Genomic DNA, 69067 nt, shown 5'->3' with positions numbered 1-69067 from the left:
AGTTAGGGTTAGAGGCACAAAAAAGAGGCTAGTGTGGCTGGAGAAAAATTCATTCAACAAATATTCAAGTATCCAGTGAACCAGGCATTACTTACTATAGGCACTTAGGATATGTTAATGAACAAACCAACAAAGATTCCTGCCCTCCTGGAATTTATATTTTTCCACCACGGGAGATGGCCAATTTACAAAACAGCATATGAATAAAGTGTATTGTATTCCAAAAGGTGGTAAACAATTGGGACCAGAAAAGGAAGCAGACAGGGAAGAAGTGGAATCAGGAGTCCAGGGAGAGGGTTGGAAACAAATACTATTAGCTATCCTTGCAATTGATAGGAGAGGTATCAGCGGGCGGCAGTTTTCTCCATTCCGTTGCTTTTGTCAAATAATGTAAATGCTCTGCTGGCTTTACTGCACAGAGGCAAGAATACATTTTTCCTATCTTTTGGTGGGGACTCCACCGCTTGTTTAATATAGCGGAAACTAACACACCACTGTAAAGCAATTATCCTCCAATAAAGATGTTAAATATAGATATAGATAGATAGATAGATAGATAGATATCTCTATCTAGCTATCTATCTATCTATCTATCTATCTATCTATCTATCTATCTATAGCAGAGCCCCAGGGACACTAAAGTCTGACGGCTTTTTGTCATCAGTGGCCACTCGTTTTAAAGTTCACACACCCTGTTGTGTAGCCTATCAATTTGGACGTCAGCTCTCTAGGTTTGAGACGGGGCCTGGCAGAAACCCTGGCCAGGCGTTGCCCAGGCCACGAGGAGAGACACTGTGCCAAGGAGATGTAGGAGGGTGGGGTTGGCGCCTGAGAAGAACCCTCTCACGCATAAGGTTCTCTCCCCTCGGTCCCTCTGGGTGGGGTCGGGAATCTGGCCCCGCCTCCCAGTAGATTGAGGGATAGGGGGTCACCTGACCTGAGCTGCACCAATCCAAGTCCTTTTCCGGCGAGTTTAACTTTGAGAGAGAAGCGTTAAGACGCCCAGTGCCGGAAACGCTGAGGCTTGTCGGCTGCGAGCTTCAGAGAGGGAGGAACGTGCTCCTACTGCTGGGGTCTTGGACAGCTCAAGTTTTTTCCAACTCTTGTTCCAATCAGGTAAGTTACAACAGCATTCTTTCTATAAATTACGCCTCTATTGACCTAAATTAAATTACCCAGGGTCAAGGTTTGGGGGTTAATAAGAAAGGCAATCGAACGGATTGCTCGGTCCACTGTCCTGTCCACGCTCCGTGCGTTCCTCTTTCCTCAGCTGTGATTCGCTTCAGTCGTGTGGCTAATCATTTCGCGCTCTCTCTTTAAAATCCCTCGATCAGCCTTCCGCTTCTTAAAAAAAAAAAAAAAGGTATTTCTCCTTTCCACCTCAGTTTTGTTTGCGGTTTGTTTCGATATCTCAGACTTTAAATTGTAAGTATTGAAATGTATGTCTCTCTCCCCCCTCCCCCACCTCTCTCTGTATCTCTCTGGTCTCTGTCTCTCTCTCTCTCTATGTATGGTATTCCATTGCTTTTATACTTAAAATGGTTATCTTCTGAAGAGCAGATAAATACTCATCTACATCTTGGAGATGACTGCACTTTCATTTATTTTAATGGGCTCTCTAAAGCAGTTTGAAATAGTTTTGTAATGGATGAGGCGGCTCGAGCATTTATCCATCCTCCTAACGGTATTTCAATTAGTTAAACTATTATTAAACAGTGTCGTTTATACAATAACCATTCCTTTAACCACTGAATTTTTTTTAATGCTTTATTTTGAAATAATTTTAGGCTCACAGATACTTTGCGAATCGTATAGAAAGCCTTCACCCAGATTTCCCTAATGTTAACATCTTACATAGCCATAGAAAACTTATCAAAATTAGGAAATTAACATTGATGCAGTACTATTAACTAATCTACATACTTTATTTGAATTTCACCATTTGTCCCAGTAATCTCATTTTTCTATTCCAGCCTCCCATTCTGGATACCACATTGCATTTGGCCGTCATTTCTCCTTAGTCTCCTCCAGGCTGACAGTTCCTTCAGCTTTCTGGGTCTTTCCCAATCTTGACGCTTTTGAAGATACCGGTCAGGTATTTTATAGAATGTCTGTCGACTTGGGTTTGTCTGATGTGTTCCTGTGATTTGATTGAACTCATACATTTTTGGCAACAATACCTGTTTTATTCTCCTCCCCTTCATCCCACTGGTGATGGAGGAATTTCCACCCTAGTGCTCTGGGGGTGGCTGAACACACGACACCTGACACTGGACAGATACTACCCACAGCAGCTTATTAGTAACGTTTACTCACAGCCTGGGGAGGAGGACACTGCTGGCCAGGTAGAGCCTCACAGGAGTCCTTCTCTGGAAGAGAGTGAACAAGCAGGGGCTGTGGGGGGCAGTCTGTAGTAGCAAGAGGACGAGGTGACCCTTGGGTCACATGGGAGGATGTGATTGGCTTGTTTGAATACTTCTGTGAGCTGGTAGGGAACTGAAACCCGATAGTCAGGGGCAAGCAGGCACTGTGGCTAGTTCCCATGATAAGGCTGGTTCTTTGGCTAGGGGACCTTCTTCCTGGGAGCACAAAAGGGGACTGGGAACTTGTGGTTAGTCCATTTGAGACCCTCTGGGTTTTCCCCCGAATGTCAGGGCATACATGTCACTGTGCCTTAATTTTAGGTCTTATACCACGGCGCTGCAAAAGCGATTCTGTTCCCTTCTGCAAGCATCATGTGAGGGGGTCCATGGTGTCCATATGTTGTATTAATGATGATATTCATTTGCAACACTTGATTAAGGTAGGGACAACTGTGTTGCTCCATTGTAATGGTACTGTTTTCCTATTTGTAAGTAATAAATATCGTGTAGGAAATACTTTCAGGCTATGAAAATGTCCTATTTCTTCTCAGACTGTTATTCACGACTTTTGAAATCCATCTGTTGATCTTGCCTACAACAATTATGACTTAATGGTGACTTTCTATTTCCTTATTCCTACTACATTGGTTCATTGGAATTCTGAAGAGCTGTCTTTTCTCCCCCATTTATTTATTTATAAATTTTCAAGTTGTTTATAAAAATTGTGTTATAAAATTGATTTCAAGTTATTGAATCAAATAACTAATCAAATTATTTATGTCAGTATTGAATCATGAATAACTATGTTATATTGTGACTTATAATCAAATTATATCATTATTTAGTTTCTTGAATTGTTCCAGCTTTGGTGACCGCAAGCTCCTTTTGGTGGGGTCTGTGTTCTTTCAGCATGACCTGATCCTTTTCTGTGTACTCCCTTGCTGGCATTGTAAGGTATTCCTGTTCGTCTTGTGTTCTTGTCCCCACCACGGCCCTGAAATCAAAACACTTCTGCAAAGAGCCATGCTTCCTTTTCTTGGAAAATGACATTTAGAAACCAATATCTCAGTGTGTGTTCGTTGCTATTGCGGTTTCATTGCTGCTACGTCCTCCCTCTCCATCCACAAATGAAGGAAATATACTGTATGTATATACTCGTGCTTACAGATACTTCTCAATTTCTCTACCTATATGTATAGATATTGAAAGCCAGGAGCTCATACTGATACTTCTAATTTTAATCCGTTGTAGCCTTGTTTGTAACTTCTTTGTCCGACCTGGCTCTCCTTATCTTCAATATTTACTTACTTGTTCATTCCTGATATATTCATGAAATAGTTGCAGAAATGCTACCCAATACACCTGTTAGAAACAGATTTGATAACTTGTGTTTGTGTACAGTTCTTTATGCCGTAGGCCTCAGAGGATGCAATCAAAGAAGTACTATTTTCCCAAGTTGCTTAGCTTAGCTATTTTCTTTCTCACCTCTTCAGTTGTGGTTAAGACATTCATTTGTAGTATAGTTAGGTTAATTTGTTGGTGTTTGTGTTTGAGTTTGCCTCCTCCCCACATCTTAGTTGATTTTAATTTTTTATTTAATTCTGGGGTATGTGAAATATTACTGTGATTCAAAGAGTCAGGGCTGCACAGAAACATCTATTAGACAACTGTCACTCTTTCCTCATGCCTTCTAACCCCCTCCCGTTCCCCACTTATTTCCCACACTCCCCCTGTAGATAACCAATCTCTTTAGTTTCTGGTTTAATCTTTCCTGTATTTACTCTGCACAAATGAACTGATACATATATGTGTTCTTATATTCCCTTGTTTATTAAATGAAGGACGGCATTTTATAATGCTCCTTTGCACTTTTCCTTTTTCAGTTAACAGCATTCCATTAAAAATCTCTTTATGCCATAGAGGGCTTCATTGTTTTTCTTTTTGTTTTTGTTTTTTTTACAACTGCATTGGACTCTGCTGACATATGTAGGGGCATTTAACTTGTTTTCAACATTCTGCAACTACAAACAGTGCTGCAGTGAATAACCTTAGGCATAAGTATTTTTGTGTTGGTGGAAATGGATCTTCAAGTTTTATTCCCAGCAGTAGTATTGTTGGGCCAAAAGTTAAGTGCATGTGTAGTTCTGTTAGGTATTTCCAAATTTCTCTCCAGAAGGGTTGTACTGGTTTTCACTCCCACTAGCTACTGTGACTGTTTCCCCACAGACTCACTAAGAGAACATGTTGCCCTACTTTTGTGACCTTTGTTGATGTGGTAGGTGAGAAATGATATCTCGGTATTGTCTTAGTATGCATTTGTCTAATTAAGAGAAAGTTTGACTATATTTTGAGGACTGTTTTATATATTTTTTGTGAATTTTCTGTTCATATCTTCTCCCATTTTTCTGTAGGAATACAGAGTTCTGTATATACTTGGACTATTATTCATTTGTCCGTGAGGCATGCTGCAAATACTTTATCTCAGTTTGTCAATCGCCTTTTGACTTAGTTATGATGTGTTTGCCGTACGTTAAAAAAATCCTTTGTAGTCACATAGATCGTTGTTTTCTTTCATTGCCTCTGGAAATTTGAGTCACAGTTAGAAAGCCTTTCCCTACGCTGAGGTTAAAGCAGAGTCCTGCCATATTTTCTTAAAGATTTTGTTATGGTTTCATTTGTTTAGATTCCTAACCCGTTTACAGTTTATTTTTGTGTATGGTGTGTGATATGGATCTACATTGATTCTTTTCCCAAATGTCTCAGTTGTTCCAGCATCATTTATTGAATGTCCATCTTTGCCTCAGTGATTTTAAATGCCCTTTCATCATATACTGAAATTTCCATATGTTATTGTTGTTTTTCTGGGTTTCCTATTCTATTTCACTGGACTATTTGTCTATTCATGTACCAGTACCACAGTGTTATAATTACCGAGGCTTTATAGCGTGCTTTAATGTCTGGTATCATTACTCCCCACTTATAGGTTTTCTTTTTCACTTATATCCTGGCTATTCTTGCATGATTTAAAAAAAATATTAATTTTATTATCCATGGATCTAACTCCATAAAAACACTTGCTGGTATTTTTGAGATTATATTAAATTTATACATTAGTTTAGGGAGAACCGACATCTTTTTAATGTTGAGTCATTCTATCCAAGAACATTGACCAATGTCTTTGTGCTTATTCAAGTTTCCTTCTGTGTCGTTCAGGAGTGTCTGAAAATTTTCCTTGCGTAGATGGTCTCATTAAGTTTATTTCTATGCATTTAAGCTTTGTTTTTGCTACTGTATATGGAATTTTCTCTACTAAAGTGTCCTCCAGCTGTGTGTGTGTGTGTGTGTGTACACAAAGACCACTGACTTTTGTATGTAACTTTATATCCTACTACCTTGCTGATTTCTCTGATTGTTTTACTTAATCTGTCATTGTTTCTATAGGGCTTTTCAGGTGTACGGTAATATCATCTGCACACAGAGGTGGCTTTACTTCTTGTTATTCATTCTCATAAATCTAATTGATTTCTCTAGTCAACTGACTAATGCTCGTAGTTGAAGATTGAACAGGAATGATATAATGGGCATACTTTTCTTGTTCCTGACCTTATTGGAAAACCTCTGGTAGTCCCCCACTAAATAAAATACTTGCATGAGGAGTTAATTATATATCTTTTATCATGTTAGGAATGCATCCCTCTTTCCCATTCCTTGAGGTTTTTCTTTTCTTAACATGAATGGGTGTTGAAGTTTCCCAAAGATTTGTTTGGCATCTGTGGTTTTAATCATATGATATTTGTCCTTAATTATATTACTATGGTGAATGATATCAGTGGAATTCCTAATATAGAACCAGCCTTGTATTAATGGAATAAATTGCACTTGATGACAGTATATTAGTTTCTAAATGTATTGTTGGATGTTTGCTAATATTCTATTTAGTATGTTGGTATCTACGTTTTACCTGTTAGCATCCTACTGGCTTCATAAAAGAAGTTAGGGAAGTTTCCTTCCTTTCTAATGTTCTTACATAACTCATAGAGCTTTGGTACTATTTGTTCTTTGATGGTTTACTAGAATTCACCTGTAAAACCATCTGAGCAAGGTGCTTCTTGGGGGTATTGCTGTAATAACTTTATTTCTTCTATGAAAATTGCCTAATTTAAGCTTTCTAACACTAGAACCAGAGTTTTGGTAATCTGTATTTATCTAGGAAGTTCCCTATTTCACATAGATTTTCAAGTTTATTTGCATAGAGGTTGGCAAAGTAATCTCTTCTATTTTCTGTTTCAGTGATTATTTCTCCTTTGTCATTTATTATTTTGTCTATGTGTGATCTCTCCCTTTCTTCCTTCATCAAGCCAGCTAGGGGTTTGTCCGTTTTGAAAAGCAAGATTTCGTTTTTCTATTTTGTATCTCATTCATTTCTGCTTTTATGTTTTGCTTTCTTTAGTTGTTCTTTTTTCCCTAGTTTTTTTTTGTGGTTGTTTTTTGTTGTTTCATTTTTTGAGGCCATACTTTAATTCATTTATCTTCATTCTTCCATTTTTACTCATAAAAGTGTGTACTGTGTGAACTTGCCTCAGATCACCGCTCTAAATGTATCCCATAGATGCCGATATGTGGTATTTCATAGTCATTCTTTTAAAAAATTTCTTTGCAACTTGAGTTTGCATCTCCTCTTATATTCAACATTTTTTTAAGAGAAGCTTTAAAAATTTTTTTCAGGTGGAAAGGCCTTTCTGTTTTCAATTTTTGTTACCAACTTTTATTGCATTGGGGTTAGAGAGGATTGTTTGTACTATTTCTACTTTATAGAAATTAATTATCTCAACTCTGTGAGATAATTATGATGCATTTTTGACAAGAATATATTCCCTATATAACATTATTGATTAGCTTTCTCTTTTTTTTATATGACTTGATCAGCCTTAGACTGAGTTTGGTGTATTAAATCTCCTACTGTTTCTGTTTCCTGTTGTTGTTATTATTATTATTTTATCTACGTCTTCTTGCATGTTTGCTTTATAAAGGTGTTTGTTTGTTATTGGTGCATAAATATTCCTAAGGCTTATATCTTCATTGTGAGTTTTGGCTTTTATCATTAAGACATGTTTTTGGTCCCGTTTAATGCTTTCTTAAAATCATCCTGAACCACCTGTTTTCTTAACACTTTACTCTCTGGTCTATGCATTTTTTCCTCCAGTATCATTTAACACTCACCTAGTGCATTATGATAAAAAGTTTGTTCTATTTTCTTCTACTTCTCTCCCTTCTCTCATTTTTAGTTGCACAGTTTCCGTGTTTTTTTTCACAGCATAAAACTTTTGTACATTAGTCTTCTCCCCTTTCCTCCACCTTGATTTTATTATTGTGTGTAAAATACTCACCATTAGGTATTTTGGTGAAGTTTTCCTTCTCATCGCAGTGGGATCACAATCCCAGTTCCTCTTTTAGATTACTTGGCAAACATTCTGTAAAGAGAAGTATAGGAAATATTGTAAGTTCCTGGGTCACAGTGTCGCTGTCACTCTACTCTGCTACTGGAGTGCAAAAGCGTTCATAGACAATACATAAATGATTGATCATGGCTTTGTTCCAATAAAACTTTATTTACAAAATCAAGCAGTGGGCTGGATTTGGCTCAGTGGGCCAGCTTGCAGACCCCTGCTCTAGTAGCTTCCTTAGGAAGGGCTGAGGGGTGCAGAATTTCCCAAGTTTCTACAAGTTGAAAAGCTTTTTCTGTAGGCTGTGATATTTAAAGGACACCCCAGTTGGTTATAAAATCTTTGCTTCAGCCTTTCTTTTTAGTCAATCTCTGTCTTTTGATTTTTTAAAATATTCTATTTAAGGTGGGTTTCATATCCTCCAGTGCTTGCTTGAGTATAATTAATTTTGTTTGGAGTGTTGACTTCCAGTCTTTTTCTCCTTCATGGTTGTTTAATATGTGTGCACTTTTGTTTCCTTATCTTTTTTTTTTTTTTACAAAGTTTTGTATGGAATTCCCTTCCTTCTGTTCATCTGTATGATATTGGTTTTTCAACAAGATTCCTAGTTTAATAATGTGATATGTGTTTTATTGTTTGTAGAGTTTTTGATGATGGCCATTCTGACCGGTGTGAGATGATATCTCACTGTAGTTTTGATTTGCATTTCTCTAATGATTAAAGATGTTGAGCATTCTTTCAAGTGTTTGTTGGCAATCTGTATATCTCCTTTGGAGAAATGTCTATTTAGGTCTTCTGCCCATTTTTGGATTGGGTTGTTTGTTTTTTTGATATTGAGCTGCATGAGCTGCTTGTATGCTTTGGAGATTAATCCTTTGTCAGTTGCTTCATTTGCAAACATTTCCTCGCATTCTGAGAGTTGTCTTTTTGTCTTGTTTATGCTTTCGTTTGCTGTGCAAAAGCTTTTAAGTTTCATTAGGTCCCATTTGTTTATTTTTGTTTTGATTTCCATTTCTCTAGGAGGTGGGTCAAAAAGGATCTTGCTGTGATTTATGTCATAGAGTGTTCTGCCTATGTTTTCCTGTAAGAGTTTGATGGTGTCTGGCCTTACATTTAGGTCTTTAATCCATTTTGAGTTTATTTTTGTGTATGGTGTTAGGGAGTGTTCTAATTTCATTCTTTTACATGTTGCTGTCCAGTGTTCCCAGCACCATTTATTGAAGACACTGTCTTTTCTCCACTGTATATTCTTGCCGCCTTTGTCATAGATTAGGTGACCACAGGTGCGTGAGTTTATCTCTGGGCTTTCTATCCTGTTCCACTGAGCTATATTTCTGGTTTTGTGCCAGTACCATACTGCCTTGATTCCTGTAGCTTTGTAGTATAGACTGAAGTCCGGGAGCCTGATTCCTCCAGCTCTGTGTTTCTTTCTCAAGATTGCTTTGGCTATTCGGGGTCTTTTGTGTTTCCATACAAATTGTGAAATTTTTTGTTCTAGTTCTGTGAAAAATGCCAGTGGTACTTTGATAGGGACTGCATTGAATCTATAGATTGCTTTAGGTAGTAGACTCATTTTCACAATGTTGGTTCTTCCATTCCAAGAACATGGTATATGTCTCCATCTATTTGTATCATCTTTAGTTTCTTTCATCAGTGTCTTATAATTTTCTGCATACAGGTCTTTTGTCTCCTTAGGCAGGTTTATTTCTAGATATTTTATTCTTTTTGTGGCAATGGTAAATGGGAGTATCTCCTTAATTTCTCTTTCAGACTTTTCATCATTAGTGTATAGGAATGCAAGAAATTTCTGTGCATACATTCTGTATCCTGCTACCTTATCAAATTCATTGATTAGCTCTAGCAGTTTTCTGGTAGCATGTTTAGGATACTCTATGTATAGTATCATGTCATCTGCAAACAGTGACAGCTTTACTTCTTCTTTTCCAATTTGGATTCCTTTTATTTCTTTTTCTTCTCTGATTGCTGTGGCTAAAACTTCCAAAACTATGTTGAATAATAGTGGTGAGAGTGGGCAACCTTGTCTTCTTCCCGATCTTAGTGGAAATGGTTTCAGTTTTGCATCATTGAGGACGACGTTGGCTGTGCGTTTCTCATACATGGCCTTTCTTATGTTGAGGAAGATTCCTTCTATGCCTACTTTCTGGAGGGTTTTTATCATAAATGGGTGTTGAAGTTTGTCGAAAGCTTTCTCTGCATCTATTGAGATGATCATATGGGTTTTCTCCTTCAGTTTTTAAATGTGGTGCATCACGTTGATTGATTTGCGTATACTGAAGCATCCTTGCACTCCTGGGATAAACGCCACTTGGTCATAATGTATGATCCTTTTAATGTGCTGTTGGATTCTGTTTGCTAGGATTTTGTTGAGGATTTTTGCATCTATGTTTGTCAGTGATATTGGCCTGTAGTTTTCTTCCTTTGTGACATCTTTGTCTGGTTTTGGTATCAGAGTGATGGTGGCCTCGTAGAATGAGTGTGGGAGTGTTCCTCCCGCTGCTATATTTTGGAAGAGTTTGAGAAGGATAGGTGTTAGCTCTTCTCTAAATGTTTGGTAGAATTCGCCTGTGAAGCCATCTGGTCCTGGGCTTTAGTTTGTTGGAAGACTTTTAATCACAGTTTCAATTTCAGTGCCTGTGATTGGTCTGTTCATATTTTCTATTTCTTCCTGGTTCAGTCTCGGAAGGTTGTGCTTTTCTAAGAATTTGTCCAATTCTTCCAGCTTGTCCATTTTATTGGCATAGAGTTGCTTGTAGTAATCTCTCATGATCCTTTGTATTTCTGCAGTGTCAGTTGTTACCTCTCCTTTTTCATTTCTAATTCTATTGACTTGAGTCTTCTCCCTTTTTTTCTTGATGAGTCTGGCTACTGGTTTATCAATTTTCTTTATCTTCTCAAAGAACCAGCTTTTAGTTTTATTGATCTTTGCTATTGTTTCCTTCATTTCTTTTTCACTTATTTCTGATCTGACCTTTATGATTTCTTTCCTTCTGCTAAGTGTGGGGTCTTTTTGTTCTTCATTTTCTAATTGCTTTGTGTGTAAGGTTAGGTTGTTTATTTGAGATGGTTCTTGTTTCTTGAGGTAGGATTGTATTACTGTAAGTTTCCCTCGTAGAACTGCTTTTGCTGCATCCCATAGGTTTGGGGTCGTCGTGTTTTCATTTTCATTTGTTTGTAGGTATTTTTTGATTTCCTCTTTGATTTCTTGAGTGATCTCTTGGTTATTTAGTAGTGTATTGTTTAGCCTCCATGTGTTTGTATTTCTTACAGAGTTTTTCCTGTAATTGATGTCTAGTCTCATAGCGTTGTGGTGGGAAAAGATACTTGATACGATTTTAATTTTCTTAAATTTACCAAGGCGTGATTTGTGACACAAGATATGATCTATCCTGGAGAATGTTCCATGAGCACTTGAGAAGAATGTGTATTCTGTTGTTTTTGGATGGAATGTCCTATAAATATCAATTAAGTCCATCTTATTTCATGCATCATTTAAAGCTTGTGTTTCCTTATTTACTTTCATTTTGGATGATCTGTCCATTGGTGAAAGGGGTGTTAAAGTCCCCTACTATGTTTGTGTTACTGTTGATTTCCCCTTTTATGGCTGTTAGTATTTGCCTTATGTAGTGAGGTGCTCCTATGTTGGGTGCGTAAATATTTACAATTGTTATATCTTCTTCTTGGATTGATCCCTTGATCATTATGTAGTGTCCTTCTTTGTCTCTTGTAATAGTCTTTGTTTTAAAGTCTATTTTGTCTGATATGAGAATTGCTACTCCAGCTTTCTTTCGATTTCCATTTGCATGGAATATCTTTTTCCATCCCCTCACTTTCAGTCTGTATGTGTCCCTAGGTCTGAAGTGGGTCTCTTGTAGACAGCATATATATAGGTCTTGTGTTTGTATCCATTCAGCCAATCTATGTCTTTTGGTTGGGGCATTTAATCCATTTACATTTAAGGTAATTATCGATTTGTATGTTCCTGTTATCATTTTGTTAATTGTTTTGGGTTTTTTTATTGTAGGTCTTTTCCTTCTCTTGTGTTTCTTGCCTAGAGAAGTTCCTTTCACGTTTGTTGTAAAGCTGGTTTGGTGGTGGTGAATTCTCTTAGCTTTTGCTTGTCTGTAAAGCTTTTAATTTCTCCATCAAATCTGAATGTGATCCTTGCTGGGTAGAGTAATCTTGGTTGTAGGTTTTTCTCTTTCATCACTTTAAATATGTCCTTCCACTCCCTTCTGGCTTGCAGAGTTTCTGCTGGAAGATCAGCTGTTTACCTTATGGGGATTCCCTTATGTGTTACTTGTCGTTTTTCCCTTGCGGCTTTTAATATTTGTTCTTTGTGTTTAATCTTTGATAGTTTGATTAATATGTGTCTTGGCGTGTTTCTCCTTGGATTTATCCTGTATGGGACTCTCTGTGCTTCCTGGACTTGATTAGCTATTTCCTCGCGCCCTTCTCTGGAGCACCTTTAAGCAGCGCTCTTAATCCCCTCTCCTCGCGCACCAGGAAACAAAGAGGCAAGAAAAAGTCTCTTGTCTCTTCGGCAGCTCCAGACTTTTTCCCGGACTCCCTCCCGGCTAGCCGTGGTGCACTAGCCCCCTTCAGGCTGTGTTCACGCATCGAACCCCAGTCCTCTCCCTGGGATCCGACCTCCGAAGCCCGAGCCTCAGCTCCCAGCCCCCATCCATCCCGGCGGGTGAGCAGACAAGCCTCTCGGGCTGGTGAGTGCTGGTCGGCACAGATCCTTCGTGTGGGAATCTCCCCGCTTTGCCCTCCGCACCCCTGTTGCTGCACTCTCCTCCGTGGCTCCGAAGCTCCCCTCTTCGCCACCTGCAGTCTCCGCCCACAAAGGGGCTTCCTAGTGTGTGGAAACCTTTCCTCCTTCACAGCTCCCTCCCACTGGTGCAGGTCCCGTCCCTATTCTTTTGTCTCTGTTTTTGCTTTTTTCTTTTACCCTACCCAGGTCCTTGGGGAGTTTCTTGCCTATTGGGAGGTCTGAGGTCTTCTGCCAGTGTTCAGTAGGTGTTCTGTGGGAGTTGTTCCACATGTAGATGTATTTCTGATGTATTTGTGGGGAGGAAGGTGATCTCCGCGTCTTACTCTTCTGCCATCTTGAAGCTCCTCAGGAGGAAATAATTTGAGGAAGGCAGCTAGGTGGTCAGCATTGTCTTCTGCTAACTGACCTCTGATTTCTAATGGCATTTTATCTCATGTAAGTGTGTGTGTGTGCACGCACACGTGTGTGTACGCATATATAATTAAATATACACACAAGTCCCTTTTCATTCTAGTCCTATAGTAGAGGTCACTTGAGTTGGCCCTATGATTCACCACATACTTATTCAATAAGTATTTTGTCCATAGCTAACCCTGGAAGCAAACAAGTGACTCTAGATATCTTCTCAGGATTTCTAAATATTCTCTACTCTGAAGCAGGTTTTTGAAGATGGACCAAAAGACCACAGTCACACTCCTAGAGCTTGCTGCAAAGAGTCTGCTGAATAATGAGCCTGCAGCTATCCATGCCCTGGACGAAATCCCAAGAGACCTCTTTGTTCCATTGTTCAATGCTGCCTTCTTGGGTGGGCATAAGACGATGCTAAAGGCAATGGTGCAGGTTTGGCCTTTTCGCTGTCTCCATATTGGGTCATTGAACACACGAGAGTCCTACTATGACATCTTGGAAGCCATGATTGATGGTCTGCAGATCCTCCCTGCCCAGAACTCTTCCTCTTGGTAAGACTATGACCAGTAGAGACACAGGGAGTCAGCAGGAGGGTATGCTGTAGCCTGGGGCAGGGGGATACCTAACCGTCTCCCAACAGTAGCCAATGGTGAATACTGCAGTCTTTGCAGAGCTGTCGGTCAGCACTTGGGGTCACCTTCGGGACTCTATTGCCTTATAGAGTTGATTATAGAACAGAGGTGTTTGAGGACACTATGAATGGATCTGAGTGCGATTACACAGAAGTGGAATATGGGCATTGAGACAGGGAAAGCCTGGAGGTGAAGGAGGGGGTGGGGAAAGGATGAAAGATGCTGCATTTGTGTGGCAAGAACTTCTTGGTGAATGGCAATGAAGTGAAAACCAGGGTTAAAGTGTTCTGTCCCTGCTTCTCGTCATTGATCTTGCTGGGTTATATTAAAATCAGCTATCTCTCATGTGTTCTGTCTCTTCCTTTCCTTACAGGGGGCCCAAACTGAGGATCCTAGATTTAAGGCGTGACCTGGACTGTGAGACAATATGCTCTGAGATTGGGACCGCATTACCTTTCTGTTTTCAGTCATGCATTTACTCTCAGCACTCTATTCTTAAGATAGAAGAAGCTCAGCATAGTGTCAGGTGCCTCGGGATTGGTAATTCCGGGTCTGAGCCTCAGTCAGCTCAGGAACCCATGGAATTACTAGTGGATATTTCCCTCAATAGTACCGTGAGAACAGAGCAATTCCTCTCTTTCCTTTGTAGTAAAGTTCAGCAGAACCTTGGGTCCTTGCACCTCTGCTGCAGAGGTTTGCAAATCGATAGAATGTCTGCCCTCAAAAGTAGCCTGCAGTTTCTGGATCTGGGGTGCATTGAGCACCTGGAAATGGATCAGGCTAATCTGAGTGAAGTCGTCACCCTTTTGGCTCGGGTGATCCACCTGAACAGCCTTACTCTGTGTAACATCCCCTTTAAATCTTATCAGAGAAGGACCTTCAGATCCTTTCTCCTCTGGCTTGGGCAGCTGGACAATCTCCAGTAGCTCAGCTTGACTTTCTTCTGCCTCACAGATCAACTGCACAAACTGCTCAGGTGAGGGGGTGGGGAAGAACCTGGGTTCCCTGAACACCTCATTGTTAAGACAGAAGAGACCATGCTTGGATCTTCCTAAGCTCCTTGTAACCCATTTCTCCTTTTGCCTCAGCATAGGCACTGCTGGGAGTTTGAACCTAGCCAGGGGAGAGAGGGCTACCTTATGGTGAGCAGCAGATGAGGTTAGAAAAGGAAGCTGTGCTCATTCATTCATTCATTCATTCAGTGGCCGTGGGCAGACACTATAATAAGTCTGTAAATATATTGGTGAAAAAGACTCAGTCCTTCTCCTATTGGACTTTACAGCTCTCTAGAGAGGAAGGGGAGGCATTCAGATGGAGAAACATTAAGCTATAGGACTAATGCACATGCCCATGGATGGGCCCCATTAGTTAACACTGCCAGATAATTTTGCTCCTGTATTTTCCCCAAGGCTTAGACCCTGAACTGAGAGCTTGTCATCTGGGAACTAGTCAAAGGAAACCCTCAGTTGGCTGCTTTCCCAGACCCATCCTCGCCAAATTAGTGAATCAGATCCAACACTGATTATGTCGTATATACTAAGTGCATGCAATTTCTTCACTTAATCTTTCCCGCACTTCTGTATAATAATTACTGCTGTGCACATTTTCAAGATTAAAACCCTGTACCTCAGAGTGGTAAAGTAACTTTCTCCGGGTCACAAATCTATAAAGTCTGATCCCAAAGTCCACATTGTTAACCACCTATTGCAAACCATGAACACAGTAGTTTACTCTAGAGCCTTAGGTACCTATAATTTGGGGCTCATTGCCCTCATTCTTCTGAAATAATCTTACTTTTTTCTCTCTTTAGAGTTGTGCCACCTCAGTTGGATACACTGTATCTACCTTTCTGTAGCCTTTCTAACAGAGATGTCACTGTCCTGTCCCAGAGCTCTCAGGCCACCCACCTAAGGGTATTGAGTCTCAGTAACAACCAGATCTTCTCAGAAGTTTATGAGCCCTTCCAGACTCTGCTGGAGAAGGTCTCAAGCACCCTGCAACATCTGGAGATAAATAATTGTATGATAACTGATTCTACTCTGTCTGCCGTCCTCCCAGCCCTGAGCCACTGTACCGACCTCCGTGTCCTTAGCTTTACCTTCAATCCCATTACGATGCCTGTGCTCAAGAGCCTTCTGCAGCACTTGACATCCTTGATGAAGCTGAAGTACGTGATTTATCCTGTCCCTGTCCATTGCTACGAGGAATGGGATTTTCATGAGAGTTTGGACCAACAGAAACTTGCTGAAGTCCAGGCTCAGTTGGAGGCGATGCTGCACGGGGCACAGCGGGACGACATGACCTGGACCACTTGTTCAAAGTGATGTCCACGGTACAAGGGGGTGTTTCAACACTGATGTGTGGCCATTAAAGCGTTCACTTTTTTTTTTTCTCACCTGAAACCCAAGTTTGTAGAGACACATATGTAAAGTTCTACTGTTCTAGGAAACTGGGGATAGGAACACTGGATATGTAAACTGATCTCTGTAAAAGAGGAACTTTTAAAAGGAAATACAGGAATTTGAAAGGTCCTCTGGATCTCTTGCCCACTGCCCTCTACGTCTTCTGGTTACTAACCAGAGTGTTGGGTATGTGACGTAAGCTGACCCAGTCATGGTACATCATTTCCTTATCCACACTGATCGGTTCACTTATCCATTTATGGGCACTTGACACAAGTCAGATCAATTGAAACTCTTCCTAGAGGTGGTAGTTGTTGAATAATTTTACCCTCTAGGTTCCTGCAAACTTCTTGTGTTTCTGATTACCTCAGGTGGCCTGTGAGAAACCACATGCAACTAAAAGGAAACAAACAAACTATGCCCACTACCTACTGGTATCTTCATCAGCATATTGCTGCCTGATTTCCCAGGTCTCAGACCCCTGGCTCAGTTATTCCTTATTCCACACACATTCACCAAGTATCTGTTATGATTTAGGTACTTTTCCAGGTGCTAAGAAAGATAAAGTCCCTGATCTCACTCAGAGTGTAGACATTCCTATGATTTATCAGTTTCTCTACTCTTTCTTAGAGGACTTGGGAAATTATTTATTCCCACGTAACAGTATTTTTTTCACTTTTTCCCCTTATATAGTCTGCTCAAATGATGTTGGCCTTTTTATGCTGTTGGATAGCTGCTCAGGCCTCAGGTCATGGCTTACATGTTACCTCCTCAGATAGGTTTTCTCTTACTTCCCCATTTAAGTAGATTTATTCTGCTGCTGCTTTTTCTTAATGTACCATGTATATTTCCTTCATGGTACACATTGTTGCATATGTATTTGCTCCCTCTGCTCTTCCACTAGAGTTGCACTGCTCGGTATGGTGCACACTAACCATATGTGGCTTCTGAACTCTAGAAATTTGGCTACTCTCAAATGTGATGTACCCTAGGTGTTGAATGCACACTGTGTATCCAAGAGTTAGTAGGAAACAAAGGGTGTAGAATAACTAATTGATAATTTACGTGTATTGTTTACATGTTGAAATGATAACATACTGCATATCAAAGGCAGTGCAGATAAAAGAATGTAAATTAAATTCTTTATATCCTTACTTGTTAAAATGATAGCATTGTATTTCAAAGACTTAGTAAGAAAAATGTTGTAATAATTACCTGTTTATATCTTTACGTGTCAACGTGATAAAACATTGCGTTTCAAAGACTAACTGAGAGAAAATAAAGTTAATTAATAGGTTGTTCCTACTGTTTATATGTTGAAATGGTAACATAGAAAATGTCAACGATCTGATAACAGAAAAGAATGGAAAAATAATTAGTATTTTGTGTATAGTGTTTCCTTGTTGAAATGAAAACAGATTGCATTTTCCTTGTTGAAATGAAAACAGATTGCAGTTTAAAGACTTAGTAAGAAAGAAGAATGTAAAAGTAATGAATGATGTTTACACTGTTTCCTTGTTGAAATGATAACACACACATTTTAAAGACTCAGTAAAAAAGTTTTTACAATTATTTTTTCTTATTGCTTACATGTTGAAGTGATAAACTGCGTTTCAAAAACAGAGAAAATAATGTAAAAATTAATAATTAATAAAAATAGTTAATAACCTGTTCTTACCTCCATTTTGTTACTGCATTTCTGACTTAGAAAGACAAACAGGTTAAATGAATTGTATATGTTGTTGCTTTGTTGAAATGATAACACATGGCATTTCAAAGACATCATAAAATAAGAATGCAACAAGGCCACCAATCCCCTGACACCAAAGCCAGACAAAGACACTACAGAAAAAGGAAATGAGAGGGCAATATCTTTGATGAATACAAATGAAAAGGTCCTGGACAAAATATTAGCAAAACAAATCCAACAATATATCAAAGGGACCATACACCATAAATCACGTAGGATCTATTCCAGGGTCACAAGGATGATTCAACATTTGCAAATCAATCAGTGTGAGACACCACATTAACAAAATGAAAGATAAAAATCACATGATTATCTCAATAGACGCAGGAAAAGCTTTTGACACAATTGAACATCCATTCATGACAACAACTCTCAACAAAGTGTGTATAGAGGGAACATGTCTCAACATGATAAGGGCATTTACGACAAACCCACAGCCAACATCATAGTGAATGGCGAAAAGCTGAAAGACTTTCCACTAAATTCAGGAGCAAGGCAAGGATGCCCACTCTCACCACTTATATTTAACATAGTATTGGAAGTCCTAACCACAGCAATCAGGCGAAAAAAGAAAAGGTACCCACACTGGAAGGGAAAAGGTAAAACCGTTACTCTTTGCGGATGACGTGATACTTTGTATAGAAAGTTCTAAAGCCTCCACCCAAAAACTATTAGAACTAATGAATGAATTCAGCAAACTTTCAGGATCCAAGATTAAAATACAGAAATCTGTTGCATTTCTATACACTAATAAAGAAATATCACAAACAGAAAGTTTTTTTTTTTTATAACTCAGTTTAAAATCACATTGAAAAGAATAAAACACCTAGGAGTAAACCTAACCAGGGAGGTGAAAGCCCTATCTGAAAACTATGAAACACTGATGCAGGAAACTGAAGATGAAGAAAGAAATGGAAAGATATCCCATGCTGTTGGATTGGAAGAATTAATATTGTTAAAATGTCCATACTTCCCAAAGCAATCTACAGATTTAATGCAATCCCTACCATATACCCATGCCTTTTTTAACAGAACTAGAACCAAGAATCCAAAAATTCATATGAAACCACAAAAGACCCCAAATTGCCAAAGCAATCTTGAGGAAAAAAAGGAGTGAAGCTGGAGGTATAACCAGCCCAGATTTCAGACTATGCAACGAAGCTAATCAAAACAGCATGGTACTGGCACAAAAACAGACACATCGATCAATGGAATAGAATAGACAGTCCAGAAATAAACCCATGCACGTATGGTCAATTAATCTACAGAAAAGGAGGCAAGAATATACAATGGAGAAAAGGCAGTTTCTTCAATCAGTGGTGTTGGGAAAACTGGTCATCTACATGTAAAACAAAGATTAGAACGTTCCCTCACACCATATGCAAAAATAAAATGGTTTAAAGACCTAAATGCAAGACCTCAAAACATAAAACTCCTAGAAGAGAACATAAGCAGAACACTCTTTGACAAAAATCATACCAATATTCCTTTGGATAAATCTCCTAAAGCAAAAGGAATAAAAACAAAAATAATCTAACGGATCCTAATGAAACGTAAAAGCTTTTGCACAGGAAAGGAAGCCATCAACAAAAATGAAAAGAAAACCTAAGGATTGGGATAAAATATTTGCAAATGATGTGACCGACAAGGGGTTAATATCCAAAATATATAAACAGCTCACAGAACTCAATATCCAAACAACAAACAACCCAATGATAAATGGGCCGAAGACCTGAATAGACATTTTTCCAAAGAAGATGTACACATGGTTAACAGGCACATGAAAAGATGCTCAGCATCGCTAATATTTAGAGAAATGCAAATCACAGCAACAATGACATATCATCTCGCACCTGTCAGAATGGCTATCATCAAAAAGTCTACAAATAACAAATATTGGAGAGGATGTGGAGGAAAGGGAATCCTTGTATGCTGTTGGTGGGAGTGTAAATTGGTGCAGCCACTATGGAAAACAATATGGAGCTCCCTCAAAAACTAAAAATAAGACTACCATATGATCCAGCAAATCCACTCCTGGATACATATACAGAAAAATAACAAAAGCATGGATTTGAAAAGATACACGCACCCCAAGGTTCATAGCAGCACTATTTACAATAACAAAGATATGGAAGCAACCCAAGTGCCCATCAACAGACGAATTGATAGAAAAATATGGCATACACACACACACACACACACACAAACACACACAGTGCAATATTACTCAGCCATAAAAAGAATGAAATTCTGCTATTTGCTGCAACATGGATGGACCTAGACAATATTATGCTTAGTGAAATGTCAGATATAGAAAGACAAATACTGTATGATACCACTTATATATGGAATCTAAAAAATAATACAAATGAATGCACATGCACAATGGAAACAGACTCACAGATATAGAAAACAAATTTTTGGTTACCAGAAGGGAGAGGGAAGGTAGGAGGGACAAATTAGGGGCATAGGTTTAAGAGATACAACTACTATGTATAAAATGGGAAAGCAACAATGATATACTGTATAGCACAGGGAATTATAGGCATTATCTGATAATAACTTGTAGTGGAGTATAATCTGAAAAAATGTTGGATCACTCTGCTGTACACCTAAAACCAATATAATATTGTAAATCAACTATATTTCAATTAAAAGAAGACAAAGGATGCAAAATTATTTAACAATCTGTTCATATTGCTTACATATTGAGATAATGCACCGCATTTCAAAGACTTACCAAAAAAAAAAAAAAAAAGAAAACTAAAATTAATTAACCATGGTGGTTAACACCATGCTTACATATAACATCTTTAGTTATGCCAGTCTGCTTTAAGATGATAACAGCTTAACTTTGATCATATGCAAAATCTCTACACTTTTACCTCTTCCCACCTCATTTTAGGTTATTGATGTCCCAGTTTGTATCTTTTATATTGTGAGTACTAATGAGTTATTGCAACTGTATTTCTTTTTAAAACTTTTGTCTTTCCGTTTTCATACTAAAGTTAAAAGTGTTTTACCCACCACCATTACAATGTTGGAGTGTTCTGAATTTGACTATATGCTTACTTTTACGTATGAGTTATATGCTTTCGTAGGTTTTCATGTTGTTAATTTTTTGTTTCCACTCAAAGAACTCCCTTTAGCATTTTTTGTAAGGCAGGTCGAGTGGTGAATAACTCCCTCAGCTTTTGTTTGTCTGGGAATGTCATCATCTATCTTTCATTTCTGAAGGACGGCTTTTCTGAATAGAGTATTCTTGGTGGTCGCTTGTTTTCTTTCAGCACTTTGAATATATCATCCCACTCTCTCCTGGACTGCCAGGTTTCTTTTCAGAAATCTCTTGATAGCCTTATGCTGTTCCCTTGTATATGACAAGTGGCATTTCTCTCACAGACTTAACAATTCTCTCCTTGTGAAGGGAACTCTCTTACACTGTTGGTGGGAATGTAAATTGATACAGCCACTATGGAGAACAGTATGGAGGTTCCTTAAAAACCTAAAAATAGAACTACCGTATGACCCAGCAACCCCACACCTGGGCATATACCCTGAGAAAACCATAATTCAAAAAGACACACGCACCCCAATGCAGCACTATTTACAATAGCCAGGACATGGAAGCAACGTAAATGCCCATCGACAGATGAATGGATAAAGAAGATGTGGTACATATATACAATGGAATATCACTCAGCCATAAAAAGGAACAAAACTGGGTCATTTGTAGAGACATGCATGGACCTAGAGACTGTCATACAGAGTGAAGTAGGTCAGAAAGAGAAAAACAAATATCGTAGATTAACACATATATGTGGAATCTAGAAAAATAGTGCAGATGGACCGGATTGCAAGGCAGAAATAGAGACACAGATGTAGAGACCAAATGTATGGACACTAAGGGGAGAAAGTGGAGGGGGGTTGGGGGTGGTGGTGGGATGAATTGGGAGATTGGGATCGACATGTATACACTAATATGTATAAACTAGATAAGTAATAAGAACCTGCTGAAAATAAATAAATAAATAAATAAAATTCCAAAAAAAAATTGCCCTTCTCCTTTTGAATATGGATAATGAAATCTTGGAAGAGTTGATGTGCCTGGCCAAGGTCGTGTAGCCTGTGGTACCACTAAGTGGTAAAGCCATGAAACCAGGGATCCAGTCTTAAGATGTTTGATGCCATTACCCCATCTACTGAAAGATGACATTGTAGTGCAAAAATTAAAATGGCCGTGGCTGGTCTACTTCTTTATCTGCAATTAGAGTATAAGAAAAAATGTTGGGCTTCCCTGGTGGCGCACGGGTTAAGAATCTGCCTGCCAATGCAGGGGACACGGGTTCGAGCCCTGGTCCGGGAAGATCCCACAGCCAGGGAGCAACTAAACCCGTGGGCCACAACTACTGAGCCTGTGCTCTAGAGCGCATGAGCCACAATTACTGAGCCCGTGTGCCACAGCTACTGAAGCCCACGCACCTAGAGCCCATGCTCCGCAACAAGAGAAGCCACTGCAATGAGAAACCTGTGCACCGCAACGAAGAGCAGCCCCTGCTTGCCACAACTAGAGAGAGCCCGCACGCAGCAACAAAGACCCAACGCAGCCAAAAATAAATAAAAAGAAAAAAGAAAAAAAAGAAAAAGTGTTGAAGAAAGAAAACAGAAAATAACAAAAGTAAACTAAAGCAAAATGAAAACAAAAAGGAAAACAAACGAACAAAGAAAAACAACCCAGAAAAGCTATGTTCAAATGCTAAGTGTCATGAAGGAAAGTAAGGCTTGTCTGATAAGGTGACAGAGATGTGAGTTTAGTCAGGAAGGTGGTTATAGGGCTATCTGGGGCAGGCTGTTACAGGAAAACACATAATTGTTGGGGAACATGTTTGGTGAGTTAGGGTTAGAGGCACAAAAAAGAGGCTAGTGTGGCTGGAGAAAAATTCATTCAACAAATATTCAAGTATCCAGTGAACCAGGCATTACTTACTATAGGCACTTAGGATATGTTAATGAACAAACCAACAAAGATTCCTGCCCTCCTGGAATTTATATTTTTCCACCACGGGAGATGGCCAATTTACAAAACAGCATATGAATAAAGTGTATTGTATTCCAAAAGGTGGTAAACAATTGGGACCAGAAAAGGAAGCAGACAGGGAAGAAGTGGAATCAGGAGTCCAGGGAGAGGGTTGGAAACAAATACTATTAGCTATCCTTGCAATTGATAGGAGAGGTATCAGCGGGCGGCAGTTTTCTCCATTCCGTTGCTTTTGTCAAATAATGTAAATGCTCTGCTGGCTTTACTGCACAGAGGCAAGAATACATTTTTCCTATCTTTTGGTGGGGACTCGACCGCTTGTTTAATATAGCGGAAACTAACACACCACTGTAAAGCAATTATCCTCCAATAAAGATGTTAAATATAGATATAGATAGATAGATAGATAGATAGATATCTCTATCTATCTATCTATCTATCTATCTATCTATCTATCTATCTATCTATCTATCTATCTATCTATCTATCTATAGCAGAGCCCCAGGGACACTAAAGTCTGACGGCTTTTTGTCATCAGTGGCCACTCGTTTTAAAGTTCACACACCCTGTTGTGTAGCCTATCAATTTGGACGTCAGCTCTCTAGGTTTGAGACGGGGCCTGGCAGAAACCCTGGCCAGGCGTTGCCCAGGCCACGAGGAGAGACACTGTGCCAAGGAGATGTAGGAGGGTGGGGTTGGCGCCTGAGAAGAACCCTCTCACGCATAAGGTTCTCTCCCCTCGGTCCCTCTGGGTGGGGTCGGGAATCTGGCCCCGCCTCCCAGTAGATTGAGGGATAGGGGGTCACCTGACCTGAGCTGCACCAATCCAAGTCCTTTTCCGGCGAGTTTAACTTTGAGAGAGAAGCGTTAAGACGCCCAGTGCCGGAAACGCTGAGGCTTGTCGGCTGCGAGCTTCAGAGAGGGAGGAACGTGCTCCTACTGCTGGGGTCTTGGACAGCTCAAGTTTTTTCCAACTCTTGTTCCAATCAGGTAAGTTACAACAGCATTCTTTCTATAAATTACGCCTCTATTGACCTAAATTAAATTACCCAGGGTCAAGGTTTGGGGGTTAATAAGAAAGGCAATCGAACGGATTGCTCGGTCCACTGTCCTGTCCACGCTCCGTGCGTTCCTCTTTCCTCAGCTGTGATTCGCTTCAGTCGTGTGGCTAATCATTTCGCGCTCTCTCTTTAAAATCCCTCGATCAGCCTTCCGCTTCTTAAAAAAAAAAAAAAAGGTATTTCTCCTTTCCACCTCAGTTTTGTTTGCGGTTTGTTTCGATATCTCAGACTTTAAATTGTAAGTATTGAAATGTATGTCTCTCTCCCCCCTCCCCCACCTCTCTCTGTATCTCTCTGGTCTCTGTCTCTCTCTCTCTCTATGTATGGTATTCCATTGCTTTTATACTTAAAATGGTTATCTTCTGAAGAGCAGATAAATACTCATCTACATCTTGGAGATGACTGCACTTTCATTTATTTTAATGGGCTCTCTAAAGCAGTTTGAAATAGTTTTGTAATGGATGAGGCGGCTCGAGCATTTATCCATCCTCCTAACGGTATTTCAATTAGTTAAACTATTATTAAACAGTGTCGTTTATACAATAACCATTCCTTTAACCACTGAATTTTTTTTAATGCTTTATTTTGAAATAATTTTAGGCTCACAGATACTTTGCGAATCGTATAGAAAGCCTTCACCCAGATTTCCCTAATGTTAACATCTTACATAGCCATAGAAAACTTATCAAAATTAGGAAATTAACATTGATGCAGTACTATTAACTAATCTACATACTTTATTTGAATTTCACCATTTGTCCCAGTAATCTCATTTTTCTATTCCAGCCTCCCATTCTGGATACCACATTGCATTTGGCCGTCATTTCTCCTTAGTCTCCTCCAGGCTGACAGTTCCTTCAGCTTTCTGGGTCTTTCCCAATCTTGACGCTTTTGAAGATACCGGTCAGGTATTTTATAGAATGTCTGTCGACTTGGGTTTGTCTGATGTGTTCCTGTGATTTGATTGAACTCATACATTTTTGGCAACAATACCTGTTTTATTCTCCTCCCCTTCATCCCACTGGTGATGGAGGAATTTCCACCCTAGTGCTCTGGGGGTGGCTGAACACACGACACCTGACACTGGACAGATACTACCCACAGCAGCTTATTAGTAACGTTTACTCACAGCCTGGGGAGGAGGACACTGCTGGCCAGGTAGAGCCTCACAGGAGTCCTTCTCTGGAAGAGAGTGAACAAGCAGGGGCTGTGGGGGGCAGTCTGTAGTAGCAAGAGGACGAGGTGACCCTTGGGTCACATGGGAGGATGTGATTGGCTTGTTTGAATACTTCTGTGAGCTGGTAGGGAACTGAAACCCGATAGTCAGGGGCAAGCAGGCACTGTGGCTAGTTCCCATGATAAGGCTGGTTCTTTGGCTAGGGGACCTTCTTCCTGGGAGCACAAAAGGGGACTGGGAACTTGTGGTTAGTCCATTTGAGACCCTCTGGGTTTTCCCCCGAATGTCAGGGCATACATGTCACTGTGCCTTAATTTTAGGTCTTATACCACGGCGCTGCAAAAGCGATTCTGTTCCCTTCTGCAAGCATCATGTGAGGGGGTCCATGGTGTCCATATGTTGTATTAATGATGATATTCATTTGCAACACTTGATTAAGGTAGGGACAACTGTGTTGCTCCATTGTAATGGTACTGTTTTCCTATTTGTAAGTAATAAATATCGTGTAGGAAATACTTTCAGGCTATGAAAATGTCCTATTTCTTCTCAGACTGTTATTCACGACTTTTGAAATCCATCTGTTGATCTTGCCTACAACAATTATGACTTAATGGTGACTTTCTATTTCCTTATTCCTACTACATTGGTTCATTGGAATTCTGAAGAGCTGTCTTTTCTCCCCCATTTATTTATTTATAAATTTTCAAGTTGTTTATAAAAATTGTGTTATAAAATTGATTTCAAGTTATTGAATCAAATAACTAATCAAATTATTTATGTCAGTATTGAATCATGAATAACTATGTTATATTGTGACTTATAATCAAATTATATCATTATTTAGTTTCTTGAATTGTTCCAGCTTTGGTGACCGCAAGCTCCTTTTGGTGGGGTCTGTGTTCTTTCAGCATGACCTGATCCTTTTCTGTGTACTCCCTTGCTGGCATTGTAAGGTATTCCTGTTCGTCTTGTGTTCTTGTCCCCACCACGGCCCTGAAATCAAAACACTTCTGCAAAGAGCCATGCTTCCTTTTCTTGGAAAATGACATTTAGAAACCAATATCTCAGTGTGTGTTCGTTGCTATTGCGGTTTCATTGCTGCTACGTCCTCCCTCTCCATCCACAAATGAAGGAAATATACTGTATGTATATACTCGTGCTTACAGATACTTCTCAATTTCTCTACCTATATGTATAGATATTGAAAGCCAGGAGCTCATACTGATACTTCTAATTTTAATCCGTTGTAGCCTTGTTTGTAACTTCTTTGTCCGACCTGGCTCTCCTTATCTTCAATATTTACTTACTTGTTCATTCCTGATATATTCATGAAATAGTTGCAGAAATGCTACCCAATACACCTGTTAGAAACAGATTTGATAACTTGTGTTTGTGTACAGTTCTTTATGCCGTAGGCCTCAGAGGATGCAATCAAAGAAGTACTATTTTCCCAAGTTGCTTAGCTTAGCTATTTTCTTTCTCACCTCTTCAGTTGTGGTTAAGACATTCATTTGTAGTATAGTTAGGTTAATTTGTTGGTGTTTGTGTTTGAGTTTGCCTCCTCCCCACATCTTAGTTGATTTTAATTTTTTATTTAATTCTGGGGTATGTGAAATATTACTGTGATTCAAAGAGTCAGGGCTGCACAGAAACATCTATTAGACAACTGTCACTCTTTCCTCATGCCTTCTAACCCCCTCCCGTTCCCCACTTATTTCCCACACTCCCCCTGTAGATAACCAATCTCTTTAGTTTCTGGTTTAATCTTTCCTGTATTTACTCTGCACAAATGAACTGATACATATATGTGTTCTTATATTCCCTTGTTTATTAAATGAAGGACGGCATTTTATAATGCTCCTTTGCACTTTTCCTTTTTCAGTTAACAGCATTCCATTAAAAATCTCTTTATGCCATAGAGGGCTTCATTGTTTTTCTTTTTGTTTTTGTTTTTTTTACAACTGCATTGGACTCTGCTGACATATGTAGGGGCATTTAACTTGTTTTCAACATTCTGCAACTACAAACAGTGCTGCAGTGAATAACCTTAGGCATAAGTATTTTTGTGTTGGTGGAAATGGATCTTCAAGTTTTATTCCCAGCAGTAGTATTGTTGGGCCAAAAGTTAAGTGCATGTGTAGTTCTGTTAGGTATTTCCAAATTTCTCTCCAGAAGGGTTGTACTGGTTTTCACTCCCACTAGCTACTGTGACTGTTTCCCCACAGACTCACTAAGAGAACATGTTGCCCTACTTTTGTGACCTTTGTTGATGTGGTAGGTGAGAAATGATATCTCGGTATTGTCTTAGTATGCATTTGTCTAATTAAGAGAAAGTTTGACTATATTTTGAGGACTGTTTTATATATTTTTTGTGAATTTTCTGTTCATATCTTCTCCCATTTTTCTGTAGGAATACAGAGTTCTGTATATACTTGGACTACTATTCATTTGTCCGTGAGGCATGCTGCAAATACTTTATCTCAGTTTGTCAATCGCCTTTTGACTTAGTTATGATGTGTTTGCCGTACGTTAAAAAAATCCTTTGTAGTCACATAGATTGTTGTTTTCTTTCATTGCCTCTGGAAATTTGAGTCACAGTTAGAAAGCCTTTCCCTACGCTGAGGTTAAAGCAGAGTCCTGCCATATTTTCTTAAAGATTTTGTTATGGTTTCATTTGTTTAGATTCCTAACCCGTTTACAGTTTATTTTTGTGTATGGTGTGTGATATGGATCTACATTGATTCTTTTCCCAAATGTCTCAGTTGTTCCAGCATCATTTATTGAACGTCCATCTTTGCCTCAGTGATTTTAAATGCCCTTTCATCATATACTGAAATTTCCATATGTTATTGTTGTTTTTCTGGGTTTCCTATTCTATTTCACTGGACTATTTGTCTATTCATGTACCAGTACCACAGTGTTATAATTACCGAGGCTTTATAGCGTGCTTTAATGTCTGGTATCATTACTCCCCACTTATAGGTTTTCTTTTTCACTTATATCCTGGCTATTCTTGCATGATTTAAAAAAAATATTAATTTTATTATCCATGGATCTAACTCCATAAAAACACTTGCTGGTATTTTTGAGATTATATTAAATTTATACATTAGTTTAGGGAGAACCGACATCTTTTTAATGTTGAGTCATTCTATCCAAGAACATTGACCAATGTCTTTGTGCTTATTCAAGTTTCCTTCTGTGTCGTTCAGGAGTGTCTGAAAATTTTCCTTGCGTAGATGGTCTCATTAAGTTTATTTCTATGCATTTAAGCTTTGTTTTTGCTACTGTATATGGAATTTTCTCTACTAAAGTGTCCTCCAGCTGTGTGTGTGTGTGTGTGTGTACACAAAGACCACTGACTCTTGTATGTAACTTTATATCCTACTACCTTGCTGATTTCTCTGATTGTTTTACTTAATCTGTCATTGTTTCTATAGGGCTTTTCAGGTGTACGGTAATATCATCTGCACACAGAGGTGGCTTTACTTCTTGTTATTCATTCTCATAAATCTAATTGATTTCTCTAGTCAACTGACTAATGCTCGTAGTTGAAGATTGAACAGGAATGATATAATGGGCATACTTTTCTTGTTCCTGACCTTATTGGAAAACCTCTGGTAGTCCCCCACTAAATAAAATACTTGCATGAGGAGTTAATTATATATCTTTTATCATGTTAGGAATGCATCCCTCTTTCCCATTCCTTGAGGTTTTTCTTTTCTTAACATGAATGGGTGTTGAAGTTTCCCAAAGATTTGTTTGGCATCTGTGGTTTTAATCATATGATATTTGTCCTTAATTATATTACTATGGTGAATGATATCAGTGGAATTCCTAATATAGAACCAGCCTTGTATTAATGGAATAAATTGCACTTGATGACAGTATATTAGTTTCTAAATGTATTGTTGGATGTTTGCTAATATTCTATTTAGTATGTTGGTATCTACGTTTTACCTGTTAGCATCCTACTGGCTTCATAAAAGAAGTTAGGGAAGTTTCCTTCCTTTCTAATGTTCTTACATAACTCATAGAGCTTTGGTACTATTTGTTCTTTGATGGTTTACTAGAATTCACCTGTAAAACCATCTGAGCAAGGTGCTTCTTGGGGGTATTGCTGTAATAACTTTATTTCTTCTATGAAAATTGCCTAATTTAAGCTTTCTAACACTAGAACCAGAGTTTTGGTAATCTGTATTTATCTAGGAAGTTCCCTATTTCACATAGATTTTCAAGTTTATTTGCATAGAGGTTGGCAAAGTAATCTCTTCTATTTTCTGTTTCAGTGATTATTTCTCCTTTGTCATTTATTATTTTGTCTATGTGTGATCTCTCCCTTTCTTCCTTCATCAAGCCAGCTAGGGGTTTGTCCGTTTTGAAAAGCAAGATTTCGTTTTTCTATTTTGTATCTCATTCATTTCTGCTTTTATGTTTTGCTTTCTTTAGTTGTTCTTTTTTCCCTAGTTTTTTTTTGTGGTTGTTTTTTGTTGTTTCATTTTTTGAGGCCATACTTTAATTCATTTATCTTCATTCTTCCATTTTTACTCATAAAAGTGTGTACTGTGTGAACTTGCCTCAGATCACCGCTCTAAATGTATCCCATAGATGCCGATATGTGGTATTTCATAGTCATTCTTTTAAAAAATTTCTTTGCAACTTGAGTTTGCATCTCCTCTTATATTCAACATTTTTTTAAGAGAAGCTTTAAAAATTTTTTTCAGGTGGAAAGGCCTTTCTGTTTTCAATTTTTGTTACCAACTTTTATTGCATTGGGGTTAGAGAGGATTGTTTGTACTATTTCTACTTTATAGAAATTAATTATCTCAACTCTGTGAGATAATTATGATGCATTTTTGACAAGAATATATTCCCTATATAACATTATTGATTAGCTTTCTCTTTTTTTTATATGACTTGATCAGCCTTAGACTGAGTTTGGTGTATTAAATCTCCTACTGTTTCTGTTTCCTGTTGTTATTATTATTATTTTATCTACGTCTTCTTGCATGTTTGCTTTATAAAGGTGTTTGTTTGTTATTGGTGCATAAATATTCCTAAGGCTTATATCTTCATTGTGAGTTTTGGCTTTTATCATTAAGACATGTTTTTGGTCCCGTTTAATGCTTTCTTAAAATCATCCTGAACCACCTGTTTTCTTAACACTTTACTCTCTGGTCTATGCATTTTTTCCTCCAGTATCATTTAACACTCACCTAGTGCATTATGATAAAAAGTTTGTTCTATTTTCTTCTACTTCTCTCCCTTCTCTCATTTTTAGTTGCACAGTTTCCGTGTTTTTTTTCACAGCATAAAACTTTTGTACATTAGTCTTCTCCCCTTTCCTCCACCTTGATTTTATTATTGTGTGTAAAATACTCACCATTAGGTATTTTGGTGAAGTTTTCCTTCTCATCGCAGTGGGATCACAATCCCAGTTCCTCTTTTAGATTACTTGGCAAACATTCTGTAAAGAGAAGTATAGGAAATATTGTAAGTTCCTGGGTCACAGTGTCGCTGTCACTCTACTCTGCTACTGGAGTGCAAAAGCGTTCATAGACAATACATAAATGATTGATCATGGCTTTGTTCCAATAAAACTTTATTTACAAAATCAAGCAGTGGGCTGGATTTGGCTCAGTGGGCCAGCTTGCAGACCCCTGCTCTAGTAGCTTCCTTAGGAAGGGCTGAGGGGTGCAGAATTTCCCAAGTTTCTACAAGTTGAAAAGCTTTTTCTGTAGGCTGTGATATTTAAAGGACACCCCAGTTGGTTATAAAATCTTTGCTTCAGCCTTTCTTTTTAGTCAATCTCTGTCTTTTGATTTTTTAAAATATTCTATTTAAGGTGGGTTTCATATCCTCCAGTGCTTGCTTGAGTATAATTAATTTTGTTTGGAGTGTTGACTTCCAGTCTTCTTCTCCTTCATGGTTGTTTAATATGTGTGCACTTTTGTTTCCTTATCTTTTTTTTTTTTTTACAAAGTTTTGTATGGAATTCCCTTCCTTCTGTTCATCTGTATGATATTGGTTTTTCAACAAGATTCCTAGTTTAATAATGTGATATATGTTTTATTGTTTGTAGAGTTTTTGATGATGGCCATTCTGACCGGTGTGAGATGATATCTCACTGTAGTTTTGATTTGCATTTCTCTAATGATTAAAGATGTTGAGCATTCTTTCAAGTGTTTGTTGGCAATCTGTATATCTCCTTTGGAGAAATGTCTATTTAGGTCTTCTGCCCATTTTTGGATTGGGTTGTTTGTTTTTTTGATATTGAGCTGCATGAGCTGCTTGTATGCTTTGGAGATTAATCCTTTGTCAGTTGCTTCATTTGCAAACATTTCCTCGCATTCTGAGAGTTGTCTTTTTGTCTTGTTTATGCTTTCGTTTGCTGTGCAAAAGCTTTTAAGTTTCATTAGGTCCCATTTGTTTATTTTTGTTTTGATTTCCATTTCTCTAGGAGGTGGGTCAAAAAGGATCTTGCTGTGATTTATGTCATAGAGTGTTCTGCCTATGTTTTCCTGTAAGAGTTTGATGGTGTCTGGCCTTACATTTAGGTCTTTAATCCATTTTGAGTTTATTTTTGTGTATGGTGTTAGGGAGTGTTCTAATTTCATTCTTTTACATGTTGCTGTCCAGTGTTCCCAGCACCATTTATTGAAGACACTGTCTTTTCTCCACTGTATATTCTTGCCGCCTTTGTCATAGATTAGGTGACCACAGGTGCGTGAGTTTATCTCTGGGCTTTCTATCCTGTTCCACTGAGCTATATTTCTGGTTTTGTGCCAGTACCATACTGCCTTGATTCCTGTAGCTTTGTAGTATAGACTGAAGTCCGGGAGCCTGATTCCTCCAGCTCTGTGTTTCTTTCTCAAGATTGCTTTGGCTATTCGGGGTCTTTTGTGTTTCCATACAAATTGTGAAATTTTTTGTTCTAGTTCTGTGAAAAATGCCAGTGGTACTTTGATAGGGACTGCATTGAATCTGTAGATTGCTTTAGGTAGTAGACTCATTTTCACAATGTTGGTTCTTCCATTCCAAGAACATGGTATATGTCTCCATCTATTTGTATCATCTTTAGTTTCTTTCATCAGTGTCTTATAATTTTCTGCATACAGGTCTTTTGTCTCCTTAGGCAGGTTTATTTCTAGATATTTTATTCTTTTTGTGGCAATGGTAAATGGGAGTATCTCCTTAATTTCTCTTTCAGACTTTTCATCATTAGTGTATAGGAATGCAAGAAATTTCTGTGCATACATTCTGTATCCTGCTACCTTATCAAATTCATTGATTAGCTCTAGCAGTTTTCTGGTAGCATGTTTAGGATACTCTATGTATAGTATCATGTCATCTGCAAACAGTGACAGCTTTACTTCTTCTTTTCCAATTTGGATTCCTTTTATTTCTTTTTCTTCTCTGATTGCTGTGGCTAAAACTTCCAAAACTATGTTGAATAATAGTGGTGAGAGTGGGCAACCTTGTCTTCTTCCCGATCTTAGTGGAAATGGTTTCAGTTTTGCATCATTGAGGACGACGTTGGCTGTGCGTTTCTCATACATGGCCTTTCTTATGTTGAGGAAGATTCCTTCTATGCCTACTTTCTGGAGGGTTTTTATCATAAATGGGTGTTGAAGTTTGTCGAAAGCTTTCTCTGCATCTATTGAGATGATCATATGGGTTTTCTCCTTCAGTTTTTAAATGTGGTGCATCACGTTGATTGATTTGCGTATACTGAAGCATCCTTGCACTCCTGGGATAAACGCCACTTGGTCATAATGTATGATCCTTTTAATGTGCTGTTGGATTCTGTTTGCTAGGATTTTGTTGAGGATTTTTGCATCTATGTTTGTCAGTGATATTGGCCTGTAGTTTTCTTCCTTTGTGACATCTTTGTCTGGTTTTGGTATCAGAGTGATGGTGGCCTCGTAGAATGAGTGTGGGAGTGTTCCTCCCGCTGCTATATTTTGGAAGAGTTTGAGAAGGATAGGTGTTAGCTCTTCTCTAAATGTTTGGTAGAATTCGCCTGTGAAGCCATCTGGTCCTGGGCTTTAGTTTGTTGGAAGACTTTTAATCACAGTTTCAATTTCAGTGCCTGTGATTGGTCTGTTCATATTTTCTATTTCTTCCTGGTTCAGTCTCGGAAGGTTGTGCTTTTCTAAGAATTTGTCCAATTCTTCCAGCTTGTCCATTTTATTGGCATAGAGTTGCTTGTAGTAATCTCTCATGATCCTTTGTATTTCTGCAGTGTCAGTTGTTACCTCTCCTTTTTCATTTCTAATTCTATTGACTTGAGTCTTCTCCCTTTTTTTCTTGATGAGTCTGGCTACTGGTTTATCAATTTTCTTTATCTTCTCAAAGAACCAGCTTTTAGTTTTATTGATCTTTGCTATTGTTTCCTTCATTTCTTTTTCACTTATTTCTGATCTGACCTTTATGATTTCTTTCCTTCTGCTAAGTGTGGGGTCTTTTTGTTCTTCATTTTCTAATTGCTTTGTGTGTAAGGTTAGGTTGTTTATTTGAGATGGTTCTTGTTTCTTGAGGTAGGATTGTATTACTGTAAGTTTCCCTCGTAGAACTGCTTTTGCTGCATTCCATAGGTTTGGGGTCGTCGTGTTTTCATTTTCATTTGTTTGTAGGTATTTTTTGATTTCCTCTTTGATTTCTTGAGTGATCTCTTGGTTATTTAGTAGTGTATTGTTTAGCCTCCATGTGTTTGTATTTCTTACAGAGTTTTTCCTGTAATTGATGTCTAGTCTCATAGCGTTGTGGTGGGAAAAGATACTTGATACGATTTTAATTTTCTTAAATTTACCAAGGCGTGATTTGTGACACAAGATATGATCTATCCTGGAGAATGTTCCATGAGCACTTGAGAAGAATGTGTATTCTGTTGTTTTTGGATGGAATGTCCTATAAATATCAATTAAGTCCATCTTATTTCATGCATCATTTAAAGCTTGTGTTTCCTTATTTACTTTCATTTTGGATGATCTGTCCATTGGTGAAAGGGGTGTTAAAGTCCCCTACTATGTTTGTGTTACTGTTGATTTCCCCTTTTATGGCTGTTAGTATTTGCCTTATGTAGTGAGGTGCTCCTATGTTGGGTGCGTAAATATTTACAATTGTTATATCTTCTTCTTGGATTGATCCCTTGATCATTATGTAGTGTCCTTCTTTGTCTCTTGTAATAGTCTTTGTTTTAAAGTCTATTTTGTCTGATATGAGAATTGCTACTCCAGCTTTCTTTCGATTTCCATTTGCATGGAATATCTTTTTCCATCCCCTCACTTTCAGTCTGTATGTGTCCCTAGGTCTGAAGTGGGTCTCTTGTAGACAGCATATATATAGGTCTTGTGTTTGTATCCATTCAGCCAATCTATGTCTTTTGGTTGGGGCATTTAATCCATTTACATTTAAGGTAATTATCGATTTGTATGTTCCTGTTATCATTTTGTTAATTGTTTTGGGTTTTTTTATTGTAGGTCTTTTCCTTCTCTTGTGTTTCTTGCCTAGAGAAGTTCCTTTCACGTTTGTTGTAAAGCTGGTTTGGTGGTGGTGAATTCTCTTAGCTTTTGCTTGTCTGTAAAGCTTTTAATTTCTCCATCAAATCTGAATGTGATCCTTGCTGGGTAGAGTAATCTTGGTTGTAGGTTTTTCTCTTTCATCACTTTAAATATGTCCTTCCACTCCCTTCTGGCTTGCAGAGTTTCTGCTGGAAGATCAGCTGTTTACCTTATGGGGATTCCCTTATGTGTTACTTGTCGTTTTTCCCTTGCGGCTTTTAATATTTGTTCTTTGTGTTTAATCTTTGATAGTTTGATTAATATGTGTCTTGGCGTGTTTCTCCTTGGATTTATCCTGTATGGGACTCTCTGTGCTTCCTGGACTTGATTAGCTATTTCCTCGCGCCCTTCTCTGGAGCACCTTTAAGCAGCGCTCTTAATCCCCTCTCCTCGCGCACCAGGAAACAAAGAGGCAAGAAAAAGTCTCTTGTCTCTTCGGCAGCTCCAGACTTTTTCCCGGACTCCCTCCCGGCTAGCCGTGGTGCACTAGCCCCCTTCAGGCTGTGTTCACGCATCGAACCCCAGTCCTCTCCCTGGGATCCGACCTCCGAAGCCCGAGCCTCAGCTCCCAGCCCCCATCCATCCCGGCGGGTGAGCAGACAAGCCTCTCGGGCTGGTGAGTGCTGGTCGGCACAGATCCTTCGTGTGGGAATCTCCCCGCTTTGCCCTCCGCACCCCTGTTGCTGCACTCTCCTCCGTGGCTCCGAAGCTCCCCTCTTCGCCACCTGCAGTCTCCACCCACAAAGGGGCTTCCTAGTGTGTGGAAACCTTTCCTCCTTCACAGCTCCCTCCCACTGGTGCAGGTCCCGTCCCTATTCTTTTGTCTCTGTTTTTGCTTTTTTCTTTTACCCTACCCAGGTCCTTGGGGAGTTTCTTGCCTATTGGGAGGTCTGAGGTCTTCTGCCAGTGTTCAGTAGGTGTTCTGTGGGAGTTGTTCCACATGTAGATGTATTTCTGATGTATTTGTGGGGAGGAAGGTGATCTCCGCGTCTTACTCTTCTGCCATCTTGAAGCTCCTCAGGAGGAAATAATTTGAGGAAGGCAGCTAGGTGGTCAGCATTGTCTTCTGCTAACTGACCTCTGATTTCTAATGGCATTTTATCTCATGTAAGTGTGTGTGTGTGCACGCACACGTGTGTGTACGCATATATAATTAAATATACACACAAGTCCATTTTCATTCTAGTCCTATAGTAGAGGTCACTTGAGTTGGCCCTATGATTCACCACATACTTATTCAATAAGTATTTTGTCCATAGCTAACCCTGGAAGCAAACAAGTGACTCTAGATATCTTCTCAGGATTTCTAAATATTCTCTACTCTGAAGCAGGTTTTTGAAGATGGACCAAAAGACCACAGTCACACTCCTAGAGCTTGCTGCAAAGAGTCTGCTGAATAATGAGCCTGCAGCTATCCATGCCCTGGACGAAATCCCAAGAGACCTCTTTGTTCCATTGTTCAATGCTGCCTTCTTGGGTGGGCATAAGACGATGCTAAAGGCAATGGTGCAGGTTTGGCCTTTTCGCTGTCTCCATATTGGGTCATTGAACACACGAGAGTCCTACTATGACATCTTGGAAGCCATGATTGATGGTCTGCAGATCCTCCCTGCCCAGAACTCTTCCTCTTGGTAAGACTATGACCAGTAGAGACACAGGGAGTCAGCAGGAGGGTATGCTGTAGCCTGGGGCAGGGGGATACCTAACCGTCTCCCAACAGTAGCCAATGGTGAATACTGCAGTCTTTGCAGAGCTGTCGGTCAGCACTTGGGGTCACCTTCGGGACTCTATTGCCTTATAGAGTTGATTATAGAACAGAGGTGTTTGAGGACACTATGAATGGATCTGAGTGCGATTACACAGAAGTGGAATATGGGCATTGAGACAGGGAAAGCCTGGAGGTGAAGGAGGGGGTGGGGAAAGGATGAAAGATGCTGCATTTGTGTGGCAAGAACTTCTTGGTGAATGGCAATGAAGTGAAAACCAGGGTTAAAGTGTTCTGTCCCTGCTTCTCGTCATTGATCTTGCTGGGTTATATTAAAATCAGCTATCTCTCATGTGTTCTGTCTCTTCCTTTCCTTACAGGGGGCCCAAACTGAGGATCCTAGATTTAAGGCGTGACCTGGACTGTGAGACAATATGCTCTGAGATTGGGACCGCATTACCTTTCTGTTTTCAGTCATGCATTTACTCTCAGCACTCTATTCTTAAGATAGAAGAAGCTCAGCATAGTGTCAGGTGCCTCGGGATTGGTAATTCCGGGTCTGAGCCTCAGTCAGCTCAGGAACCCATGGAATTACTAGTGGATATTTCCCTCAATAGTACCGTGAGAACAGAGCAATTCCTCTCTTTCCTTTGTAGTAAAGTTCAGCAGAACCTTGGGTCCTTGCACCTCTGCTGCAGAGGTTTGCAAATCGATAGAATGTCTGCCCTCAAAAGTAGCCTGCAGTTTCTGGATCTGGGGTGCATTGAGCACCTGGAAATGGATCAGGCTAATCTGAGTGAAGTCGTCACCCTTTTGGCTCGGGTGATCCACCTGAACAGCCTTACTCTGTGTAACATCCCCTTTAAATCTTATCAGAGAAGGACCTTCAGATCTTTTCTCCTCTGGCTTGGGCAGCTGGACAATCTCCAGGAGCTCAGCTTGACTTTCTTCTGCCTCACAGATCAACTGCACAAACTGCTCAGGTGAGGGGGTGGGGAAGAACCTGGGTTCTCTGAACACCTCATTGTTAAGACAGAAGAGACCATGCTTGGATCTTCCTAAGCTCCTTGTAACCCATTTCTCCTTTTGCCTCAGCATAGGCACTGCTGGGAGTTTGAACCTAGCCAGGGGAGAGAGGGCTACCTTATGGTGAGCAGCAGATGAGGTTAGAAAAGGAAGCTGTGCTCATTCATTCATTCATTCATTCAGTGGCCGTGGGCAGACACTATAATAAGTCTGTAAATATATTGGTGAAAAAGACTCAGTCCTTCTCCTATTGGACTTTACAGCTCTCTAGAGAGGAAGGGGAGGCATTCAGATGGAGAAACATTAAGCTATAGGACTAATGCACATGCCCATGGATGGGCCCCAATAGTTAACACTGCCAGATAATTTTGCTCCTGTATTTTCCCCAAGGCTTAGACCCTGAACTGAGAGCTTGTCATCTGGGAACTAGTCAAAGGAAACCCTCAGTTGGCTGCTTTCCCAGACCCATCCTCGCCAAATTAGTGAATCAGATCCAACACTGATTATGTCGTATATACTAAGTGCATGCAATTTCTTCACTTAATCTTTCCCGCACTTCTGTATAATAATTACTGCTGTGCACATTTTCAAGATTAAAACCCTGTACCTCAGAGTGGTAAAGTAACTTTCTCCGGGTCACAAATCTATAAAGTCTGATCCCAAAGTCCACATTGTTAACCACCTATTGCAAACCATGAACACAGTAGTTTACTCTAGAGCCTTAGGTACCTATAATTTGGGGCTCATTGCCCTCATTCTTCTGAAATAATCTTACTTTTTTCTCTCTTTAGAGTTGTGCCACCTCAGTTGGATACACTGTATCTACCTTTCTGTAGCCTTTCTAACAGAGATGTCACTGTCCTGTCCCAGAGCTCTCAGGCCACCCACCTAAGGGTATTGAGTCTCAGTAACAACCAGATCTTCTCAGAAGTTTATGAGCCCTTCCAGACTCTGCTGGAGAAGGTCTCAAGCACCCTGCAACATCTGGAGATAAATAATTGTATGATAACTGATTCTACTCTGTCTGCCGTCCTCCCAGCCCTGAGCCACTGTACCGACCTCCGTGTCCTTAGCTTTACCTTCAATCCCATTACGATGCCTGTGCTCAAGAGCCTTCTGCAGCACTTGACATCCTTGATGAAGCTGAAGTACGTGATTTATCCTGTCCCTGTCCATTGCTACGAGGAATGGGATTTTCATGAGAGTTTGGACCAACAGAAACTTGCTGAAGTCCAGGCTCAGTTGGAGGCGATGCTGCACGGGGCACAGCGGGACGACATGACCTGGACCACTTGTTCAAAGTGATGTCCACGGTACAAGGGGGTGTTTCAACACTGATGTGTGGCCATTAAAGCGTTCACTTTTTTTTTTTCTCACCTGAAACCCAAGTTTGTAGAGACACATATGTAAAGTTCTACTGTTCTAGGAAACTGGGGATAGGAACACTGGATATGTAAACTGATCTCTGTAAAAGAGGAACTTTTAAAAGGAAATACAGGAATTTGAAAGGTCCTCTGGATCTCTTGCCCACTGCCCTCTACGTCTTCTGGTTACTAACCAGAGTGTTGGGTATGTGACGTAAGCTGACCCAGTCATGGTACATCATTTCCTTATCCACACTGATCGGTTCACTTATCCATTTATGGGCACTTGACACAAGTCAGATCAATTGAAACTCTTCCTAGAGGTGGTAGTTGTTGAATAATTTTACCCTCTAGGTTCCTGCAAACTTCTTGTGTTTCTGATTATCTCAGGTGGCCTGTGAGAAACCACATGCAACTAAAAGGAAACAAACAAACTATGCCCACTACCTACTGGTATCTTCATCAGCATATTGCTGCCTGATTTCCCAGGTCTCAGACCCCTGGCTCAGTTATTCCTTATTCCACACACATTCACCAAGTATCTGTTATGATTTAGGTACTTTTCCAGGTGCTAAGAAAGATAAAGTCCCTGATCTCACTCAGAGTGTAGACATTCCTATGATTTATCAGTTTCTCTACTCTTTCTTAGAGGACTTGGGAAATTATTTATTCCCACGTAACAGTATTTTTTTCACTTTTTCCCCTTATATAGTCTGCTCAAATGATGTTGGCCTTTTTATGCTGTTGGATAGCTGCTCAGGCCTCAGGTCATGGCTTACATGTTACCTCCTCAGATAGGTTTTCTCTTACTTCCCCATTTAAGTAGATTTATTCTGCTGCTGCTTTTTCTTAATGTACCATGTATATTTCCTTCATGGTACACATTGTTGCATATGTATTTGCTCCCTCTGCTCTTCCACTAGAGTTGCACTGCTCGGTATGGTGCACACTAACCATATGTGGCTTCTGAACTCTAGAAATTTGGCTACTCTCAAATGTGATGTACCCTAGGTGTTGAATGCACACTGTGTATCCAAGAGTTAGTAGGAAACAAAGGGTGTAGAATAACTAATTGATAATTTACGTGTATTGTTTACATGTTGAAATGATAACATACTGCATATCAAAGGCAGTGCAGATAAAAGAATGTAAATTAAATTCTTTATATCCTTACTTGTTAAAATGATAGCATTGTATTTCAAAGACTTAGTAAGAAAAATGTTGTAATAATTACCTGTTTATATCTTTACGTGTCAACGTGATAAAACATTGCGTTTCAAAGACTAACTGAGAGAAAATAAAGTTAATTAATAGGTTGTTCCTACTGTTTATATGTTGAAATGGTAACATAGAAAATGTCAACGATCTGATAACAGAAAAGAATGGAAAAATAATTAGTATTTTGTGTATAGTGTTTCCTTGTTGAAATGAAAACAGATTGCATTTTCCTTGTTGAAATGAAAACAGATTGCAGTTTAAAGACTTAGTAAGAAAGAAGAATGTAAAAGTAATGAATGATGTTTACACTGTTTCCTTGTTGAAATGATAACACACACATTTTAAAGACTCAGTAAAAAAGTTTTTACAATTATTTTTTCTTATTGCTTACATGTTGAAGTGATAAACTGCGTTTCAAAAACAGAGAAAATAATGTAAAAATTAATAATTAATAAAAATAGTTAATAACCTGTTCTTACCTCCATTTTGTTACTGCATTTCTGACTTAGAAAGACAAACAGGTTAAATGAATTGTATATGTTGTTGCTTTGTTGAAATGATAACACATGGCATTTCAAAGACATCATAAAATAAGAATGCAACAAGGCCACCAATCCCCTGACACCAAAGCCAGACAAAGACACTACAGAAAAAGGAAATGAGAGGGCAATATCTTTGATGAATACAAATGAAAAGGTCCTGGACAAAATATTAGCAAAACAAATCCAACAATATATCAAAGGGACCATACACCATAAATCACGTAGGATCTATTCCAGGGTCACAAGGATGATTCAACATTTGCAAATCAATCAGTGTGAGACACCACATTAACAAAATGAAAGATAAAAATCACATGATTATCTCAATAGACGCAGGAAAAGCTTTTGACACAATTGAACATCCATTCATGACAACAACTCTCAACAAAGTGTGTATAGAGGGAACATGTCTCAACATGATAAGGGCATTTACGACAAACCCACAGCCAACATCATAGTGAATGGCGAAAAGCTGAAAGACTTTCCACTAAATTCAGGAGCAAGGCAAGGATGCCCACTCTCACCACTTATATTTAACATAGTATTGGAAGTCCTAACCACAGCAATCAGGCGAAAAAAGAAAAGGTACCCACACTGGAAGGGAAAAGGTAAAACCGTTACTCTTTGCGGATGACGTGATACTTTGTATAGAAAGTTCTAAAGCCTCCACCCAAAAACTATTAGAACTAATGAATGAATTCAGCAAACTTTCAGGATCCAAGATTAAAATACAGAAATCTGTTGCATTTCTATACACTAATAAAGAAATATCACAAACAGAAAGTTTTTTTTTTTTATAACTCAGTTTAAAATCACATTGAAAAGAATAAAACACCTAGGAGTAAACCTAACCAGGGAGGTGAAAGCCCTATCTGAAAACTATGAAACACTGATGCAGGAAACTGAAGATGAAGAAAGAAATGGAAAGATATCCCATGCTGTTGGATTGGAAGAATTAATATTGTTAAAATGTCCATACTTCCCAAAGCAATCTACAGATTTAATGCAATCCCTACCATATACCCATGCCTTTTTTAACAGAACTAGAACCAAGAATCCAAAAATTCATATGAAACCACAAAAGACCCCAAATTGCCAAAGCAATCTTGAGGAAAAAAAGGAGTGAAGCTGGAGGTATAACCAGCCCAGATTTCAGACTATGCAACGAAGCTAATCAAAACAGCATGGTACTGGCACAAAAACAGACACATCGATCAATGGAATAGAATAGACAGTCCAGAAATAAACCCATGCACGTATGGTCAATTAATCTACAGAAAAGGAGGCAAGAATATACAATGGAGAAAAGGCAGTTTCTTCAATCAGTGGTGTTGGGAAAACTGGTCATCTACATGTAAAACAAAGATTAGAACGTTCCCTCACACCATATGCAAAAATAAAATGGTTTAAAGACCTAAATGCAAGACCTCAAAACATAAAACTCCTAGAAGAGAACATAAGCAGAACACTCTTTGACAAAAATCATACCAATATTCCTTTGGATAAATCTCCTAAAGCAAAAGGAATAAAAACAAAAATAATCTAACGGATCCTAATGAAACGTAAAAGCTTTTGCACAGGAAAGGAAGCCATCAACAAAAATGAAAAGAAAACCTAAGGATTGGGATAAAATATTTGCAAATGATGTGACCGACAAGGGGTTAATATCCAAAATATATAAACAGCTCACAGAACTCAATATCCAAACAACAAACAACCCAATGATAAATGGGCCGAAGACCTGAATAGACATTTTTCCAAAGAAGATGTACACATGGTTAACAGGCACATGAAAAGATGCTCAGCATCGCTAATATTTAGAGAAATGCAAATCACAGCAACAATGACATATCATCTCGCACCTGTCAGAATGGCTATCATCAAAAAGTCTACAAATAACAAATATTGGAGAGGATGTGGAGGAAAGGGAATCCTTGTATGCTGTTGGTGGGAGTGTAAATTGGTGCAGCCACTATGGAAAACAATATGGAGCTCCCTCAAAAACTAAAAATAAGACTACCATATGATCCAGCAAATCCACTCCTGGATACATATACAGAAAAATAACAAAAGCATGGATTTGAAAAGATACACGCACCCCAAGGTTCATAGCAGCACTATTTACAATAACAAAGATATGGAAGCAACCCAAGTGCCCATCAACAGACGAATTGATAGAAAAATATGGCATACACACACACACACACACACACAAACACACACAGTGCAATATTACTCAGCCATAAAAAGAATGAAATTCTGCTATTTGCTGCAACATGGATGGACCTAGACAATATTATGCTTAGTGAAATGTCAGATATAGAAAGACAAATACTGTATGATACCACTTATATATGGAATCTAAAAAATAATACAAATGAATGCACATGCACAATGGAAACAGACTCACAGATATAGAAAACAAATTTTTGGTTACCAGAAGGGAGAGGGAAGGTAGGAGGGACAAATTAGGGGCATAGGTTTAAGAGATACAACTACTATGTATAAAATGGGAAAGCAACAATGATATACTGTATAGCACAGGGAATTATAGGCATTATCTGATAATAACTTGTAGTGGAGTATAATCTGAAAAAATGTTGGATCACTCTGCTGTACACCTAAAACCAATATAATATTGTAAATCAACTATATTTCAATTAAAAGAAGACAAAGGATGCAAAATTATTTAACAATCTGTTCATATTGCTTACATATTGAGATAATGCACCGCATTTCAAAGACTTACCAAAAAAAAAAAAAAAAAGAAAACTAAAATTAATTAACCATGGTGGTTAACACCATGCTTACATATAACATCTTTAGTTATGCCAGTCTGCTTTAAGATGATAACAGCTTAACTTTGATCATATGCAAAATCTCTACACTTTTACCTCTTCCCACCTCATTTTAGGTTATTGATGTCCCAGTTTGTATCTTTTATATTGTGAGTACTAATGAGTTATTGCAACTGTATTTCTTTTTAAAACTTTTGTCTTTCCGTTTTCATACTAAAGTTAAAAGTGTTTTACCCACCACCATTACAATGTTGGAGTGTTCTGAATTTGACTATATGCTTACTTTTACGTATGAGTTATATGCTTTCGTAGGTTTTCATGTTGTTAATTTTTTGTTTCCACTCAAAGAACTCCCTTTAGCATTTTTTGTAAGGCAGGTCGAGTGGTGAATAACTCCCTCAGCTTTTGTTTGTCTGGGAATGTCATCATCTATCTTTCATTTCTGAAGGACGGCTTTTCTGAATAGAGTATTCTTGGTGGTCGCTTGTTTTCTTTCAGCACTTTGAATATATCATCCCACTCTCTCCTGGACTGCAAGGTTTCTTTTCAGAAATCTCTTGATAGCCTTATGCTGTTCCCTTGTATATGACAAGTGGCATTTCTCTCACAGACTTAACAATTCTCTCCTTGTGAAGGGAACTCTCTTACACTGTTGGTGGGAATGTAAATTGATACAGCCACTATGGAGAACAGTATGGAGGTTCCTTAAAAACCTAAAAATAGAACTACCGTATGACCCAGCAACCCCACACCTGGGCATATACCCTGAGAAAACCATAATTCAAAAAGACACACGCACCCCAATGCAGCACTATTTACAATAGCCAGGACATGGAAGCAACGTAAATGCCCATCGACAGATGAATGGATAAAGAAGATGTGGTACATATATACAATGGAATATCACTCAGCCATAAAAAGGAACAAAACTGGGTCATTTGTAGAGACATGCATGGACCTAGAGACTGTCATACAGAGTGAAGTAGGTCAGAAAGAGAAAAACAAATATCGTAGATTAACACATATATGTGGAATCTAGAAAAATAGTGCAGATGGACCGGATTGCAAGGCAGAAATAGAGACACAGATGTAGAGACCAAATGTATGGACACTAAGGGGAGAAAGTGGAGGGGGGTTGGGGGTGGTGGTGGGATGAATTGGGAGATTGGGATCGACATGTATACACTAATATGTATAAACTAGATAAGTAATAAGAACCTGCTGAAAATAAATAAATAAATAAATAAAATTCCAAAAAAAAATTGCCCTTCTCCTTTTGAATATGGATAATGAAATCTTGGAAGAGTTGATGTGCCTGGCCAAGGTCGTGTAGCCTGTGGTACCACTAAGTGGTAAAGCCATGAAACCAGGGATCCAGTCTTAAGATGTTTGATGCCATTACCCCATCTACTGAAAGATGACATTGTAGTGCAAAAATTAAAATGGCCGTGGCTGGTCTACTTCTTTATCTGCAATTAGAGTATAAGAAAAAATGTTGGGCTTCCCTGGTGGCGCACGGGTTAAGAATCTGCCTGCCAATGCAGGGGACACGGGTTCGAGCCCTGGTCCGGGAAGATCCCACAGCCAGGGAGCAACTAAACCCGTGGGCCACAACTACTGAGCCTGTGCTCTAGAGCGCATGAGCCACAATTACTAAGCCCGTGTGCCACAGCTACTGAAGCCCACGCACCTAGAGCCCATGCTCCGCAACAAGAGAAGCCACTGCAATGAGAAACCTGTGCACCGCAACGAAGAGCAGCCCCTGCTTGCCACAACTAGAGAGAGCCCGCACGCAGCAACAAAGACCCAACGCAGCCAAAAATAAATAAAAAGAAAAAAGAAAAAAAAGAAAAAGTGTTGAAGAAAGAAAACAGAAAATAACAAAAGTAAACTAAAGCAAAATGAAAACAAAAAGGAAAACAAACGAACAAAGAAAAACAACCCAGAAAAGCTATGTTCAAATGCTAAGTGTCATGAAGGAAAGTAAGGCTTGTCTGATAAGGTGACAGAGATGTGAGTTTAGTCAGGAAGGTGGTTATAGGGCTATCTGGGGCAGGCTGTTACAGGAAAACACATAATTGTTGGGGAACATGTTTGGTGAGTTAGGGTTAGAGGCACAAAAAAGAGGCTAGTGTGGCTGGAGAAAAATTCATTCAACAAATATTCAAGTATCCAGTGAACCAGGCATTACTTACTATAGGCACTTAGGATATGTTAATGAACAAACCAACAAAGATTCCTGCCCTCCTGGAATTTATATTTTTCCACCACGGGAGATGGCCAATTTACAAAACAGCATATGAATAAAGTGTATTGTATTCCAAAAGGTGGTAAACAATTGGGACCAGAAAAGGAAGCAGACAGGGAAGAAGTGGAATCAGGAGTCCAGGGAGAGGGTTGGAAACAAATACTATTAGCTATCCTTGCAATTGATAGGAGAGGTATCAGCGGGCGGCAGTTTTCTCCATTCCGTTGCTTTTGTCAAATAATGTAAATGCTCTGCTGGCTTTACTGCACAGAGGCAAGAATACATTTTTCCTATCTTTTGGTGGGGACTCCACCGCTTGTTTAATATAGCGGAAACTAACACACCACTGTAAAGCAATTATCCTCCAATAAAGATGTTAAATATAGATATAGATAGATAGATAGATAGATAGATATCTCTATCTAGCTATCTATCTATCTATCTATCTATCTATCTATCTATCTATCTATCTATCTATAGCAGAGCCCCAGGGACACTAAAGTCTGACGGCTTTTTGTCATCAGTGGCCACTCGTTTTAAAGTTCACACACCCTGTTGTGTAGCCTATCAATTTGGACGTCAGCTCTCTAGGTTTGAGACGGGGCCTGGCAGAAACCCTGGCCAGGCGTTGCCCAGGCCACGAGGAGAGACACTGTGCCAAGGAGATGTAGGAGGGTGGGGTTGGCGCCTGAGAAGAACCCTCTCACGCATAAGGTTCTCTCCCCTCGGTCCCTCTGGGTGGGGTCGGGAATCTGGCCCCGCCTCCCAGTAGATTGAGGGATAGGGGGTCACCTGACCTGAGCTGCACCAATCCAAGTCCTTTTCCGGCGAGTTTAACTTTGAGAGAGAAGCGTTAAGACGCCCAGTGCCGGAAACGCTGAGGCTTGTCGGCTGCGAGCTTCAGAGAGGGAGGAACGTGCTCCTACTGCTGGGGTCTTGGACAGCTCAAGTTTTTTCCAACTCTTGTTCCAATCAGGTAAGTTACAACAGCATTCTTTCTATAAATTACGCCTCTATTGACCTAAATTAAATTACCCAGGGTCAAGGTTTGGGGGTTAATAAGAAAGGCAATCGAACGGATTGCTCGGTCCACTGTCCTGTCCACGCTCCGTGCGTTCCTCTTTCCTCAGCTGTGATTCGCTTCAGTCGTGTGGCTAATCATTTCGCGCTCTCTCTTTAAAATCCCTCGATCAGCCTTCCGCTTCTTAAAAAAAAAAAAAAAGGTATTTCTCCTTTCCACCTCAGTTTTGTTTGCGGTTTGTTTCGATATCTCAGACTTTAAATTGTAAGTATTGAAATGTATGTCTCTCTCCCCCCTCCCCCACCTCTCTCTGTATCTCTCTGGTCTCTGTCTCTCTCTCTCTCTATGTATGGTATTCCATTGCTTTTATACTTAAAATGGTTATCTTCTGAAGAGCAGATAAATACTCATCTACATCTTGGAGATGACTGCACTTTCATTTATTTTAATGGGCTCTCTAAAGCAGTTTGAAATAGTTTTGTAATGGATGAGGCGGCTCGAGCATTTATCCATCCTCCTAACGGTATTTCAATTAGTTAAACTATTATTAAACAGTGTCGTTTATACAATAACCATTCCTTTAACCACTGAATTTTTTTTAATGCTTTATTTTGAAATAATTTTAGGCTCACAGATACTTTGCGAATCGTATAGAAAGCCTTCACCCAGATTTCCCTAATGTTAACATCTTACATAGCCATAGAAAACTTATCAAAATTAGGAAATTAACATTGATGCAGTACTATTAACTAATCTACATACTTTATTTGAATTTCACCATTTGTCCCAGTAATCTCATTTTTCTATTCCAGCCTCCCATTCTGGATACCACATTGCATTTGGCCGTCATTTCTCCTTAGTCTCCTCCAGGCTGACAGTTCCTTCAGCTTTCTGGGTCTTTCCCAATCTTGACGCTTTTGAAGATACCGGTCAGGTATTTTATAGAATGTCTGTCGACTTGGGTTTGTCTGATGTGTTCCTGTGATTTGATTGAACTCATACATTTTTGGCAACAATACCTGTTTTATTCTCCTCCCCTTCATCCCACTGGTGATGGAGGAATTTCCACCCTAGTGCTCTGGGGGTGGCTGAACACACGACACCTGACACTGGACAGATACTACCCACAGCAGCTTATTAGTAACGTTTACTCACAGCCTGGGGAGGAGGACACTGCTGGCCAGGTAGAGCCTCACAGGAGTCCTTCTCTGGAAGAGAGTGAACAAGCAGGGGCTGTGGGGGGCAGTCTGTAGTAGCAAGAGGACGAGGTGACCCTTGGGTCACATGGGAGGATGTGATTGGCTTGTTTGAATACTTCTGTGAGCTGGTAGGGAACTGAAACCCGATAGTCAGGGGCAAGCAGGCACTGTGGCTAGTTCCCATGATAAGGCTGGTTCTTTGGCTAGGGGACCTTCTTCCTGGGAGCACAAAAGGGGACTGGGAACTTGTGGTTAGTCCATTTGAGACCCTCTGGGTTTTCCCCCGAATGTCAGGGCATACATGTCACTGTGCCTTAATTTTAGGTCTTATACCACGGCGCTGCAAAAGCGATTCTGTTCCCTTCTGCAAGCATCATGTGAGGGGGTCCATGGTGTCCATATGTTGTATTAATGATGATATTCATTTGCAACACTTGATTAAGGTAGGGACAACTGTGTTGCTCCATTGTAATGGTACTGTTTTCCTATTTGTAAGTAATAAATATCGTGTAGGAAATACTTTCAGGCTATGAAAATGTCCTATTTCTTCTCAGACTGTTATTCACGACTTTTGAAATCCATCTGTTGATCTTGCCTACAACAATTATGACTTAATGGTGACTTTCTATTTCCTTATTCCTACTACATTGGTTCATTGGAATTCTGAAGAGCTGTCTTTTCTCCCCCATTTATTTATTTATAAATTTTCAAGTTGTTTATAAAAATTGTGTTATAAAATTGATTTCAAGTTATTGAATCAAATAACTAATCAAATTATTTATGTCAGTATTGAATCATGAATAACTATGTTATATTGTGACTTATAATCAAATTATATCATTATTTAGTTTCTTGAATTGTTCCAGCTTTGGTGACCGCAAGCTCCTTTTGGTGGGGTCTGTGTTCTTTCAGCATGACCTGATCCTTTTCTGTGTACTCCCTTGCTGGCATTGTAAGGTATTCCTGTTCGTCTTGTGTTCTTGTCCCCACCACGGCCCTGAAATCAAAACACTTCTGCAAAGAGCCATGCTTCCTTTTCTTGGAAAATGACATTTAGAAACCAATATCTCAGTGTGTGTTCGTTGCTATTGCGGTTTCATTGCTGCTACGTCCTCCCTCTCCATCCACAAATGAAGGAAATATACTGTATGTATATACTCGTGCTTACAGATACTTCTCAATTTCTCTACCTATATGTATAGATATTGAAAGCCAGGAGCTCATACTGATACTTCTAATTTTAATCCGTTGTAGCCTTGTTTGTAACTTCTTTGTCCGACCTGGCTCTCCTTATCTTCAATATTTACTTACTTGTTCATTCCTGATATATTCATGAAATAGTTGCAGAAATGCTACCCAATACACCTGTTAGAAACAGATTTGATAACTTGTGTTTGTGTACAGTTCTTTATGCCGTAGGCCTCAGAGGATGCAATCAAAGAAGTACTATTTTCCCAAGTTGCTTAGCTTAGCTATTTTCTTTCTCACCTCTTCAGTTGTGGTTAAGACATTCATTTGTAGTATAGTTAGGTTAATTTGTTGGTGTTTGTGTTTGAGTTTGCCTCCTCCCCACATCTTAGTTGATTTTAATTTTTTATTTAATTCTGGGGTATGTGAAATATTACTGTGATTCAAAGAGTCAGGGCTGCACAGAAACATCTATTAGACAACTGTCACTCTTTCCTCATGCCTTCTAACCCCCTCCCGTTCCCCACTTATTTCCCACACTCCCCCTGTAGATAACCAATCTCTTTAGTTTCTGGTTTAATCTTTCCTGTATTTACTCTGCACAAATGAACTGATACATATATGTGTTCTTATATTCCCTTGTTTATTAAATGAAGGACGGCATTTTATAATGCTCCTTTGCACTTTTCCTTTTTCAGTTAACAGCATTCCATTAAAAATCTCTTTATGCCATAGAGGGCTTCATTGTTTTTCTTTTTGTTTTTGTTTTTTTTACAACTGCATTGGACTCTGCTGACATATGTAGGGGCATTTAACTTGTTTTCAACATTCTGCAACTACAAACAGTGCTGCAGTGAATAACCTTAGGCATAAGTATTTTTGTGTTGGTGGAAATGGATCTTCAAGTTTTATTCCCAGCAGTAGTATTGTTGGGCCAAAAGTTAAGTGCATGTGTAGTTCTGTTAGGTATTTCCAAATTTCTCTCCAGAAGGGTTGTACTGGTTTTCACTCCCACTAGCTACTGTGACTGTTTCCCCACAGACTCACTAAGAGAACATGTTGCCCTACTTTTGTGACCTTTGTTGATGTGGTAGGTGAGAAATGATATCTCGGTATTGTCTTAGTATGCATTTGTCTAATTAAGAGAAAGTTTGACTATATTTTGAGGACTGTTTTATATATTTTTTGTGAATTTTCTGTTCATATCTTCTCCCATTTTTCTGTAGGAATACAGAGTTCTGTATATACTTGGACTATTATTCATTTGTCCGTGAGGCATGCTGCAAATACTTTATCTCAGTTTGTCAATCGCCTTTTGACTTAGTTATGATGTGTTTGCCGTACGTTAAAAAAATCCTTTGTAGTCACATAGATCGTTGTTTTCTTTCATTGCCTCTGGAAATTTGAGTCACAGTTAGAAAGCCTTTCCCTACGCTGAGGTTAAAGCAGAGTCCTGCCATATTTTCTTAAAGATTTTGTTATGGTTTCATTTGTTTAGATTCCTAACCCGTTTACAGTTTATTTTTGTGTATGGTGTGTGATATGGATCTACATTGATTCTTTTCCCAAATGTCTCAGTTGTTCCAGCATCATTTATTGAACGTCCATCTTTGCCTCAGTGATTTTAAATGCCCTTTCATCATATACTGAAATTTCCATATGTTATTGTTGTTTTTCTGGGTTTCCTATTCTATTTCACTGGACTATTTGTCTATTCATGTACCAGTACCACAGTGTTATAATTACCGAGGCTTTATAGCGTGCTTTAATGTCTGGTATCATTACTCCCCACTTATAGGTTTTCTTTTTCACTTATATCCTGGCTATTCTTGCATGATTTAAAAAAAATATTAATTTTATTATCCATGGATCTAACTCCATAAAAACACTTGCTGGTATTTTTGAGATTATATTAAATTTATACATTAGTTTAGGGAGAACCGACATCTTTTTAATGTTGAGTCATTCTATCCAAGAACATTGACCAATGTCTTTGTGCTTATTCAAGTTTCCTTCTGTGTCGTTCAGGAGTGTCTGAAAATTTTCCTTGCGTAGATGGTCTCATTAAGTTTATTTCTATGCATTTAAGCTTTGTTTTTGCTACTGTATATGGAATTTTCTCTACTAAAGTGTCCTCCAGCTGTGTGTGTGTGTGTGTGTGTACACAAAGACCACTGACTCTTGTATGTAACTTTATATCCTACTACCTTGCTGATTTCTCTGATTGTTTTACTTAATCTGTCATTGTTTCTATAGGGCTTTTCAGGTGTACGGTAATATCATCTGCACACAGAGGTGGCTTTACTTCTTGTTATTCATTCTCATAAATCTAATTGATTTCTCTAGTCAACTGACTAATGCTCGTAGTTGAAGATTGAACAGGAATGATATAATGGGCATACTTTTCTTGTTCCTGACCTTATTGGAAAACCTCTGGTAGTCCCCCACTAAATAAAATACTTGCATGAGGAGTTAATTATATATCTTTTATCATGTTAGGAATGCATCCCTCTTTCCCATTCCTTGAGGTTTTTCTTTTCTTAACATGAATGGGTGTTGAAGTTTCCCAAAGATTTGTTTGGCATCTGTGGTTTTAATCATATGATATTTGTCCTTAATTATATTACTATGGTGAATGATATCAGTGGAATTCCTAATATAGAACCAGCCTTGTATTAATGGAATAAATTGCACTTGATGACAGTATATTAGTTTCTAAATGTATTGTTGGATGTTTGCTAATATTCTATTTAGTATGTTGGTATCTACGTTTTACCTGTTAGCATCCTACTGGCTTCATAAAAGAAGTTAGGGAAGTTTCCTTCCTTTCTAATGTTCTTACATAACTCATAGAGCTTTGGTACTATTTGTTCTTTGATGGTTTACTAGAATTCACCTGTAAAACCATCTGAGCAAGGTGCTTCTTGGGGGTATTGCTGTAATAACTTTATTTCTTCTATGAAAATTGCCTAATTTAAGCTTTCTAACACTAGAACCAGAGTTTTGGTAATCTGTATTTATCTAGGAAGTTCCCTATTTCACATAGATTTTCAAGTTTATTTGCATAGAGGTTGGCAAAGTAATCTCTTCTATTTTCTGTTTCAGTGATTATTTCTCCTTTGTCATTTATTATTTTGTCTATGTGTGATCTCTCCCTTTCTTCCTTCATCAAGCCAGCTAGGGGTTTGTCCGTTTTGAAAAGCAAGATTTCGTTTTTCTATTTTGTATCTCATTCATTTCTGCTTTTATGTTTTGCTTTCTTTAGTTGTTCTTTTTTCCCTAGTTTTTTTTTGTGGTTGTTTTTTGTTGTTTCATTTTTTGAGGCCATACTTTAATTCATTTATCTTCATTCTTCCATTTTTACTCATAAAAGTGTGTACTGTGTGAACTTGCCTCAGATCACCGCTCTAAATGTATCCCATAGATGCCGATATGTGGTATTTCATAGTCATTCTTTTAAAAAATTTCTTTGCAACTTGAGTTTGCATCTCCTCTTATATTCAACATTTTTTTAAGAGAAGCTTTAAAAATTTTTTTCAGGTGGAAAGGCCTTTCTGTTTTCAATTTTTGTTACCAACTTTTATTGCATTGGGGTTAGAGAGGATTGTTTGTACTATTTCTACTTTATAGAAATTAATTATCTCAACTCTGTGAGATAATTATGATGCATTTTTGACAAGAATATATTCCCTATATAACATTATTGATTAGCTTTCTCTTTTTTTTATATGACTTGATCAGCCTTAGACTGAGTTTGGTGTATTAAATCTCCTACTGTTTCTGTTTCCTGTTGTTGTTATTATTATTATTTTATCTACGTCTTCTTGCATGTTTGCTTTATAAAGGTGTTTGTTTGTTATTGGTGCATAAATATTCCTAAGGCTTATATCTTCATTGTGAGTTTTGGCTTTTATCATTAAGACATGTTTTTGGTCCCGTTTAATGCTTTCTTAAAATCATCCTGAACCACCTGTTTTCTTAACACTTTACTCTCTGGTCTATGCATTTTTTCCTCCAGTATCATTTAACACTCACCTAGTGCATTATGATAAAAAGTTTGTTCTATTTTCTTCTACTTCTCTCCCTTCTCTCATTTTTAGTTGCACAGTTTCCGTGTTTTTTTTCACAGCATAAAACTTTTGTACATTAGTCTTCTCCCCTTTCCTCCACCTTGATTTTATTATTGTGTGTAAAATACTCACCATTAGGTATTTTGGTGAAGTTTTCCTTCTCATCGCAGTGGGATCACAATCCCAGTTCCTCTTTTAGATTACTTGGCAAACATTCTGTAAAGAGAAGTATAGGAAATATTGTAAGTTCCTGGGTCACAGTGTCGCTGTCACTCTACTCTGCTACTGGAGTGCAAAAGCGTTCATAGACAATACATAAATGATTGATCATGGCTTTGTTCCAATAAAACTTTATTTACAAAATCAAGCAGTGGGCTGGATTTGGCTCAGTGGGCCAGCTTGCAGACCCCTGCTCTAGTAGCTTCCTTAGGAAGGGCTGAGGGGTGCAGAATTTCCCAAGTTTCTACAAGTTGAAAAGCTTTTTCTGTAGGCTGTGATATTTAAAGGACACCCCAGTTGGTTATAAAATCTTTGCTTCAGCCTTTCTTTTTAGTCAATCTCTGTCTTTTGATTTTTTAAAATATTCTATTTAAGGTGGGTTTCATATCCTCCAGTGCTTGCTTGAGTATAATTAATTTTGTTTGGAGTGTTGACTTCCAGTCTTTTTCTCCTTCATGGTTGTTTAATATGTGTGCACTTTTGTTTCCTTATCTTTTTTTTTTTTTACAAAGTTTTGTATGGAATTCCCTTCCTTCTGTTCATCTGTATGATATTGGTTTTTCAACAAGATTCCTAGTTTAATAATGTGATATATGTTTTATTGTTTGTAGAGTTTTTGATGATGGCCATTCTGACCGGTGTGAGATGATATCTCACTGTAGTTTTGATTTGCATTTCTCTAATGATTAAAGATGTTGAGCATTCTTTCAAGTGTTTGTTGGCAATCTGTATATCTCCTTTGGAGAAATGTCTATTTAGGTCTTCTGCCCATTTTTGGATTGGGTTGTTTGTTTTTTTGATATTGAGCTGCATGAGCTGCTTGTATGCTTTGGAGATTAATCCTTTGTCAGTTGCTTCATTTGCAAACATTTCCTCGCATTCTGAGAGTTGTCTTTTTGTCTTGTTTATGCTTTCCTTTGCTGTGCAAAAGCTTTTAAGTTTCATTAGGTCCCATTTGTTTATTTTTGTTTTGATTTCCATTTCTCTAGGAGGTGGGTCAAAAAGGATCTTGCTGTGATTTATGTCATAGAGTGTTCTGCCTATGTTTTCCTGTAAGAGTTTGATGGTGTCTGGCCTTACATTTAGGTCTTTAATCCATTTTGAGTTTATTTTTGTGTATGGTGTTAGGGAGTGTTCTAATTTCATTCTTTTACATGTTGCTGTCCAGTGTTCCCAGCACCATTTATTGAAGACACTGTCTTTTCTCCACTGTATATTCTTGCCGCCTTTGTCATAGATTAGGTGACCACAGGTGCGTGAGTTTATCTCTGGGCTTTCTATCCTGTTCCACTGAGCTATATTTCTGGTTTTGTGCCAGTACCATACTGCCTTGATTCCTGTAGCTTTGTAGTATAGACTGAAGTCCGGGAGCCTGATTCCTCCAGCTCTGTGTTTCTTTCTCAAGATTGCTTTGGCTATTCGGGGTCTTTTGTGTTTCCATACAAATTGTGAAATTTTTTGTTCTAGTTCTGTGAAAAATGCCAGTGGTACTTTGATAGGGACTGCATTGAATCTGTAGATTGCTTTAGGTAGTAGACTCATTTTCACAATGTTGGTTCTTCCATTCCAAGAACATGGTATATGTCTCCATCTATTTGTATCATCTTTAGTTTCTTTCATCAGTGTCTTATAATTTTCTGCATACAGGTCTTTTGTCTCCTTAGGCAGGTTTATTTCTAGATATTTTATTCTTTTTGTGGCAATGGTAAATGGGAGTATCTCCTTAATTTCTCTTTCAGACTTTTCATCATTAGTGTATAGGAATGCAAGAAATTTCTGTGCATACATTCTGTATCCTGCTACCTTATCAAATTCATTGATTAGCTCTAGCAGTTTTCTGGTAGCATGTTTAGGATACTCTATGTATAGTATCATGTCATCTGCAAACAGTGACAGCTTTACTTCTTCTTTTCCAATTTGGATTCCTTTTATTTCTTTTTCTTCTCTGATTGCTGTGGCTAAAACTTCCAAAACTATGTTGAATAATAGTGGTGAGAGTGGGCAACCTTGTCTTCTTCCCGATCTTAGTGGAAATGGTTTCAGTTTTGCATCATTGAGGACGACGTTGGCTGTGGGTTTCTCATACATGGCCTTTCTTATGTTGAGGAAGATTCCTTCTATGCCTACTTTCTGGAGGGTTTTTATCATAAATGGGTGTTGAAGTTTGTCGAAAGCTTTCTCTGCATCTATTGAGATGATCATATGGGTTTTCTCCTTCAGTTTTTTAATGTGGTGCATCACGTTGATTGATTTGCGTATACTGAAGCATCCTTGCACTCCTGGGATAAACGCCACTTGGTCTTAATGTATGATCCTTTTAATGTGCTGTTGGATTCTGTTTGCTAGGATTTTGTTGAGGATTTTTGCATCTATGTTTGTCAGTGATATTGGCCTGTAGTTTTCTTCCTTTGTGACATCTTTGTCTGGTTTTGGTATCAGAGTGATGGTGGCCTCGTAGAATGAGTGTGGGAGTGTTCCTCCCGCTGCTATATTTTGGAAGAGTTTGAGATGGATAGGTGTTAGCTCTTCTCTAAATGTTTGGTAGAATTCGCCTGTGAAGCCATCTGGTCCTGGGCTTTAGTTTGTTGGAAGACTTTTAATCACAGTTTCAATTTCAGTGCCTGTGATTGGTCTGTTCATATTTTCTATTTCTTCCTGGTTCAGTCTCGGAAGGTTGTGCTTTTCTAAGAATTTGTCCAATTCTTCCAGCTTGTCCATTTTATTGGCATAGAGTTGCTTGTAGTAATCTCTCATGATCCTTTGTATTTCTGCAGTGTCAGTTGTTACCTCTCCTTTTTCATTTCTAATTCTATTGACTTGAGTCTTCTCCCTTTTTTTCTTGATGAGTCTGGCTACTGGTTTATCAATTTTCTTTATCTTCTCAAAGAACCAGCTTTTAGTTTTATTGATCTTTGCTATTGTTTCCTTCATTTCTTTTTCACTTATTTCTGATCTGACCTTTATGATTTCTTTCCTTCTGCTAAGTGTGGGGTCTTTTTGTTCTTCATTTTCTAATTGCTTTGTGTGTAAGGTTAGGTTGTTTATTTGAGATGGTTCTTGTTTCTTGAGGTAGGATTGTATTACTGTAAGTTTCCCTCGTAGAACTGCTTTTGCTGCATTCCATAGGTTTGGGGTCGTCGTGTTTTCATTTTCATTTGTTTGTAGGTATTTTTTGATTTCCTCTTTGATTTCTTGAGTGATCTCTTGGTTATTTAGTAGTGTATTGTTTAGCCTCCATGTGTTTGTATTTCTTACAGAGTTTTTCCTGTAATTGATGTCTAGTCTCATAGCGTTGTGGTGGGAAAAGATACTTGATACGATTTTAATTTTCTTAAATTTACCAAGGCGTGATTTGTGACACAAGATATGATCTATCCTGGAGAATGTTCCATGAGCACTTGAGAAGAATGTGTATTCTGTTGTTTTTGGATGGAATGTCCTATAAATATCAATTAAGTCCATCTTATTTCATGCATCATTTAAAGCTTGTGTTTCCTTATTTACTTTCATTTTGGATGATCTGTCCATTGGTGAAAGGGGTGTTAAAGTCCCCTACTATGTTTGTGTTACTGTTGATTTCCCCTTTTATGGCTGTTAGTATTTGCCTTATGTAGTGAGGTGCTCCTATGTTGGGTGCGTAAATATTTACAATTGTTATATCTTCTTCTTGGATTGATCCCTTGATCATTATGTAGTGTCCTTCTTTGTCTCTTGTAATAGTCTTTGTTTTAAAGTCTATTTTGTCTGATATGAGAATTGCTACTCCAGCTTTCTTTCGATTTCCATTTGCATGGAATATCTTTTTCCATCCCCTCACTTTCAGTCTGTATGTGTCCCTAGGTCTGAAGTGGGTCTCTTGTAGACAGCATATATATAGGTCTTGTGTTTGTATCCATTCAGCCAATCTATGTCTTTTGGTTGGGGCATTTAATCCATTTACATTTAAGGTAATTATCGATTTGTATGTTCCTGTTATCATTTTGTTAATTGTTTTGGGTTTTTTTATTGTAGGTCTTTTCCTTCTCTTGTGTTTCTTGCCTAGAGAAGTTCCTTTCACGTTTGTTGTAAAGCTGGTTTGGTGGTGGTGAATTCTCTTAGCTTTTGCTTGTCTGTAAAGCTTTTAATTTCTCCATCAAATCTGAATGTGATCCTTGCTGGGTAGAGTAATCTTGGTTGTAGGTTTTTCTCTTTCATCACTTTAAATATGTCCTTCCACTCCCTTCTGGCTTGCAGAGTTTCTGCTGGAAGATCAGCTGTTTACCTTATGGGGATTCCCTTATGTGTTACTTGTCGTTTTTCCCTTGCGGCTTTTAATATTTGTTCTTTGTGTTTAATCTTTGATAGTTTGATTAATATGTGTCTTGGCGTGTTTCTCCTTGGATTTATCCTGTATGGGACTCTCTGTGCTTCCTGGACTTGATTAGCTATTTCCTCGCGCCCTTCTCTGGAGCACCTTTAAGCAGCGCTCTTAATCCCCTCTCCTCGCGCACCAGGAAACAAAGAGGCAAGAAAAAGTCTCTTGTCTCTTCGGCAGCTCCAGACTTTTTCCCGGACTCCCTCCCGGCTAGCCGTGGTGCACTAGCCCCCTTCAGGCTGTGTTCACGCATCGAACCCCAGTCCTCTCCCTGGGATCCGACCTCCGAAGCCCGAGCCTCAGCTCCCAGCCCCCATCCATCCCGGCGGGTGAGCAGACAAGCCTCTCGGGCTGGTGAGTGCTGGTCGGCACAGATCCTTCGTGTGGGAATCTCCCCGCTTTGCCCTCCGCACCCCTGTTGCTGCACTCTCCTCCGTGGCTCCGAAGCTCCCCTCTTCGCCACCTGCAGTCTCCGCCCACAAAGGGGCTTCCTAGTGTGTGGAAACCTTTCCTCCTTCACAGCTCCCTCCCACTGGTGCAGGTCCCGTCCCTATTCTTTTGTCTCTGTTTTTGCTTTTTTCTTTTACCCTACCCAGGTCCTTGGGGAGTTTCTTGCCTATTGGGAGGTCTGAGGTCTTCTGCCAGTGTTCAGTAGGTGTTCTGTGGGAGTTGTTCCACATGTAGATGTATTTCTGATGTATTTGTGGGGAGGAAGGTGATCTCCGCGTCTTACTCTTCTGCCATCTTGAAGCTCCTCAGGAGGAAATAATTTGAGGAAGGCAGCTAGGTGGTCAGCATTGTCTTCTGCTAACTGACCTCTGATTTCTAATGGCATTTTATCTCATGTAAGTGTGTGTGTGTGCACGCACACGTGTGTGTACACATATATAATTAAATATACACACAAGTCCATTTTCATTCTAGTCCTATAGTAGAGGTCACTTGAGTTGGCCCTATGATTCACCACATACTTATTCAATAAGTATTTTGTCCATAGCTAACCCTGGAAGCAAACAAGTGACTCTAGATATCTTCTCAGGATTTCTAAATATTCTCTACTCTGAAGCAGGTTTTTGAAGATGGACCAAAAGACCACAGTCACACTCCTAGAGCTTGCTGCAAAGAGTCTGCTGAATAATGAGCCTGCAGCTATCCATGCCCTGGACGAAATCCCAAGAGACCTCTTTGTTCCATTGTTCAATGCTGCCTTCTTGGGTGGGCATAAGACGATGCTAAAGGCAATGGTGCAGGTTTGGCCTTTTCGCTGTCTCCATATTGGGTCATTGAACACACGAGAGTCCTACTATGACATCTTGGAAGCCATGATTGATGGTCTGCAGATCCTCCCTGCCCAGAACTCTTCCTCTTGGTAAGACTATGACCAGTAGAGACACAGGGAGTCAGCAGGAGGGTATGCTGTAGCCTGGGGCAGGGGGATACCTAACCGTCTCCCAACAGTAGCCAATGGTGAATACTGCAGTCTTTGCAGAGCTGTCGGTCAGCACTTGGGGTCACCTTCGGGACTCTATTGCCTTATAGAGTTGATTATAGAACAGAGGTGTTTGAGGACACTATGAATGGATCTGAGTGCGATTACACAGAAGTGGAATATGGGCATTGAGACAGGGAAAGCCTGGAGGTGAAGGAGGGGGTGGGGAAAGGATGAAAGACGCCGCATTTGTGTGGCAAGAACTTCTTGGTGAATGGCAATGAAGTGAAAACCAGGGTTAAAGTGTTCTGTCCCTGCTTCTCGTCATTGATCTTGCTGGGTTATATTAAAATCAGCTATCTCTCATGTGTTCTGTCTCTTCCTTTCCTTACAGGGGGCCCAAACTGAGGATCCTAGATTTAAGACGTGACCTGGTCTGTGAGACAATATGCTCTGAGATTGGGACCGCATTCCCTTTCTGTTTTCATTCATGCATTTACTCTCAGCACTCTATCTTTAATATAGAAGGCGCTCAGCATAGTGTCAGGTGCCTCGGGATTGGTAATTCCGGGTCTGAGCCTCATTCAGCTCAGGAACCCATGGAATTACTAGTGGATATTTCCCTCAATAGTACCGTGAGAACAGAGCAATTCCTCTCTTTTCTTTGTAGTAAAGTTCAGCAGAACCTTGGGTCCTTGCACCTCTGCTGCAGAGGTTTGCAAATCGATAGAATGTCTGCCCTCGAAAGTATCCTGCAGTTTCTGGATCTCGGGTGCATTGAGCACCTGGAAATGGATCAGGCTAATCTGAGTGAAGTCGTCACCCTTTTGGCTCGGGTGATCCACCTGAACAGCCTTACTCTGTGTAACATCCCCTTTAAATCTTATCAGAGAAGGACCTTCAGATCTTTTCTCCTCTGGCTTGGGCAGCTGGACAATCTCCAGGAGCTCAGCTTGAGTTTCTTCTGCCTCACAGATCAACTGCACACACTGCTCAGGTGAGGGGGTGGGGAAGAACCTGGGTTCCCTGAACACCTCATTGTTAAGACAGAAGAGACCATGCTTGGATCTTCCTAAGCTCCTTGTAACCCATTTCTCCTTTTGCCTCAGCATAGGCACTGCTGGGAGTTTGAACCTAGCCGGGGGAGAGAGGGCTACCTTATGGTGAGCAGCAGATGAGGTTAGAAAAGGAAGCTGTGCTCATTCATTCATTCATTCATTCAGTGGCCGTGGGCAGACACTATAATAAGTCTGTAAATATATTGGTGAAAAAGACTCAGTCCTTCTCCTATTGGACTTTACAGCTCTCTAGAGAGGAAGGGGAGGCATTCAGATGGAGAAACATTAAGCTATAGGACTAATGCACATGCCCATGGATGGGCCCCAATAGTTAACACTGCCAGATAATTTTGCTCCTGTATTTTCCCCAAGGCTTAGACCCTGAACTGAGAGCTTGTCATCTGGGAACTAGTCAAAGGAAACCCTCAGTTGGCTGCTTTCCCAGACCCGTCCTCGCCAAATTAGTGAATCAGATCCAACACTGATTATGTCGAATATACTAAGTGCATGCAATTTCTTCACTTAATCTTTCCCGCACTTCTGTATAGTAATTACTGCTGTGCACATTTTCAAGATTAAAACCCTGTACCTCAGAGTGGTAAAGTAACTTTCTCCGGGTCACAAATCTATAAAGTCTGATCCCAAAGTCCACATTGTTAACCACCTATTGCAAACCATGAACACAGTAGTTTATTCTAGAGCCTTAGGTACCTATAATTTGGGGCTCATTGCCCTCATTCTTCTGAAATAATCTTACTTTTTTCTCTCTTTAGAGTTGTGCCACCTCAGTTGGATACACTGTATCTACCTTTCTGTAGCCTTTCTAACAGAGATGTCACTGTCCTGTCCCAGAGCTCTCAGGCCACCCACCTAAGGGTATTGAGTCTCAGTAACAACCAGATCTTCTCAGAAGTTTATGAGCCCTTCCAGACTCTGCTGGAGAAGGTCTCAAGCACCCTGCAACATCTGGAGATAAATAATTGTATGATAACTGATTCTACTCTCTCTGCCGTCCTCCCAGCCCTGAGCCACTGTACCGACCTCCGTGTCCTTAGCTTTGCCTTCAATCCCATTACGATGCCTGTGCTCAAGAGCCTTCTGCAGCACTTGACATCCTTGATGAAGCTGAAGTACGTGATTTATCCTGTCCCTGTCCATTGCTACGAGGAATGGGATTTTCATGAGAGTTTGGACCGACAGAAACTTGCTGAAGTCCAGGCTCAGTTGGAGGCGATGCTGCACGGGGCACAGCGGGACGACATGACCTGGGCCGCTTATTCAAAGTGATGTCCACGGTAAAAGGAGGTGTTTCAACACTGATGTGTGGCCATTAAAGCGTTCACTTTTTTTTTTTTTTCGCCTGAAACCCAAGTTTGTAGAGACACATATGTAAAGTTCTACTGTTCTAGGAAGCTGGGGTTAGGAACACTGGATATGTAAACTGATCTCTATAAAAGAGGAACTTTTAAAAGGAAATACAGGAATTTGAAAGGTCCTCTGGATCTCTTGCCCACTGCCCTCTACGTCTTCTGGTTACTAACCAGAGTGTTGGGTATGTGACGTAAGCTGACCCAGTCATGGTACATCATTTCCTTATCCACACTGATCGGTTCACTTATCCATTTATGGGCACTTGACACAAGTCAGATCAATTGAAACTCTTCCTAGAGGTGGTAGTTGTTGAATAATTTTACCCTCTAGGGACCTGCAAACTTCTTGTGTTTCTGATTACCTCAGGTGGCCTGTGAGAAACCACATGCAACTAAAAGGAAACAAACAAACTATGCCCACTACCTACTGGTATCTTCATCAGCATATTGCTGCCTGATTTCCCAGGTCTCAGACCCCTGGCTCAGTTATTCCTTATTCCACACACATTCACCAAGTATCTGTTATGATTTAGGTACTTTTCCAGGTGCTAAGAAAGATAAAGTCCCTGATCTCACTCAGAGTGTAGACATTCCTATGATTTATCAGTTTCTCTACTCTTTCTTAGAGGACTTGGGAAATTATTTATTCCCACGTAACACAGTATTTTTTCCACTTTTTCCCCTTATATAGTCTGATCAAATGATGTTGGCCTTTTTATGCTGTTGGATAGCTGCTCAGGCCTCAGGTCATGGCTTACATGTCACCTCCTCAGATAGGTTTTCTCTTACTTCCCCATTTAAGTAGATTTATTCTGCTGCTGCTTTTTCTTAATGTACCATGTATATTTCCTTCATGGTACACATTGTTGCATATGTATTTGCTCCCTCTGCTCTTCCACTAGAGTTGCACTGCTCGGTATGGTGCACAGTAACCATATGTGGCTTCGGAACTCTAGAAATTTGGCTACTCTCAAATGTGATGTACCCTAGGTGTTGAATGCACACTGTGTATCCAAGAGTTAGTAGGAAACAAACGGTGTAGAATAACTAATTGATAATTTACGTGTACTGTTTACAGTTGAAATGATAACATACTGCATATCAAAGGCAGTACAGATAAAAGAATGTAAATTAAATTCTTTATATCCTTACTTGTTAAAATGATAGCATTGTATTTCAAAGACTTAGTAAGAAAAATGTTGTAATAATTACCTGTTTATATCTTTACGTGTCAACGTGATAAAACATTGCGTTTCAAAGACTAACTGAGAGAAAATAAAGTTAATTAATAGGTTGTTCCTACTGTTTATATGTTGAAATGGTAACATAGAAAATGTCAACGATCTGATAACAGAAAAGAATGGAAAAATAATTAGTATTTTGTGTATAGTGTTTCCTTGTTGAAATGAAAACAGATTGCATTTTCCTTGTTGAAATGAAAACAGATTGCAGTTTAAAGACGTAGTAAGAAAGAAGAATGTAAAAGTAATGAATGATGTTTACACTGTTTCCTTGTTGACATGATAACACACACATTTTAAAGACTCAGTAAAAAAGTTTTTACAATTATTTTTTCTTATTGCTTACATGTTGAAGTGATAAACTGCGTTTCAAAAACAGAGAAAATAATGTAAAAATTAATAATTAATAAAAATAGTTAATAACCTGTTCTTACCTCCATTTTGTTACTGCATTTCTGACTTAGAAAGACAAACAGGTTAAATGAATTGTATATGTTGTTGCTTTGTTGAAATGATAACACATGGCATTTCAAAGACATCATAAAATAAGAATGCAACAAGGCCACCAATACCCTGACACCAAAGCCAGACAAAGACACTACAGAAAAAGGAAATGAGAGGGCAATATCTTTGATGAATACAAATGAAAAGGTCCTGGACAAAATATTAGCAAAACAAATCCAACAATATATCAAAGGGACCATACACCATAAATCACGTAGGATCTATTCCAGGGTCACAAGGATGATTCAACATTTGCAAATCAATCAGTGTGAGACACCACATTAACAAAATGAAAGATAAAAATCACATGATTATCTCAATAGACGCAGGAAAAGCTTTTGACACAATTGAACATCCATTCATGACAACAACTCTCAACAAAGTGTGTATAGAGGGAACATGTCTCAACATGATAAGGGCATTTACGACAAACCCACAGCCAACATCATAGTGAATGGCGAAAAGCTGAAAGACTTTCCACTAAATTCAGGAGCAAGGCAAGGATGCCCACTCTCACCACTTATATTTAACATAGTATTGGAAGTCCTAACCACAGCAATCAGGCGAAAAAAGAAAAGGTACCCACACTGGAAGGGAAAAGGTAAAACCGTTACTCTTTGCGGATGACGTGATACTTTGTATAGAAAGTTCTAAAGCCTCCACCCAAAAACTATTAGAACTAATGAATGAATTCAGCAAACTTTCAGGATCCAAGATTAAAATACAGAAATCTGTTGCATTTCTATACACTAATAAAGAAATATCACAAACAGAAAGTTTTTTTTTTTTTATAACTCCGTTTAAAATCACGTTGAAAAGAATAAAACACCTAGGAGTAAACCTAACCAGGGAGGTGAAAGCCCTATCTGAAAACTATGAAACACTGATGCAGGAAACTGAAGATGAAGAAAGAAATGGAAAGATATCCCATGCTGTTGGATTGGAAGAATTAATATTGTTAAAATGTCCATACTTCCCAAAGCAATCTACAGATTTAATGCAATCCCTACCATATACCCATGCCTTTTTTAACAGAACTAGAACCAAGAATCCAAAAATTCATATGAAACCACAAAAGACCCCAAATTGCCAAAGCAATCTTGAGGAAAAAAAGGAGTGAAGCTGGAGGTATAACCAGCCCAGATTTCAGACTATGCAACGAAGCTAATCAAAACAGCATGGTACTGGCACAAAAACAGACACATCGATCAATGGAATAGAATAGACAGTCCAGAAATAAACCCATGCACGTATGGTCAATTAATCTACAGAAAAGGAGGCAAGAATATACAATGGAGAAAAGGCAGTTTCTTCAATCAGTGGTGTTGGGAAAACTGGTCATCTACATGTAAAACAAAGATTAGAACGTTCCCTCACACCATATGCAAAAATAAAATGGTTTAAAGACCTAAATGCAAGACCTCAAAACATAAAACTCCTAGAAGAGAACATAAGCAGAACACTCTTTGACAAAAATCATACCAATATTCCTTTGGATAAATCTCCTAAAGCAAAAGGAATAAAAACAAAAATAATCTAACGGATCCTAATGAAACGTAAAAGCTTTTGCACAGGAAAGGAAGCCATCAACAAAAATGAAAAGAAAACCTAAGGATTGGGATAAAATATTTGCAAATGATGTGACCGACAAGGGGTTAATATCCAAAATATATAAACAGCTCATAGAACTCAATATCCAAACAACAAACAACCCAATGATAAATGGGCCGAAGACCTGAATAGACATTTTTCCAAAGAAGTTGTACACATGGTTAACAGGCACATGAAAAGATGCTCAGCATCGCTAATATTTAGAGAAATGCAAATCACAGCAACAATGACATATCATCTCGCACCTGTCAGAATGGCTATCATCAAAAAGTCTACAAATAACAAATATTGGAGAGGATGTGGAGGAAAGGGAATCCTTGTATGCTGTTGGTGGGAGTGTAAATTGGTGCAGCCACTATGGAAAACAATATGGAGCTCCCTCAAAAACTAAAAATAAGACTACCATATGATCCAGCAAATCCACTCCTGGATACATATACAGAAAAATAACAAAAGCATGGATTTGAAAAGATACACGCACCCCAAGGTTCATAGCAGCACTATTTACAATAACAAAGATATGGAAGCAACCCAAGTGCCCATCAACAGACGAATTGATAGAAAAATATGGCATACACACACACACACACACACACAAACACACACAGTGCAATATTACTCAGCCATAAAAAGAATGAAATTCTGCTATTTGCTGCAACATGGATGGACCTAGACAATATTATGCTTAGTGAAATGTCAGATATAGAAAGACAAATACTGTATGATACCACTTATATATGGAATCTAAAAAATAGTAGAAATGAATGCACATGCACAATGGAAACAGACTCACAGATATAGAAAACAAATTTTTGGTTACCAGAAGGGAGAGGGAAGGTAGGAGGGACAAATTAGGGGCATAGGTTTAAGAGATACAACTACTATGTATAAAATGGGAAAGCAACAATGATATACTGTATAGCACAGGGAATTATAGGCATTATCTGATAATAACTTGTAGTGAAGTATAATCTGAAAAAATGTTGGATCACTCTGCTGTACACCTAAAACCAATATAATATTGTAAATCAACTATATTTCAATTAAAAGAAGACAAAGGATGCAAAATTATTTAATAATCTGTTCATATTGCTTACATATTGAGATAATGCACCACATTTCAAAGACTTCCCAAAAAAAAAAAAAAAGAAAACTAAAATTAATTAACCATGGTGGTTAACACCATGCTTACATATAACATCTTTAGTTATGCCAGTCTGCTTTAAGATGATAACAGCTTAACTTTGATCATATGCAAAATCTCTACACTTTTACCTCTTCCCACCTCATTTTAGGTTATTGATGTCCCAGTTTGTATCTTTTATATTGTGAGTACTAATGAGTTATTGCAACTGTATTTCTTTTTAAAACTTTTGTCTTTCCGTTTTCATACTAAAGTTAAAAGTGTTTTACCCACCACCATTACAATGTTGGAGTGTTCTGAATTTGACTATATGCTTACTTTTACGTATGAGTTATATGCTTTCGTAGGTTTTCATGTTGTTAATTTTTTGTTTCCACTCAAAGAACTCCCTTTAGCATTTTTTGTAAGGCAGGTCGAGTGGTGAATAACTCCCTCAGCTTTTGTTTGTCTGGGAATGTCATCATCTATCTTTCATTTCTGAAGGACGGCTTTTCTGAATAGAGTATTCTTGGTGGTCGCTTGTTTTCTTTCAGCACTTTGAATATATCATCCCACTCTCTCCTGGACTGCCAGGTTTCTTTTCAGAAATCTCTTGATAGCCTTATGCTGTTCCCTTGTATATGACAAGTGGCATTTCTCTCACAGACTTAACAATTCTCTCCTTGTAAAGGGAACTCTCTTACACTGTTGGTGGGAATGTAAATTGATACAGCCACTATGGAGAACAGTATGGAGGTTCCTTAAAAACCTAAAAATAGAACTACCGTATGACCCAGCAACCCCACACCTGGGCATATACCCTGAGAAAACCATAATTCAAAAAGACACACGCACCCCAGTGCAGCACTATTTACAATAGCCAGGACATGGAAGCAACGTAAATGCCCATCGACAGATGAATGGATAAAGAAGATGTGGTACATATATACAATGGAATATCACTCAGCCATAAAAAGGAACAAAACTGGGTCATTTGTAGAGACATGCATGGACCTAGAGACTGTCATACAGAGTGAAGTAGGTCAGAAAGAGAAAAACAAATATCGTAGATTAACACATATATGTGGAATCTAGAAAAATAGTGCAGATGGACCGGATTGCAAGGCAGAAATAGAGACACAGATGTAGAGACCAAATGTATGGACACTAAGGGGAGAAAGTGGAGGGGGGCTGGGGGTGGTGGTGGGATGAATTGGGAGATTGTGATCGACATGTATACACTAATATGTATAAACTAGATAAGTAATAAGAACCTGCTGAAAATAAATAAATAAATAAATAAAATTCCAAAAAAAAATTGCCCTTCTCCTTTTGAATATGGATAATGAAATCTTGGAAGAGTTGATGTGCCTGGCCAAGGTCGTGTAGCCTGTGGTACCACTAAGTGGTAAAGCCATGAAACCAGGGATCCAGTCTTAAGATGTTTGATGCCATTACCCCATCTACTGAAAGATGACATTGTAGTGCAAAAATTAAAATGGCCGTGGCTGGTCTACTTCTTTATCTGCAATTAGAGTATAAGAAAAAATGTTGGGCTTCCCTGGTGGCGCACGGGTTAAGAATCTGCCTGCCAATGCAGGGGACACGGGTTCGAGCCCTGGTCCGGGAAGATCCCACAGCCAGGGAGCAACTAAACCCGTGGGCCACAACTACTGAGCCTGTGCTCTAGAGCGCATGAGCCACAATTACTGAGCCCGTGTGCCACAGCTACTGAAGCCCACGCACCTAGAGCCCATGCTCCGCAACAAGAGAAGCCACTGCAATGAGAAACCTGTGCACCGCAACGAAGAGCAGCCCCTGCTTGCCACAACTAGAGAGAGCCCGCACGCAGCAACAAAGACCCAATGCAGCCAAAAATAAATAAAAAGAAAAAAGAAAAAAAAGAAAAAGTGTTGAAGAAAGAAAACAGAAAATAACAAAAGTAAACTAAAGCAAAATGAAAACAAAAAGGAAAACAAACGAACAAAGAAAAACAACCCAGAAAAGCTATGTTCAAATGCTAAGTGTCATGAAGGAAAGTAAGGCTTGTCTGATAAGGTGACAGAGATGTGAGTTTAGTCAGGAAGGTGGTTATAGGGCTATCTGGGGCAGGCTGTTACAGGAAAACACATAATTGTTGGGGAACATGTTTGGTGAGTTAGGGTTAGAGGCACAAAAAAGAGGCTAGTGTGGCTGGAGAAAAATTCATTCAACAAATATTCAAGTATCCAGTGAACCAGGCATTACTTACTATAGGCACTTAGGATATGTTAATGAACAAACCAACAAAGATTCCTGCCCTCCTGGAATTTATATTTTTCCACCACGGGAGATGGCCAATTTACAAAACAGCATATGAATAAAGTGTATTGTATTCCAAAAGGTGGTAAACAATTGGGACCAGAAAAGGAAGCAGACAGGGAAGAAGTGGAATCAGGAGTCCAGGGAGAGGGTTGGAAACAAATACTATTAGCTATCCTTGCAATTGATAGGAGAGGTATCAGCGGGCGGCAGTTTTCTCCATTCCGTTGCTTTTGTCAAATAATGTAAATGCTCTGCTGGCTTTACTGCACAGAGGCAAGAATACATTTTTCCTATCTTTTGGTGGGGACTCGACCGCTTGTTTAATATAGCGGAAACTAACACACCACTGTAAAGCAATTATCCTCCAATAAAGATGTTAAATATAGATATAGATAGATAGATAGATAGATAGATATCTCTATCTATCTATCTATCTATCTATCTATCTATCTATCTATCTATCTATCTATCTATCTATCTATCTATAGCAGAGCCCCAGGGACACTAAAGTCTGACGGCTTTTTGTCATCAGTGGCCACTCGTTTTAAAGTTCACACACCCTGTTGTGTAGCCTATCAATTTGGACGTCAGCTCTCTAGGTTTGAGACGGGGCCTGGCAGAAACCCTGGCCAGGCGTTGCCCAGGCCACGAGGAGAGACACTGTGCCAAGGAGATGTAGGAGGGTGGGGTTGGCGCCTGAGAAGAACCCTCTCACGCATAAGGTTCTCTCCCCTCGGTCCCTCTGGGTGGGGTCGGGAATCTGGCCCCGCCTCCCAGTAGATTGAGGGATAGGGGGTCACCTGACCTGAGCTGCACCAATCCAAGTCCTTTTCCGGCGAGTTTAA

The 69067-nt window shown here is 39.1% G+C and overlaps 3 protein-coding genes across 3 annotated transcripts; all 3 read left to right on the top strand.

The window, feature by feature from the left end:
• The first annotated feature begins 13113 nt into the window (after positions 1-13113).
• Positions 13114-16701, top strand: LOC309652175 (melanoma antigen preferentially expressed in tumors-like). The gene is made up of 3 exons (XM_082445688.1): positions 13114-13561; positions 14016-14564; positions 15396-16701. The coding sequence occupies exons 1-3, from the start codon at positions 13272-13274 to the stop codon at positions 15964-15966; spliced, it is 1410 nt and encodes a 469-aa protein (XP_082301814.1). The 5' UTR covers positions 13114-13271; the 3' UTR covers positions 15967-16701.
• A 19080-nt stretch (positions 16702-35781) lies between these two features.
• LOC309652690 (melanoma antigen preferentially expressed in tumors-like) lies at positions 35782-39071 on the top strand. The gene is made up of 3 exons (XM_082446729.1): positions 35782-36261; positions 36716-37318; positions 38153-39071. The coding sequence occupies exons 1-3, from the start codon at positions 35972-35974 to the stop codon at positions 38664-38666; spliced, it is 1407 nt and encodes a 468-aa protein (XP_082302855.1). The 5' UTR covers positions 35782-35971; the 3' UTR covers positions 38667-39071.
• A 17285-nt stretch (positions 39072-56356) lies between these two features.
• On the top strand, positions 56357-61356 carry LOC309652174 (melanoma antigen preferentially expressed in tumors-like; the record flags this gene model as incomplete). The annotated part of the gene is made up of 3 exons (XM_082445687.1): positions 56357-58951; positions 59406-60008; positions 60843-61356. The coding sequence occupies exons 1-3, from the start codon at positions 58662-58664 to the stop codon at positions 61354-61356; spliced, it is 1407 nt and encodes a 468-aa protein (XP_082301813.1). The 5' UTR covers positions 56357-58661.
• Positions 61357-69067: the final 7711 nt, after the last annotated feature.

This window comes from Balaenoptera physalus (assembly GCF_965194825.1).
Source record: "Balaenoptera physalus genome assembly, chromosome: X".
NCBI classification, from domain to species: domain Eukaryota; kingdom Metazoa; phylum Chordata; class Mammalia; order Artiodactyla; family Balaenopteridae; genus Balaenoptera; species Balaenoptera physalus.
Note: the sequence above shows the minus strand (reverse complement) of the source record. Positions and strands in the feature narration are given on the sequence as shown.

What these genes read in the sequence shown, in the direction of transcription:
- LOC309652175 (XM_082445688.1), top strand. Translation starts at nt 13,272, where the DNA reads ATGGACCAAAAGACCACAGTCACACTCCTAGAGCTTGCTGCAAAGAGT. An exon ending in GCCCAGAACTCTTCCTCTTG is followed by an intron (nt 13,562 to 14,015) that starts GTAAGACTATGA and finishes CTTTCCTTACAG; the next exon opens with GGGGCCCAAACTGAGGATCC. An exon ending in GGGCAGCTGGACAATCTCCA is followed by an intron (nt 14,565 to 15,395) that starts GTAGCTCAGCTT and finishes TAGGTACCTATA; the next exon opens with ATTTGGGGCTCATTGCCCTC.
- LOC309652690 (XM_082446729.1), top strand. Translation starts at nt 35,972, where the DNA reads ATGGACCAAAAGACCACAGTCACACTCCTAGAGCTTGCTGCAAAGAGT. An exon ending in GCCCAGAACTCTTCCTCTTG is followed by an intron (nt 36,262 to 36,715) that starts GTAAGACTATGA and finishes CTTTCCTTACAG; the next exon opens with GGGGCCCAAACTGAGGATCC. An exon ending in CAACTGCACAAACTGCTCAG is followed by an intron (nt 37,319 to 38,152) that starts GTGAGGGGGTGG and finishes TTCTCTCTTTAG; the next exon opens with AGTTGTGCCACCTCAGTTGG.